The sequence below is a fragment of the Sorex fumeus genome, unplaced genomic scaffold (assembly GCF_029834395.1).
Source record: "Sorex fumeus unplaced genomic scaffold, SorFum_2.1 ptg000054l, whole genome shotgun sequence".
In the NCBI taxonomy this organism is placed as follows: domain Eukaryota; kingdom Metazoa; phylum Chordata; class Mammalia; order Eulipotyphla; family Soricidae; genus Sorex; species Sorex fumeus.
Window position 1 is genome coordinate 26,341,464 of NW_026606111.1, and position 62,550 is coordinate 26,404,013.

At 41.1% G+C, this 62,550-nt stretch overlaps 1 protein-coding gene across 1 annotated transcript; it reads right to left on the minus strand.

Annotated features, from left to right (window-relative positions):
• Positions 1 to 11,799: 11,799 nt before the first annotated feature.
• Positions 11,800 to 60,278, minus strand: SNX3 (sorting nexin 3). Its single transcript, XM_056125115.1, has 4 exons — positions 59,911 to 60,278; positions 22,534 to 22,629; positions 15,225 to 15,349; positions 11,800 to 12,546 (listed from the first exon to the last, which is right to left on the minus strand). The coding sequence occupies exons 1-4, from the start codon at positions 60,070 to 60,072 to the stop codon at positions 12,441 to 12,443; spliced, it is 489 nt and encodes a 162-aa protein (XP_055981090.1). The 5' UTR covers positions 60,073 to 60,278; the 3' UTR covers positions 11,800 to 12,440.
• Positions 60,279 to 62,550: the final 2,272 nt, after the last annotated feature.

Consider the following 62,550-nt stretch of genomic DNA (forward strand, 5'->3'; position numbering starts at 1 on the left):
TCATTCTGCATCTCCACATAGAAAGGAGTGCAGGTATTTTAATTTACTTTCTATTTTTGTTTTGGGTTTGTTTGTTGGGGGTCACACCCAGCAGTTCTCAGGACTGATTCCTGAGTCTATGCTCAGAGGTCTCTCCTGGCCATGCTCACAGGACCAGTGTGGTGCCAGGGTGGACCCTGGGTCAGTTTCGACTGTGCTCTCACTCCTGCCCACTTATTTTCTACTGTTGAATCAGGTTACTCACGCTTGTGGAAGACCGTAGAGAGAGGAAATGGGAATATTTTTTTTTCTTTGTTTGTTCTAGGGCCTCACACCTAATTCTGTGCTCAGGAATCAATTCCTGTGAGCTGGGGTGAACCCAAGGGGTGATACCAGGCTGGAGCGCTGCCCACTGTTCTATCTCTCTGGCCCTGGGAATTTTTTTTTTTTATTATTAAAGAAAAGAAATGGAACCTTGAGACTCACCATGTTCAGTGGTCAGGACATCCCAGAGGCTGAGTTCTTGCTCTGGGGATCTCAGGAGTAAAGGCGCTGGTTTCCATTTCCGGGCGACGCCCGGCACTGGGGCCATTGGGAGTGTGCTGACCCTTGCCACCTCCCTCAGCCTCTCTCAGGACTTCCCTGTCACTGTGAGGTCACTATGAGAGATGCCCACAGCACCTGACTCCCTGTCCCTGACACACGTTTCACATCGATGTCAGGCAAGTTGGCATGCACTCTCATTCCTGTTTTTCTTCTACTTCGTTTCCCCCCCAAAATTTTATTTTATGAAAATACTGTGAGTTAGAGTCACTCCTCGCTGGGTTTTGACCTGCCGTGTTCCATCAGAGTCCTGCCACCGGGACTGCTTCCCCCCACCTGTGTCCCAGGCCTCCTTCCTGCCCCCGCTCCCATCCCCTGCCGGCCCCCTTGACAGACACCTTTTAAGTTAGGTTATTATGGTCTGGGGCCTGCGACTTCCATATTGTACAGAGGATAGGGGTCTTGCTTCTTTGGGGACTGTCCCTCGCCTCCCATAGGCTTCACAGGAGTGATTCCTGGAAGCAGAACCAGGAGTGACCCATGAGCACTACGCAGTGTGGCCCAATAACCAAAACCAAAACCACAAAAAAAACCCCCAAACATAGCATATTTGGTATGAGTAGAAATATATGTATTTGAAAACTGGGCCGGAGCTATAGCATAGTGAGTAGGGCATTTGCCTTGCACGCAGCCGACAGGGGTTCAATTCCTCTGCCCCTCTCAGAGAGCCTGGCAAGCTACCAAGAGTATTCTGCTCACATCGCAAAACTTGGCAAGCTCCCCGTGGCATATTCAATATGCCAAAAACAGTAACAACAAGTCTCACAATGAAGATGTTACTGGTGCCCGCTCGAGCAAATCGATGAACAACAGGAGGACAGTGCTACAGTGCTACAGACACACTATATTCAGAATTCTTCACAAACTCAGACCTGCCACCTGGAGATAAAAATTAACTTTGCAGTCCTGGAGACATAATTCAAAGGATTGGTGTGCATGTTTCCCATAGGGGAGGCTGGGTTTAATCCCCAGCACCTTATAGTTTCCCAGTACCTTGGAAGTTTCCTAATACTAGAGTACACGGCAGAATGTGGTCCAGAGAATAAACTGACTTTTCATCCTATTTCATAGAATCTATTAAAATTCTTGATCTGAGGGGAGGAAAGAGGAATTGAGTCATAACCTGACTCCCGAGGATCAGGGCTCACTCCTGACTCTGTACTCAGGTATCATTCCTAACAGCTGTGTAGTATTCCGTTGTGTATATTACTACATTTTCTTTTTTTTTTTTTAATTTTTATTAGTGAGACATCATGAGGTACAGTTGTAGACTTACAAATTTTTGTGCTTGGGTTTCAATTATACAGTGATCAAATACCCATCCCTCCAACCAGTACCCATTTTATTACCACATTTTCATGGGGATCCTTCTTGGGGGCATGCTTTTGGCCTTGGCTAGGGTGGTGACAGGCTGTCTCCTGAATGATGAGAAAGAGCTAGGTGCTGAAGAGTGGGAGATATCAACTGAGGTGGAAAAGTACATGCGAAATGCCTGTTGGAGTGAAAGGCTGGAGGGCATGTTTAAGAGCAGTGAAGTGGGGAAGAGAGTAGATGACCTTGGAAAGGAGACTGTAATCAGGTTCTGGAAGGCTGATACATCTTTCCTTCTGAACTCCAAACAATGCTGACTTGTTATTGATGGACACACCTTCAGTTTCCTGCTAACCTGCAGCTACAGGGGCTTCACTGTGCTGGAAAACAGCACTACAAGTGGGCTGAATGAAGTGAATGTGTGTTCCTATAGACTGTGTGGGGGCAGTTGTGCTGAGGATATAGGTTCTGTGAGCCTGTTCAGACAAATTTCCAGATTAAAGCACTGAGTGGCTGGGGACTTCAGTGTGGTCAGTGAAGTTCTGAAGTTGCCTTCGATCATGTAACAATGGCCCGTGTCCCACCAAATCCTTCTATATATATTCATGGATCCCTTTTGTTCTGTGCTCTCCCCAAACACTTATTGTTAAAAAAATTCATCTTTGGACCGAGCAATAGTCCAGCAGGTAGGGCGTTTACCTCACGGGACCAACCTGGGTTCGATCTTCAGCATTCCATGTTTCCTCAAGCACTGCCAGGAGTGATTCCTGAGTGCAAAGTCAAAGTAACACCTGAGCACCATTGGATGCGACCATTCCCCTTTCCCCGCCGAAAAAATTAAAAAATTCATCCCAAAGAGGCTCTGCATCACGAATATCAGGGAAATGCAGATCAAAACAATAGATATAATCTCACACTGGTGGAACTAGCACACATCACAAAGAACAAGAACAACCAGTGTTGGTTGGGATGTGGGGAAAAATGAACCCTCATCTACTGCTGTTCTCTTTGGGAAACAATATGAACATTTCTCATATTCAGAATTGAGCTTCCATAGGATCCAGCAATTACAGTTCTTTGTCTAAGGTTCCTAAAACTCTATTTAGAAAAGATACCTGCACTTTAATGTTCATTGCAGCACCGATCACAATTGCCAAATCTGGAAATAATCCAAGTGTCCAAGATCAGATGACGGGATAAAGAAACTATGGTACATATACACAGTGGAATACTACTTGGCTACAAGAAAAGACAAAATCACACAATTTGCTATTACATGAATAGATCTGGAGAGTAACATATTAAGTGAGGTCAGCTAGAAGGAGAGGAACAGAAACAAAATGATCTCTATCATATGCATAATATAAAAAACATAGTAGGGGAAAAACAAATGGCCAAAGACAATAGAATTTTACAACTGGTCTTTATAACAGAACTTGCCATGGCGGATGGGCAGAGGATTGTGGATTGTTGGGGTGGGGTGGAATATGTGTTGTTGGAATGCTTTATACATGAAACTTTGTGATTAACCATATTGTAAATCAGGGCTGGAGAGGTAGTACAGCGGACAGGGTGTTTGCCTTGCATGTGACCAACTGGGTTTGATGTCCAGCATCCCATATGGTCCCCTGAGCACTGTCAGGAGTGATTCCTGAGTGCAGAGCCAGGAGTAACCCCTGAGTATCACTGTATGTGGCCCCCAAACCAAAAATAAAAGAACATTATTGTAAATCATAGTGACTCAAACAAAAATTTTAAAAGTAAAATAAAAATCTAAAAAAAAGTCATCTCTAGTTTGTATGCAGAAGACCTGAATTTGGTGGTGGATAGCACCTTAAAGGCCCCCTGGAACACTTTGGAGAGTGACCCCCAAGCACTGAGCTGGGAAGTGCCCTCAGAACTGCAGAATGTGGCCATGAAACAAACAGAAATTCTTCTCACCTGCAAATGAAACTCTAACTCTGTTGTCTGAGAAAGAAAATGGTAGCGGTCTGTTGTATAACACTGCTTCCACGATAGCTTAGAAATGTGAGCAGTAAATACCAGAGAGGATAAGGTCAGCAGATATTGCCCAAATAGTTGGCTAAGATCTGGAAATAATATCTCTATAGAGTAAGCCAGCAGAGGAGTTAGAATGCCAACCTCGCCTCCCAGCTGGGAGAATCCACACCGATTAGTGAGGCATCTCCTCCCAATTAAAAGGTATCACAGTGAGCTGGGTTTTGTTTTAATTTTTATATTGTGCCACACCCGGTGGTGATCAGGGATTGTTCCTAGTTATGCACTTGGGACTGGGGTTGGGGGTGCTGGGTTCTAGCTTAGGGGGACATGAGATATGGGGTCTCCTTTATGCAACTTGCATTCTGAACCATTGACTGCTCTCTCTCTCTCTCTCTCTCTCTCTCTCTCTCTCTCTCTCTCTCTCTCACTGGGGCATTTTTTTTTTGTGCTTGTTTTGTTTTGTTTTGGAGTCACACCTGACTGTGCTCAGGGTTGACTCCTAGTTCTGCACTCAGGGATTACTCCTGGCAGGTTCCAGGGAACCATATGGGGTACCAGGGATTGAACCCAGCTGTCACCTGCAAGGCAAAAGCCCTACCAGCTGAATTAGCTTGATGGCCCCTGAATGAGGCATTTTTACAAAATGCTTGTGACAGGAAGTTGTCACACAACTCTTGTAAAAACAATTTAGCAACCACAAATATTTATTCACTCAAATCTTTAGATGTACTTCTGCAATGGTGGCTTGAAACAAACCTAAAGATACAGCAAGAGCTTCATGTATGTAGAAGTTCACCACAGTGTTTTCGTTAATGCTAAATTATGGGAAATCAGGCCGGAGTGATAGTATAGCAGGTAGGCTGTTTGCCTTGCACATGGCTAACCAGGGTTCAATCCCTGACATTCCATAAGGTCCCCTGAGCACCACCACTAATAATTCCTGAGTGCAGAGTGAAGAGTAACCCGAATGTTGCTGGGTGTGACTCCCAAAAAAAGCCAAAAATAAATAAAATGTGGGAAATCATGGAATACTCCAATAATCTTCTAGTAGTAGAATATAGCACAAATGTGTTTTGTATTCATTCGTATTTGTTACAGCTGCAGGATTCTTGTGGAGATATCATAACATAAAAATCTGCACAGGGAAAAATACGGGATCGTGGATAATTTAGTCATTTATTTTCCAAACAAGTAGATGGTTTTTATTATCTTGAGCGATAGCACAGCGGTAGGGCGTTTGCCTTGCAAGCAGCCAACATGGCCGACCCGAGTTCGATTCCTCCGCCCCTCTCGGAGAGCCCGGCAAGCTACCGAGAGTATCTTGCCCGCACGCCAGAGCCTGGCAAGCTCCCTGTGACGTATTCGATATGCCAAACACAGAAACAAAGTCTCCAATGGAGACGTTACTGGGCCCGCTCGAGCAAATCGATGAACAACGGGAGGGCCTTTACCTTTAATTTATATTATTATTTACTTATGTTTATATTAGTTTCTATAATCTACAGTGACAAATTTAGTTTATTATTTTTGGGCCACATCCGGTGATGCTCAGGGGTTGCTCCTGGCTCTCCACTCAGGAATTACACCTGGCAATGCTCGAGGGACCATATGGGATGCCAGGGATCAAACCTGGGTCAGCCGTGTGCAAGGCAAATACCTTACCCACTGTACTATTGCTCCAGTTCCAAATTTAGTATATTTAAAGGCATTAGAGATGACTCAGGGAGAGGGGCACGTGTTGCAAGAACAATGACCAAACTTTGGTCCTCAGAACTGCATGGATTCCAGGCACCACCAGGTGTAGTCCTGGTGACCACTGAACAGTTGAGCCCAGTTGACTAAATATCACCAGAGGTGGTCCCTGGGCCCCCTGAGCCCTGCTTGGGATGTCTCTCACCAATTAAAAATTTTAATTTTGTATTTCCTAAATTAGAGCCTCAACTGAATTTAGTCTTCCTAGGAGAGGGGAGCCCCTTCCCCCCATCCAGGCAGGGCTCAGGCTCAGACCTGGGCCTTCTGAATGCTGAGCCTGCCCTCCCACACTTTGAGCTTTCGTCCTGGTCCCTCATCTAGTCTGGAGGGCAGGAAATCTACAGAGCTGCGGAGTGGTGGAAACAAATAATCTGGAAGGTAACAAGGAGATAGTTGTCTTCTGTGAATGCTGAGGCACATTCTGGTGAAATCCCTTTCCGTGGAGTCTCATTAATACACAGGAAACAAAGCATGCCAGCAAAAGAGGTTTCTCAGAAAGCTGTGGGCACAAATGAAGAGACAACAGAGAGGAGATCTGGATATTTCAGATGCTCGCACGCTGGTTAGGCCCATCATCTTACTCTGTGGGCCCTGGCAAACGAGTGACAGCTCAGGGTCATACAGCTGCTCCAGCCTCAGCGTTCAGGATTTGTCAGCTTAGACAACGGAAATGCGCGGGTGCACAAGAGCAACGCCAAGCTTGCTTCGGTGCAAAGTGTTGATTTGGGACCTGGGACAAGCATGTCCTCTTGCTAGAAATGATAGAGATGGCCTTCTCCCTCCCAGCACTCCTGCCCTGGCTCCCCTCCACTGGCCGGTAGAGTGAGTCTGGTTTATGGAGGGTATTCCTGCACAAAAAGAGAAATCAAGGATGGAATTATTCAACTAATGTTTTTCTCAATAAGTTCTCAGAAATTCTGACTCCTTCCTCCAAGAACTGATTTTCATTTGGTCTTTTAAACAAATTATAGAGACAGGTGAAAATGTTTAAATCTTAAAACAGGATGTTGAACAGGAGGATCCCAGGAAGGGCCAGAGAGATGGTTCAGTGGGTAAGGTGCATGCCTTGCAAGCAGCCAACCCTGTCTGCCTGGGGTTCAATCCCCAACATTTCATATGATCCCCTGAGCTAACCAGGAGTGATCCCTGAGCACAGTGCCAGGAGTAAGCCGTGACATTTTTTGGCCCCCCAAACCAAAATCAAAAGAATCCAGATGGGGAAAAAAGGGGAACTAGGGGCTCAATGATGTGTGTCAGTTGTGGAGTACTTGCCTAAGAAGCAAGTATATAAAGAAAACATGTTTAGAAGCAGAATTTATTGGCCCACGTTCCCAAATGGTAGATAAGTGGGTGCTCGAAGCATCTGCTCTTTCTGTTCCTACCCAGGCCCCAGCTCCCCACTCCAGCCATCAGTTTTCATTCCGGGCTCTGGTTAGGGGAGATCCATGGGTGACTCCCTTCCTGTGTGTGAAAGCTGAGCGGCTCGGACAGGCCTGCCTGTGAGATTCTTACAGTTCAAAATCCCAGGACTCTGTGTCTTTCATTGTTGTGATGTCCCAGCAAAGGCACTTATGGAGCTGATGATCACATTGCCCCATGGCACTTGACTAGGCAGTGTTGGGTGGGGCGGGGGGAGTGGACGTGGGGTTTTGATCTACATGATGCTCGGAGTCACATCCCTGAGCAGTCCTGGCCAACTTACTTATCTTGAATAGTTAATAGTCACAAGACACAAAATTCAAAAATTCCAAAGGCTCTGTTACAGATGAAAGGAGACTAGAGAGGCGTGGTGGCGGACTGGCTGTGGTCTCCTGGACTGGCTCCAGGAAGCAACAAAGGATGTTGGCAAAAAACCCTGGTAAATGGGAAAATATGGCTTCCAATGAATAGCAATGCATTAGTGTTAGTTTCTTAGTTTTGACAAAATTATCAATACAAAATGTTCACGGATGAGGTCAATATGAGGAGAAATGAGGTGAAGGGAGATAGGAACTTTGTATAATCTTTAAAACTTTTCTGTAGATATGAAATTATTCTGATTAATGACTTAAAAATATTTTTGAAGCAAGAAAGCTTTTATTGTGATAAATATGTAAGGGGAGAGAAAAAGAGTACATGTTTGAGAGAGAACACAGGCTTTTCCAGAGTGGAAATAGGCAAGAAAAGAAACAGTGAGACAATGAGATGTGTTTAAGGAAGAATATGGGCTTGAAGAGCAAGCTCAATCGTTTGTTTTTGAATATTTAAAGTAAGAGTACAGGGTGAAATGTTTTCGTCTCACCTCTATGTTTGCAACCAGGCATCCCAGGTGACTTGTTTCCTAAGGAATCTTTCATAGACATTTCATTCACATTCAGAGAAAATATCTTTATTTTGTGACTATCATTTCTCAAAACAAAGCCTTTGAGCTGTGTTCCTAGAAGTGGGGTTTCTGGGCTCAGAGCTTTGACAAACAATTGCCCAAGAACATTCCACAGAGATACTGCCAACTCATCCTTCCACCTGACAATGGCGTGAGGATCTGCCATCGTAGCCGACTGTGAGGGAGCCAGTGTCCTCAGTGCCAGGCAGCTTTCAAGACATTTCTGAACAAACATCATCAGGACAGCTCTGTGAAGCAGCAGAATCGAGAGCCAATGATTAACATTCCTCACCTCCATCGGGTCCTCAGGAGAGATGTTCATGAAACTCCATTGTCTCTGTGCCACAGCACACAAAGGGTCAAGCCTCACAAATTTGCTCAGAGAAGAAAAAAAACCCCAAGCCTACAGGTCAAAGTGTTCAGATTACAGGTCCAGGAAAACCCCTTTGCAGAAAGAAGACAGCAAATCCCTAGTGCAGTTTAAAGGACAAAACTTTCTTCACCTCAGAGACTCTCTGATGAATAAACCGGTTAAACATGGTTTGGATTTACTGAACATGAAAACAACTGGATTAAAGTATAATCTAGCTAGAAAGGAAAGGAAATGTACCGAGAAAGCTAAGTAATGACAAAGATGCAGTGTTTTTATATGTGCCAAACAGGGAAGGCCATTCCAGTTTTATAACCAGACTCTTAAAGTTTAACTTTCCTTTAGATCAAGATAATGAAGTCTCTGCTTCCACTGGCCTCTTTGATATCAACACCAGTGGTAATGCCAAGGGTGCGACCCCTGGGGGTCTGATAGCTTGAGACTGGTGGCCGCCAAACCTTGGGTCTGTTCTCAGGGTCCATCCACATCACTCCAAGTCCAATGCAACCGAACAAGGGTTTTAGACTTAGAAAGAGGGTTTTAACACACTCACCTGGGCCACCACAATGGTGCTTGGAAGTCTTCAGTGTTGCACCCGGAAATGCTCAGGGAAACATGTGGTACCAGAAATTGAACTAGGGTCAGTCATGTGCAAGAAATGCACTTTAACTAACCCCGGTAGCATCTCTTCTGGCTTCATCTTTGGTTTTATTATTAGGATGATATGCCAGTAGAGATGAAGCTCAGCAGTAGGAGCACTTGCCTTGCATGTGAGGCCCTGGGTTTGATCACAATTGATCTCCTACCCCAAATGTATGTAAATACCTGCTGTTTTGCTTTGCTCTCAATTCTGCTCTGAATCCCCTCAGCTTCCTGGACCTGTGGTATGTTATCTTTAATTTTGGAAAATTATGAGTCACTATTACTTTAAATACTTTTTACCCCTCTTATCTTTTCCATCTGGCATCCCAATTACCTATTAAACCTTTTGAAATAATCCAAACTTCTGGATATTCTTTTTTCCATAACTTTTTCTTTATGTTTCACTTTGGGAAGAATCCATTCTTTCCTAAATCATATTCAGTCTACTGATGAGCCCACTGCACACATTCATTTCTGACAGTGATCGTCATTTCTACCATTTCCTTTTTTTCACATTTACATTCCTCTGATTACTCCTTCTGTTCTTGCATACTATAATTTTCTACTAAAACCTTCAAAATATTTTTTCAAATTCCCCATTTGATAATTCCAACATCTCTGTATCATATCTAACAATTGCTTTATTTAGACTTTGGTTCCTGGGCCACACCTGGCGGTACTCAGGGCTAATTCTGGTGCAGTGCTTAGAGGTGACCACCCTGGTAGTGCCAAGTTTCATGTGTCAAAAACCTAATCAAGGGCTTGGACATGCAAAGCAGCCCATCTCCCTGGACTACCCTCTTGAGACTTTTCTTTCAGTTTTTGGTTGCTCTGTAGTTTTTTGGGTTTTGAGGCACACTTGGTGGTGCTCAGGGCTCTGTGTTTCTGACTGTGTGCTCAGGAATCACTCCTGGCAGGCTCAGGGGACCATATGGGTTGCTAGGAATCAAACCCAAGTTAGTTACGTGCACGGTCAAGTGCCCTACTTGTACTATTGCTTTGGCCCAAATGTGTTGCACGAGGTAATGCAACTGAAGTAAACAGAATTGATTTGGAAAATATGTGGAAACCTGGCCAGGAAGTGGCCTGTTTAATGTTTGCTGTAGCTATAGGTACCAGAGGCTTCAAATTCTTTTAGTATCTTTTGTCACCCTCTTGAACTTTAGGCTTTCCCAGCTACTCTTCAGACTGCCTCGCAACGTCTAGCTGTAATCCACTGCCCTGGTCGGGTGGCGGTCAAGTGGGAGAAAGGAGGTGCCACTCTCTAATCTCTAGATTAGATCTGTTTTTGTGGGCCTCTGACCTTCACAAGTGTTTCCTTGCTGGTGTTTTTTTCCTCTTCTGTTCCCTCCTCCAGTGTCAGCAGCAGCAATTCCCAACTCATCCTGACATCCTGACCCTTTTTTTTCTTTGCTTTTGTGTTTGGTCACACCCGGTGAGACTCAGGGCTTACTCCTGGTTCTGCACTCAGAGAACCATCTGGGTGTGGGAGGAAGAACTCCAGTCAGCCATGTAAAAAGAAAACACTGCACCCACTCGCTCGGCCCCCATCCTGACCCTTCTTGACTGCAAGGGCTCTATCCCTTTAGGTGGCAACAGGAAGGATGGAGTAGGCCTTCGCAATGAAAATGATTCTGGGTATACTTAACAATGACAATCAATCCATCTCTCCAGTCACCAAGGAAACTTTTTGATCTGCACAGTGGTGATCTTCAGGGGCTCCTGGAGGTAGAACCCAGGAAAGAGTGTAAACCTAAGGTACTGTTTCCCTCTCTCACGGCAGTGCACTCTCATGTTTGATGACCCATCAGTATGAGCCATTAGCATTCTCGAGTACACAGCCCTGAGGGCTCCTGCTTCAGCTGGGCAGATCTGAGTTGTCTCCCCTGGGAGGAGCTTGACTCAGTCCATTTGGGAATGGCAGTTAGCCCTGCCACTATAGTTCTCTGATGGGTCCAAGAGAAACCACTGGCTTTCAGTTGACCAGTAGTTTTACTAAAAGGATCACACAAAGGTTGTGCTCTTTGGGTTGTATGGTGCCAAGGATCAAACTCAGGTGACATCCACGCTAGGCATGTACTCAATCACATAAGCTAGCCCCCCCCCCCCCAACTGTCTTCTTGTTGGGTGTAAAACTTTTAAGTCTTTTTCCATTTTGTAGCAGAAACCAGTTACCTTTGTTTTACTCTGAATGACCATGTCTTTCCCTCCACCTGAACTCCCATCTTCCATTTATGAGGCAGTGTCATTATAAAACAGTTCCTTGAGAAAAGAAATCAGCTAGAATTAGGTACCTTCTCCCTTAGTTAAGGTGGATAAAGCATGCTAGTATCCCAAGCCAAATCACAGAGAAAGCATGCATCTGCTAACTTAGAAGACAGTTATTATACCCTTGGCTAAGTTTGTTTAAACAAGTCACTCAGGTGAGCTACGAAAAAAATTCCTCTGAAGAAAACAGGAGGTAGGGTATTGACTTTATCTTAAAAGGCCTTTTAACAAGACTGACTTGAGATTATAAAGCATTTTTCAAACACACAAAGTGATTCATAACGACTCAATAAGCCTTAAGGAATGCTTTTTTTTGTATATCACTTTTTTTTGTCATTTAAAAGAAAATACCCCATTCAAAGGGTGGTGGCATATTTGATATCACGGCTGTTTAAAGAGGAATGGAGTTACAGGAACGAGGAGTATATAATTAGTAAATAATCCTTCTCAACAAGTGAATTAAGTAGTAAAGCCATAAACTGAAAAAGAAAAGCCAGAGGCAATACAATCAAGTGCATATCAGAAATGCATTTTTATTTGAAAACAACTTAAAATTTTAGACAAATGATTTTTAGTATATAAATTTGATTTTGTTTTTATACAGAATATAAAGATTTCCCTCATTGATCTTTCACACAAAGGGTAGTAAAGCCTGAAGGGAGGTACTTTCTGTACCCAAGTGTGTATCTTACATCTAGGGTACTGGGAACCAATGGTGTAGTGCTCCTACACATACCTTAGGTCAAGTGACATCATGTAGTAGAAAGGGGATCAGAGAAATGTTCTAGCTGTAATCAGATTGAAGAAGCAAATATGACACAACAACTGTGCAGAGAAGACCACGTCAGTAACTTTAGTTAGGACACTGCAGATTAGACTGGAGTAACAGGTTTTTGAGGCTAGAGTGTGCACCACCAAACAGCAAGGAAGAGCTATTTCTAGATAAAGGCTGGAATGAGGGATTCTCACCAAAGCAAATTAACTTCTTGTCAACTGCCAAAACAAAACAGAACAGCATATGAGTGTTAGTATACTGAAGGCATGTTATACCAGTTTCTGTGCAGCATGCTAAAAGTTAGTTACAACTTCTTCACTGGTGCATACGAATCATTAATAGTCAAGGAAAGTTTTTTTGCTCCTTCTTGCCAAATTTCAGGCATGTCTTATTTTAGATGGAGTATAGCTTTTATCTATTATTTCATCTTGTAAAAACATGTGAAGACATCGTTCATTCTGTGCCAGAGGATGACCAGCGACCCTAGGAATGAAAAATATAAATTTAGCCCAATATTGTGTAAAAAGTAAATAAGGTACCACACACATACTTTGAAATTAGAAAACATGTAAAATATAGTAGGTTAGCTATATTAAGTCCTATTCTGCCTCTGCACTGCTCATAAAGCTATGTTCTTTCAATGAATGATATATCTTCCTTCCTTTACTTCACTAGTATAAATTAGAAAACATTTAATCACTAGCTTCTGACCTACATACACATTTAGTTTCTTTACATATTGGTGCAGACCTAAGAAATCCAAATGAATTTCAATGTTACAAACATATACATTCTAAGAACTCCCATTTCTTTATTGAAACTCAGAGGATCCATACTTGTAGTTTAATGTTTGAGCCCAAAAAGCGGTGCTACTCCAGCCCTGCAGTGCTGGGAATTACCTGAGGAGTATGTGGTAGTCTCCAGGGATATATCTAGTGATACTTGAGAGGCCAAGTGGTGCCACCGATCAAATCCAGGTCGGGTGTATGCCTAGCATGCTAGCTAAGCATGTACCTTAATCATGATTTCTCAGCTCCAAGAATTCATTTTGATGGGGGTGGGGGATGGGAGGGATACTGGGATCCGTGGTGGTGGAAAATGGGCACTGGTGGAGGGATGGGTATTTGATCATTGTATAATTGAAATCCAAGCACAAATATTCGTAAGTCTACAACTGCACCTCATGATGTTTCACTAATAAAATTTAAAAAAAAATTCATTTTGAATAAGGAAAAGATTAGAGTTAGAAATGCAAGGAACTTAAAGCCCCCAAAACTAATAGGCCCAATTGTTTTGAGTCACTTTGGTTGCTGTTATCTTGCTTCGTTTTTGCTTGTTTTCAAACGTTTCCATCATAGGTTAGTACAGGAGTTTAGGTGCTTGCTTTGCCAGAGGTCCCTCAGCACTGGCAGGGGACACTCCTAAACAAAGACCTTAGAATCTTCTGAGCTTATTAACAGGTGTGTTCAAACCTTCCCGCCACCAAATAGAGAAAACAAAACAAAGAAACCACAATAAGATCTCTTTCAGAACTTAAAAATATCTAAGCTAGCATTGCATTTTAAGTACTTTTATTAAAAGATAATAAAGAGGCCTCAGGAGATGCCTCTATGGACTGGAGTGCATGATTTACATATAGGAGCCATAAGTTTGATTCTTGTGTTGCATGGTTCCTTGAGCATAACCAGATCTGACCCAAATCGGGTTAGGGGCTTGCACAACAAAGGGGGCCTAGGAAATAGTTCAAAATCCCAGGCACTAGAAGCCTCCCTAGGACTACTGGGGAGGCCCCCTCCCCACACCCTCCAAAGACAATGAAGGTTGGGTACAATAATATTTATAAAACAATGCAACTTTTCCTATTTACCATCACAGATTTTTAAATCACTAAATTAAAAAGAAGTACTGGGGGGCTAGAAAGATAGTACAATGGGCCTTACACCCATGTTTCATCCCCAGCATGATACTGAGCCCAGCAAGAGTGATCCCTGAGCAGAGAACCAGGAGAAAGCACAGAGCACTTGGGTGTGAATCCCAAAGAAATATTAGGTTGAGCAGGTAACTCCAGTGGCAGAACACATGCCTCGCCAGTTTGCATTGCCATGTCTCCATAATACTGTCTAGTTTTTTATTTTGTCTTCCAATGTACCACACAGGTGAGTTGAACATCAACACCCCCCTCCCCCCCGAGCAATGCTGAATGTGGCCCCTACTTAAAAAAAAATAATGAAATAAGCTCACACAACCACACAACTACATTTCCTAGGATCAAATCATAATGGGTAAAACTTAAGGCCAACGCAGTAAACCCTTTCCTCAGATAAGTTTCCTTATTACTTGGTCTTAAGAAATACCTGTATTTCCAGTGAAATAGAAATTCAGGCTTGAGAGATAGTATGATGGGGTAGGGCAATTGCTTTGCATGTGGCAGACCCAGGTTGATTCTCTTATAGTACCCCAAGTCGTCCAGGAATAATTCCTGAATGCAGAGACAGGAGTAAGCCCTGAGCAATGCTGTGTATGGGCCGCCACCGTGTCAAAAAAAAAAAAAAAAAAAAAAAAGGGTAGAAACTTGTATCATTCTAGGGGCCACACATAGTGATGTGTGAGCCAGGTATCAAACTCAGGGCCCTATACATGCAAGGTAAATATACTTGGGCCTAATCCCTAGCCCTGAGAACTAGAAAATTTTATCTGAGTTTAAAAGGTTTCAAATTAAAAGAACAAACTCATCTTTTCTTACATTTTGCAATAAAAATTTAAAATGTGCACCTTTTCCTAAGACAAGCTGATAATACTACTGCAATCAAACAAAATGATTACAAGTGTATTGTCTTATTGTTCATGCTAAAACATACCTTAAATCAGAATAAGTAAAACCATATTTTTTAAATGCTGTAATTTAAAATGTAATTTGCATAAATTAACCAAGGAAAACACAAAAACTTAGGTCAACACAAAGATATTCATTTCAATCACTCAAGTGTGTTACTATATAACATGTACTATTTGGCCTAATATATATTCTTACTTTAAGTAATCTAAAAAGTCAGGAAATGACCCAAAGAAAAAGCTATAGTTTTTTAATACCTAAATTACTAGGAATCACCTAAAATTATCTTGACATTGTTCATTCACACATCTGAGGGAAAAGAACTTACTTGTTTATAAACTGCTCCAGTCCTTGCTTCCTTTCTTCAATAAAATTGTCATCAAATATTCCATCATCTCCTCTAAAAGGAAGCTGACGCAAAAAAGCTTTCCCAGGGAGTGGGGGAACTACAACCTAAACAGAATAAGAAAGTTCACAAATACATGAACTGAGCTATGAAAATCTGTAAAAGCACAACATGAAGACAAAGAGAATCTACCACTATAAAACTCGTTTAAATCCTAAGGGGAATTAATAAAAAAAATTTGAAAAAAGATTCAATGTTTTGAAAGCAAGATAGCCAAATGCAGAATAGCTCATCAGACCAAAGTCTCTTGATGGCAAGACACAGCTTAATTATAATTTTCTCTGAAATTATCAAAGCACAAGTGTACAAAGAGAACATTCAAACAAACAAACAAAAAAAGAGATATTATGCCCCTCAGCAATTTTTGTGCCCATTGGGAAAAATTATGCTCTGTGACAAGGAGACTACAGAAATCAGAATCAACTCAAATAATAAAATAATGATATTCTCTCTGATAGATTAGAATTCTGTGGTCAATTACATCCATTCCATACCACTTGCAAATTAGTCTTTCCCACTTGTATTTTTCTCCTGTTGCTACTTTCCATTTTCTAAAATATTAAACTTTCTCCCAAAACCTTATTCTAACTCTAAGACCGCTCATTTATTCCACTCCATGCTTTATGGCAGTTCAAGTTTTCCTTCTTAAAGTCTATCTATTCTCTAAGGTCCACTTTTATTGATAGATATAATTCTCTCTGGCAATTATCTAGAATGCAAATATTTAAATGAAATAGCACAGAGCTAATTATATCAGAGTTTATTTTAGTTTCTCAAGCCTAGGATTTCTCAACCAAGGCACCATACGTACTGAACCAAATAATTTTTTATATGAGGTGCAGTCTTGTTACTGTGTTTGGCATATTGAATATGTCACGGGTAGCGATAGCACAGCGGTAGGGCGTTCGCCTTACAAGCAGCCAACATGGCCGACCTGAGTTCGATTCCTCTGCCCCTCTCGGAGAGCCCGGCAAGCTACCGAGAGTATTCGATATGCCAGACACAGTAACAACAAAGTCTCCAATGGAGACGTTACTGGGCCCGCTCGAGCAAATCGATGATCAACAGGAGGGCCTTTACCTTTTACCTTTACCTATGAGGTGCAGTGGCAGACTGCTGAATATTTACAATATTCTACTACTCACTAAACACCACATCTAGCTATAAAATAAAAACATTTCTCTAGGGGCTGGAGTACAGCTTGCCTTGCACATGGCTGATCTGGGATGGATCCCTGGTTTCCCAATATGGTTCCCTGAGTCCTACCGGGAGTGATCTTTGAGCACAGAGCCAGGAATAAGCCCTGAGCACTATCAGGTGTTGCTATAGTACTTGTAAAGAAAATAGATTATTTTTTCTTAGCAACAATGAAATAAATATAAATAAAACATACATACCAGGTGAACACCCTTTAGCTACTTACCTGGTCTAATATTTAAAGGAAGGATTTTATTTCAAAGGTCACCATTAAGAAAGTTAGAAACAGGGATGGAGATCATTTAAGGATAGGATCAAAGCCTGGGCCACTTAAACAGATCAGTGAGCAGGGCCAGGAGTAAGCCTTGAGCACAAGTTATATGACCATTCCACCATACCTCCCAAATAAACTGAGAAGCAAACTACAGAATGGGAAATTTTAATATAACATAATTTGAAAAAGATTTAAATCATTTAAAAATACATAGTCTAAGTACTAACTCAGTACAACAAAATACTTCAATTAATACGGAAAACAATCTGAGAAACATTTTCTCCAAGGAAGATAGATAAATGGCTAGTAAGTACATAGGAAGCTATTCAGCATAATTACCATCAATAAAAATAATAAAAATTACATTGAGGGGCTCAGAGATAATTAGTGGTAAAGGCAGTAAGTTTGATGCAAGTCTTGTATGTAAGAAATCCTGAATCTGATCCCTAGTGCTGTGACAACAACAAAACATGTTGAAGATACCACTTCACACACACTAATATAGTCATAAAGGAAGGGACCTGGGCTCAAAAGGTTGGACTTTGAGATGGGATCCCTGGCACACACTCGGAGTGGGGGTGGAGAGATAGTACACAGCATAAAGCACTTTCTTTGCATTCAGTCAAGCCCAACGTGATCCCCAACACTGTGGTTCCCTGATCATCATCAAAAGTGTCTCCTCAGCAGGAAGCCAGGAAGAGGTCCTCAACACCAGGGGTTATAGCCTCAAACCTATTTCCTCCAAATTAAAAAAAATCGCTTTTCTTATATATTTTATTGGAATAGTATGGTTTGTACATACTGCTTTTATGTCAAGGCATACTTACCTGATTCAGAAAGTTTTCCTTCACTGCTAGCTTGTTACGCTTCAGACATGAGCCCCCAAGCAAACTTTTTTTTCTTTTTGGGTCACACCCAGCAATGCACAGGGGTTACTCCTGGCTCTGCGCTCAGGGGACCATATGGGATGCTGGGATTCGAATTGGGGTCAGCCTCGGGCAAGGCAAACGCCCTACCCGCTGTGTTATCTCTCCAGATCCCCCAAGCAAACTTTAATCTACATTTTCAAAACACCTAGTATATCCACATCTTTCCTACCAGAATGCAGTAATTAAGTAGCTTCATTAGAAGACAAAATCATAGCACTTAGAACTTCCAATCTTGTCTCCAGGTCAGGACTCCTGCGAAGCCCACTTCCACTGGTTAGGACCCAATTCTGCTCCAATCCTAGTCCCAGTGCCAGGAACTCAAAAGTGTCTCAGAAGTAGCTAGGAACCTGCACTTAGACTTGCTATCTTGCGCCCAGGTCAGGACCCCTTCTTAACTAAATATTAACAAGTCAAATCCAACAGTTCATCAAAAAGGTAACACACCATAACCAAGTGGGATTCACCTTTGGTAAGGATGGCATTATATACACAAATCAATATAATATACCATTATCAATAAAATTCCATGACTATATCAATAAATGCAGAGAAGGCATTTGACAAGATCTAACACCCATGATAAAAACTCTCAAAAAAAGAGGGAACCGAAGGAACTTTCTTCAGCATAGTAAAAGCCATTTACCACAAGCCCACAGCAAACATTATACTCGATGGGGAAAAAAACTAAAGACTTCCCTCCCTCTAAGATCAGACATAAGACAAGTTTTCCCATTCTCACCACTTCTATTCAATACAGTGTTGGAAGTACTTGCTATAGCAATTAGGCAACAAGATATTAATGACATCCAGATAGAAAAGGAAGAAATTAAACTCTATTTGCAGATGACATGATACTATATTTAGAAAACCCTAAGACTCTACTAAAAGACTCCTAGAAGTAATATATTTGTATAATAAAGAGGCAGGCTACAAAACTAACACACAAAAGTCCATGGATGTTCCTATATGCAAATAATGAAAAGAGTGAGATACTGAAAAATATCCCATTCACAGTTGTGCATTAAAATATCAAGTACTGAGGAACAGATGTAACTAAAGAAGCAAAAGACCTATACAAAGAAAACTACAAAACTCTACTTAAAGAAATAAAAGAGAGGCTGCAGCAACAGTAGTGGGTAGGGCGTCTGCCTTGCACAAAGCTGACCTGGATTCAATCCCTGGCATCCCATGTAGTCCCCCAAGCACCACCAAGAGTAATTCCTGAGTGCAGAGCCAGGAGTGACCCCTGAGCATCACTGGGTGTGACCCCAAAAAAGCAAAATAAATAAGTAAACTTAAAAAAAAAAAAAAAGGGAAGAAGAGCCCATTTCCCACTCCTATTCTTTCGGAAATCCTGGCAGCCACACTCCCAGAGCTGCTGGCATGTCTCACCCATCAGTACTGATCTATCGATTCATGACTAAATCTCGGAGGAAATGCAATCCAAGCAGCAAGAATCCATGGATTGGATCCATTGGTCTACAGGCTGAAAACTTTGGGGCGTCCTTCAAATTCCACAATACTGAAATTCCAGTAGGACCACACCAAAATTAAATGGAAATGTTACCACAGACGCCAACTAAACTCAATAAACAAAAACACTAACACAGAAGGTTCAAGAAGCAACAAGCAAATTAGTAAATCCTCAGACTTAGCCCCATGATGAGACGTAAAATTTTTTATAAATTTCCTTTTACTGAAGTATTTTTGATAATTCCATTAGCCATTAAATTGTAACAAGCAATATTAAATTATTGTGTGAGTGTTAAGGAAACAGGTTTGGGGATGATTTGAAAATTGGAGACAGTGATGGAGAAAAGGTCACTGGTGGTAGGACTGGTGCTGAAACATCAAAAGCCCATAATACAACTGTATTACGAACAACTTTTTAAACCACAGTGCTTAAATAAAGTATCTTAGAAAAAAAAAAAAGAAATAAAAGAGGCGACAAGGAAGTAAAAACACGTTCTCTGTTCATGGATTGGGAGGATTAACATTGTCAAAATGGCAACTGCCCCCCAAACATTATACAGATTTAATGTTGTCCCTATATGGATACCTTTGACATATTCCAAAGAAATAGATCTAATACTCCTGAAAGTCATATGGAACAATCATTGCCTCCTACACTTCTAACAGCCCGAGCAATCCTCGGGATAAAGGAAAAAGAAGATGAGAAGCATCACTTCCCCCAACTTAAGGCTGGCCCAACCTTTTTAGATATGGTCATTCCTCAAATGGAATTAAGCTTCCGGCAAGCTACCGAGAGTATTCGATATGCCAGACACAGTAACAACAAAGTCTCCAATGGAGACGTTACTGGGCCCGCTCGAGCAAAGCTTCTATATGATTCAGCAATTCCACTCCTTGGAATATACCCTAAGGGTCCAAAAGGACAATCCAGGTAAGATATCTGAACTCCTATGTTCACTGCAGCACTATTCACAATAGCCAAAATCTGGAAACAACCCCCAAGTGTCTCAGGACAGATGACTGAATAAAGAAAACCATAAGAAAAGATAAAGTCATGCAATTTGCTGTTACATGGATGGACCTGGTAAGTATCGTGAAGTTAGAAAGAGAGGGTCAGGCATAGAATGAGCTCTCTTGTATGTAGGATAGAAGGAAACTTTGTAAGGGAATAACAAAGCCCCAAAGACAATAGAAACAAAGAGCAAGAGAACTGGTCTTCAGTGAAAAGCTTACTACTGGGATAGGGGTAGAGCAGGAAAGGGGGAAAGTTATGGAAAAGAACATAGACAATGGTGGAGGGAGAAAAGTGTCTGTTCCAGAGGCAGGCTGGGAGTGGGTGGGGCAATGGGGGGGATGATGACACAGGGAACAATGGTGAAGGGTAGTAGACACTATCCAAATGATAGTTGTGGGAACACTGTATGCCTGAAGCTCAATCATAATTACCTGTTATTTTGTAATTCGCTGTAGTTCATTAAAAATGAAGCCAAATTCCATCTAAGGATAGTAGATACATGGGACAGATAGACTGCTCCATAGCTGGAAGCCTGCCTCATGAACAAAGGGGAGAAGGCAGCTGGAATAGAGAAGGGATCACTAAGAAAAAGATGGCTAGAGGAATAGGTCGGGATGCGAGATGTGGGCAGAAAGTAGATAAAGGACCAAACATGATAATTTCTCAGGGTCTGTATTGCCAACCATAATGCCCAAAAGTGGAGAGAGATTGGGGAATCATGTCTGCCATGGAGGCAGGGGGAGGGAGGGAAAGGGAGGGTATACCGGGGATACTGGTGAGCAATGTGCACTGGTGGAGGGATGGGTGTTTGATTATTGTGTGACTGTAATCCAAACATGGAAACTTGTAACTATCTCATGGTGATTCAATAAAAATTGAAAAATATATATTAAAAAAAAAATAAAGTCAAAATCATTGAGACCCATCATTGTTACTGGTATTTGGCATATTTGGTACACCACGGGGAGTTTGCCAGACTCTGCCCTGTGGGCAGGCTACATTCGATGGGTCTCATTCTCCTAAAGAGCCTTGAATATCATCTCAGGGCTAGGATGAAAGAGACGTTACTGGGGCCTGCTCGAGGCAATCGACGAATAACAGGATGATGAATGAATGAATGAATGAATGAAAGTCAAAATCATGCAATTGCTGCCACTGGGGTAAAACTGTAGAGTATTATGCTGAGTGTAGTCTAAAGGAGAAGGACAGATACAGAATTATCTCTCTCATATGTGGGATATAAAGACAAAGTAAGGACATAACAAATGTCCTATAGCAATAGACCCTGAGAATTGTTCTCCAGAGTTAAGCATAGGGGTAACAGGATGGGGAGCAGGACAATGGAGGGAAGTGGACTGATGGGAGGGTATGGTGCTAGAATGCTGTATCCATGAAACCCTACCAGAAACAGTTGCAGAACAGTACTTAAAATTAAAAAAAAAAAAAAACCTTCATTATTCTGAACATGCTCTTTTATGCTGATATATGGCTAAAATGAAAAATTAGAATGACTTCCTTTCTTCTACTTTATTTTGAAGGGAATGTTACCAAATTTTCTTCAAAAGTAATTTTTAGCACTCAAAGCTAAGAAAACACAGGTAGCAAACCATTAGTTAAGGCTAACTGCCAAGCCTGAGAGACAGTACAGGAGGTAAGGTGCAGGCCTTGTATGTGGACAGACCCTGTTGATCCTGTCACACTACACGGTCCCTGAGCATCGCTGAGAGAAATGCTGGGAGGTCTGAGTATTGCCAGGGTGGCCCCGGCAATTCCTCGCACCACAGTGCCCTCATACTGGACCACTGGCCAGTGGGACACTGCAAAAAAGGCCTATTGCAAAGACAATCAAATTATGTAATTTTAAAACTAGTTAATACAGAAAACAAAAAGCTGATCAGAAAAATATCAGCACATTTCACACAGATCCCGTATACAATGATTTATGAAACTTTTGTCATATATTTATTGAGTTAAAAAAAAAAAAACAACACCTGAAAATATACTGACAGGACTTGTAAAGAGGAAAAGAAACTTGGCAGACGTATGAAGGGAGAAAGGTGGAATGGGAAAACAAGGGAAAGGAAGGAAGTAATAGCAAGAAAGTTCTACGAGCATTATTCAAGTTTTAGTCAGCAAAGGCCTCAAATAGCATTAGAAAAGGAAGAAAGTTATAAGAAAAAAAAACAGCCTTCTTACATCTTCTGTGAATATGATGAAATCAAACTATTTGTGAAAAAGGTATCATATTTCCTTTTACGCACTCTACTCAAAATCTTTCAGAGATGTAGTAAACATTTGAACTCATTGTTTTCACTTTAAAGTTGAATTACAAATAATTCTTACTTTGCTCTCTCTTTCTAATTCACTTCTCAGCCATTCAAAGTCACTGTATCTTCTTCTAACAGTAGATTCCTTCAGCTTGAAAATAGGTAGATTTGTCTGAAACAACAAAAACAAAAACAACTCCTAAGATGAAGCATGTTACAGAAACTTCAAAAGATAGAGGTGGTGGGAATCTGTTTGTCAAATTAATAATACAACAAGCCCAGTTAACTTTAGGTAAGAAAAACATATTGTTTATTAAAATGACAATGCACTACAATAAAATAAAATTTGGTTAACAGAAAATACATTATTTACATCACAGAGCCAATTTTTTTTTTCTTTAAAATTCAAGGCCTCCAGGGGTTGGAGGAATAGCACGGCGGGTAGGGCATTTGCCTTGCACACAGCCGACCTAGGTTCGATTCCCAGCATCCCATATGGTCCCCCGAGCACCGCCAGGAGTAATTCCTGAGTGCATGAACCAGGAGTAATTCCTGTGCATCGCTGGGTGTGACCCAAAAAGCAAAAAAAAAAAAAAAAAAAAAAAAATCCAAGGCCTCCAGCATACAAGGCAAGCATGCTCCCAGGCCCAGAGAACAACTATTAAAATGAATATTCAGGAATAGTTTAGCAGTAATTTTTCTAGCTATATATGCAAGGTCTTGGATTTGATGCTTGGCACATAACTGGCTATGTTCAGGACTTATTCCTGGCTCTGAACTCAACGATCACCCCTGGCAAGCTTGAAGGACCATATGTACTGGGGATCAAACCTGGGTCGGTCATGTGCAAGGAAAGTAGCCTACCCACTGTGATATTTCTTTGGCCCACCAAAAAAACTATTTTGAATTTAAAAATAGGAGCAGGGGGAGACAGATTATAGCTCAAAGGGCTGGAAAACATGCTTTCCACACAAGGGTTCATAGATCCCTGGCACTGCCTGGGCCATGTAAGTAGCCAGTGCAGCCTCAAATTCTATAGGGGATAGCCCCTAAATAACCCCTTCAATAATAAAAGTAACTTTTTAAGAAAACAAATTTTTTCACATACGCTTTTTAGGCATTATAAATGGGCCAATTAAAAAGTTTTGGTGAAGGGGCTAGAGAGATAGAACAGTGGGTTAGGTGCTTGCCAATCGGGTTCAATCCAGGATTGATTTCCTGAGTGCAGACCCAAGAGTCAGCCCTGAGCATGGCCAGTTTGGCTCAAAAGCAAAACAAAAAACAAAAATTTCAGCGAGTTAAAAGTGAGAAAAATCATCTATTGTTGAGTGCTATCCTTGGACAATAGCATAATATAACCATGCTCAAAGGGAAAGAATAGCTTTACCTTTAAAAAAATACAAAAATTTTGTTGTAACTAGATTAAATCTAGCATGATAAAAAAATGTATAAAGTACTATTCTTAGAAGTCTCTTTCAAAATTCCGGAAAATAGGAGAGACTATATCAACTCCTCTTATAGGAGCCAAACAAATTAGATCAAGTTCAGAGATCCAGTTTTGTAAGCTGAGGGCAGGTTTAAGAACTGAAAATACAATGACCAAATACTTTGAGGTTACAGAGGTATGGAAGAAAACTTTTACAGATTGTCTTTATTTTTATTTATTTATTCATTCACTTTTGCTTTTTGGGTCACACACTGCGATGCTCAGGGTTTACTCCTGGCTCTGCATTCAGGAATCACTCCTGGCAGTGCTTGGGGAACCATATGGGATGCTGGGAATCGAACCCGGGTTGGCTGCGTGCAAGGCAAACGCTCTACCGCTGTGCTATTGCTCCAGCCCCCAGACTGTCTTTAATGAGACTGCACAAACCACCTGAAAAGTAACAAGAATAACTTCTATTTTCACTTTTACCTATAGAGAAAATATACTACCAAATCCAAATTGAAATGGTTTATAATTAGAAATTATTAACAAAAGTTGTATACCTTTATTATTTTATCAAGAATATATTCTAATAAGATCCAAAGTATGCAAGGGACAAAAAAAAATCAGTTAAGGCTAGAGCATACTAAAAATTCCATCTAATATACATATATTGTCATATTGTAGTCTTTCCTAATTCAGTCTTTGCAGGAGTAGAATTGTAAACCATTTTGCTAATGAAGGTGATGTGTCATCAGAAGGGAAAACTGGCTTTCTATTTTCCAATATTATCATTACGTAAAATTCACTATACTCAGAAGAAAATTCCAATCATTTGTTAAGTTTAATGCCATTGGTAATTGTCACTCAGAAAAAGAAAAGCTTTTTATTCAGGACCTTAAACTCATTTTTTAGTGGTCTCTATTTTTCTCAAAGTGTATTAACTTCTCTATGTTGTACACCTTATAGCTTGAAATCTTTTTACAGATGCTATTGGGCACAGTGTGTAGGTTTCAATCAAGAAACCAAATCTCACAAGAGGTTTAAAAGCACTTGAATTTTCTTTCCCAGGTAACCACAACATTTGTTCATTGTATTAATGACTAAGAGCAAAATTGCACCTAACAAGACTCTTATTATACTAAAAGTCAAGCTTATATTTAGAGATGCTGGCTTGCTGTACAAAGGGGTATCCTCATTCCCTGCAGAGAACAAAATTAGGTCCCCTGGAGAGTAGGATGATAATTCCCAGAAAGAAAGTACTGGATTATTTCTCTCTAATTTCACCCATTGGCTTTTTAACCAAGTTCACCCTTCCGCATTAAAATATTAAGTCTTTGTAAGTGTCTAAAGATAGAAAGGTCTTTACAGAATTGAGTGTTTTCTGCAGGTGAGATTTTACATTTCGAATTCCCTCCTCTCAAATTACTTTACAAAAGGGATTAGCTGCTCTCTTTATTCAATATGTTAAGATCAAGCTTGTGAAAAGAGTTCCCTACGAATTTTCATACTTCTGGGTACGGAAGTCTATAAAGTTAATCTCTGAAACAACATATCAAGCTTACAGGTACAATGTTAAGGGAAGACTGCCAATTCAGCTCATTTTACTTTCCATTTTCCCTTTTGAACTTTTGACACAATCATGATTATATCTCTCACCTTAATAGAAGGGGAGGGAAGAAAAAGTCCATTCCTTTCTATGATTTGCTAACAGTTTAATAAGAGTAATAAAGAATGACAATATCAAGAATTTTCTTAAACTAAACACAACCTTTTATATTTGTGCGTATTTTTTCAGATGACTATAACATATATAAAGTCTACTTCAGAATTCTATAAATCATGTCAAGTAATCCTTACTGTTAATTTGCCCATTATTTAGAGCAGTCTGCTAACTTCTTCCTGATTATCACAAATGACTTTTCAATTTAATCAATTTGTTTTGTTTTGGGGCCACACCTGGTGTTGTTCAGGGATCACTCCTGGTGGAGCTCAGAGAACCATACAGGGTACCAGGGGTCAAACCTGAGTCTGCTATGTGCAAAGCAAGCTCCTATCCATTGTAATATTGCTCTGGGCCCTCAATTTATTTATTTTTAAAATTTTAATTAGTGAGACATCATGAGGTACAGTTGCAGACTTAAAAATTTTTATGCTTGGTTTTCAATTATACAATGATCAAATACCCATCCCCCCACCAGTGCCCATTTCCCACCACCATGGATCCCAGTATCCCCCCCTGCCTCTGTGGCAGGGCATTTCCTTTTGTTCTCTCTTTCTTATTGGGTGTTGTGGTTTGTCTGGGCCCTCAATTTAAAACTCTTATAAAATGACTTATTTTTGATTCTTAAAAAGACTTAAGGATAATTTTTTAAAAATTTCCCTATAGTTTTTTGAGGAGCCAACTATTCTTTTTTCAAAAGATTTTATATCAAGTCACCAAGAATTGGGAAGTTATTCATTACTGAGTTTCAGGCACACAATCAACAATGTTGCCTTTAACGGTGCCCATTTCCTTCCACTATATCTCTAGTTTCCCTCCCACCCCACTGCTGCCTCTGTGGCAGGCATTTTGGCTCTGTGATTTAGAATACTGTTGCTCATGGGGTATCATGTATTCTATCTCCCTTTCCCCAGTGGTAAGCTTCCTATTGACAACCTTTCTCATGCTGTCTTTTTTGTCTTTGGACATCTGGTATTCCTCTACTATGCTTCTTTATAACCAAGATATGAGAGATCATTCTGTATCTCTCTCTCCTAATTTCACTAGTCATGATACTCTCCAGATTTATTCACATGGCAGCAAGATGCATGATCGAACCTTTCCTTATGGCTGAGTAGTAGTTCATTGTGTACATGAACCACAGTTTCTTTAATCATCTGTTCTTAGGCACCAGCATTGCTTTCAGATTTTGGATATTGTGAATAGTTCTGTAATGAATATAGGGGCATGAATGTGTTTTCTGTATATGTCTTTTATGTTTTTAGGTCTTGGGTTATATTTCAAGGAGTGTAAATTGCTGGATCATAAGAAATTTCAATTCCTAGTTTTCTGAGATATTGTCCTAATTGTTTTCCAAAATGGTTCTACTGGTCAAGATTCCTGACAGCAGTGAATGAGAGCACCCCTTTTACCCCACTGCATCCATGCCAAAACTACTACTTCTTCCTCTTTTTTTAAAATATATGCCAGTCTCTGCTGTGAGGGGACATCTCATTGTTTTGATTTCCATTTCTTTGATGATGAATGATGCTATTTTTTTCATATGTCCTTTGGCCATCTGTATGTCTCTGAGGAAGTTTCTGTTTGTCTCTTCTCATTTTTTGATGGGATTGGATGTTTTTTACCTTGTAAAGTTCTACCAGTGCTTTATCTATTTTGAATACTGATTCTTTATCAACATGAGTTGCAGGCAATTATTTTCTCCCAGTCTGTGGTATGTCTTTTGTATTTTGGTCATCATTTCTTTTGATATGCAAAATCTTCTAATTTAACGTAGTTCCATTTGCTTATCTTTGCTTCTGCTTGCTTGGTCAGTGGTGTTTCATCCTTAAAAGAGTTCTCTAGCTTTAATGTTATGATGAGCTCTGCTTACATTTTTCTCAATGTAACTCATGGATTTAAGTCTGATATTGAGGTCTTCAATCCATTTTCACTTGACGTTTGTGTGCAGCATTCATTTTTTGGCATGTGTCTGACCAGTTTTCCCAATACCACACCTGGCTTACCTTGAAGAGTCAACTACTCTTTAGCTTGGAGTAGTGTGCTATAAAAGGGCACCGTGCTAGGAATGTATGTGGTCAAGTGGTAAAAAGCACAGATCCTGGATTTGGCACCACTCTGATCCCTTTCAAGATGTGACCCTGGAGTTAGGATCACATGGCAGAGTGCTTTCCCTCACACCCCATCCCTGCACTGCAATAACAAAAGGGCACAGTGCCAGATACAGTAAAGAATATAATAGTGAACAGGATGCACTCCTGGGTCTTATATTAAAAAGGCTTAAAGCTGTATGTAAACTTACATAGTTAAATATACCAAATAAATAAATCACTGTATCACTGTCATCCCGTTTGTTGTTTGATTTACTCAAGTGGGCACCAGTAACGTCTCCATTCATCCCAGACCTGAGATTTTAGCAGCCTCTCCTTACTCATCTTTCCCAACGTATTGGAGGTTCTTTCAGGGTCAGGGGAATGAGACCCATTATTATTACTGTTTCTGGTATATTGAATATGCCACGGCTAGCTTGCCAGACTCTGCCTTGCGGGTGGAATACTCTCAATAGCTTGCTGGGCTCTCCGAGAGGCATATATATATATTTTTCTTTTCTTTTCTTTTTTTTTTTTGTTTTTGGGTTATACCTGGCAATGCTCAGGGGTTATTCCTAGCTCTGCACTCAGGAATTACTCCTGGCGGTGCCCGGGGAACCATATGAGATGCTGGGAATCCAACCCGGGTCAGCCGCATGCAAGGCAAATGCCCTACCTGCTGTGCTATTGCTCCAGCCCCGAGGCATATACATATTTCTCTATTAAATATGGTGTGGTAGTAAATAAATACAGTTAAAAATACCAAAAATTATACATAATTAAGTTAAAAAACAGGACCAAGTTGTAAAAAATATTTGCAACATGTATATTACTGTAAATGAACTGTAAATAATCTAAAATAAAGAGGTAATTTCATTAAAATGTAAATTTAGAAACCAATGAAAGAGAATTATGAATGATCTGAGTTTACCAAGGGAAGAGCAACAACTATGGACAGAAATGGTATTGGAACATTGCAGTTAGGAAATCCTGTCATTAACAGTACTGTAAACCGCAGTGCTTAAAATAAAAAAAAATGGATATCTGACAAAAGAGGAAGAACACAGGGTAAACAGCTACTGGCCAATGTTCTTCTTTTTTTTTTTTTTGCTTTTTGTGTCACATCGCGCGATGCACAGGGGTTACTCCTGGCTTTGCACTCAGGAATTACTCCTGGTGGTGCTCGGGGGACAATATGGGATGCTGGGAATCAAACCCAGGGGTCGGCCGCATGCAAGGCAAATGCCCTACCCGCTGTGCTATCGCTCCAGCCTCCAATGTTCAAATTTACTTATACAAGAAACATTGGTTAAAGTAAGATCCCATTCTCACCTGTCAGATAGGCAGATACTGAATGACAGTGACAGTGAGGGCAAAGAGATAACCATCTCAAAAAAAACTGTGTATACAGGGGCTGGAGACATAGTAAAGAGGGTAAGGCACCTTGCAAGTGACTGACCCAGGTTCAATCCCCAACATCCCATTTGGTCCCCTGAATACAGCCAGAAGTAACCTCTGAGACAGAGCCAGGATTAATTAAGTCCCGAGTACCACCAGGTGGGGCCCAAAACAAAAGTAAAAAACCTGTGGATAAGGCAGTACAGTGACTAGGGTATTACACGGTAAACTTGGATTTGATCCTTGACACTACAGAGGGTTTCCCAGTAATGCTTTGTGTGGATCCCTGAGTACACAGTGAGGAGTAGGCCCTGGGCATTGCTAGGTGTGGTCTACCTCCAAACTCTGTCTGCACTGTTAGCACTGTCCTGCTGTTCATCGATTTGCTTGAGTGGGTACCAGTAATGTCTCCATTGCGAGACTTGTTACTGTTTTTGGCATATCAAATACATCATGGTAAGCTTGGCAGGCTTTGCTGTGCAGGCAAGATACTCTCGGTTAGTTGCTGGGCTCTCTGAGAGGGGCAGAGGAATTGGACCCGAGTAGGCCATGTGCAAGGCAAACGCCCTACCCGCTACGCTATTGCTCCTGCCAACCTCCAAACCCTATTAAATAAAAAATGAAATAAAATAAGAATACAATGAGTTTACAATTTAAAAGAAACCTGTCCCTTGGTTCAGCAGAAACACTGGAATGCAGTTTAAGCAGGGAAAAGGCCTAGTCTTTTGGGAGACCCAGGGCTTCAAGGACCTCTTTAATAGAAGTCAGGAAGAACCACACAACTACATAAGGCCGAAGTCCTAGTGTTCTTAGATAGTATGGCAGGTAGTGCAGAGAATTTTGAAGATAGGCTAGACTCTGAATACGGGAACCTCCTTCCTAGGCAAGGGGCAGATTCATGTGACTGCCTGCAACTAATTATCACAATCAGACTTTGAACCCAGTGATTAGAATAGGCTGTGGTGGACTGAGACCTCTTCCTACTTTCAAATCTCGGAAAATGCAGGGGATGTGGCTCAAATGGCAGGGCACATGCCTTGTAAGTATGAGAGCCTATGTTTGTTCCCTGGGGTTGCATGACTCATAGGGCACAACCATAACTGGGCACCACTAGGTCTATTTACCCAAAGAAAAAAAGACAGAGGGAAAGAGAGAGAGAGGAGGAAGGGAGAGAGGAAATATGAAGGGAAGGAAGGGGAGGGAGGGAGGGAGGGAGGGAGGGAGGGAGGCAGGCAATAATCCTGAGTCAAGCAGGATTGATCCCTGCATTCAGAGCCAGGAGTAAACCCTGAGCACCATGGGGTGTGGCCCCAAAGCAACAAAATAAGGAGGGAGGGAGGGAGGGAGGGAGGGAGGAAGGGAGGGAGGGAATGAGATTCTCCCATCCAAGTACTAACCAGGCCCGACCCTGCTTAGCTTCCGAGATCAGATGGGATTGGGCACGTTCAGGGTGGTATGGCCATAGACCAGGAAAGAGATTCTTCACAAATAATTTTTTTTCGTTGTTCATTTTTTGCTCGAGTGGGCCCAGTAATGTCTCCATTTTGAGACTTGTTACTATTTTGGGCATATTGAATACAACAGTAAGTATACAAAAATTGGAGTTTAACAGAATGAATGTAAAGTAACTACCATCAAAGAACTGGTACTATTTTAAAAGAATAAGAACCAAAAAAAAAAAAAAAGGAAATGCATAAGTCTTCACCAAAGAGATGAAAGCTACTAGAAAATTTCAGATACTAAATATGAAAACAAAATGAACAAAATAAAAACACCCATAGAAAATCCTAACAAGCAGATTCAGTCCCACAGTAAGAGAAAATTATCCTAGTAAAATTTCAGTAAAGACTCAAATGGAAGAAGAGAACGATGGTTTAAGAAAAATGAAGAGGGACTGGGAGCAATAGAATAGTGAGAAGGGCGTTTTGCCCTGCATGTGACTGACCCTGGGTTCAATCCCTGGCATCCCCTATCACCCCCTGAGCACTGCCAGGAGTGATTTCTGAGTGCAGAGCCAGGAGTAACCCCTGAGCATCACTGGATATGACTCAAAAAGCCCCCCTTCCCCCAAAAAAGGAAAAATGAGGAGGGGCCAGGAAGTATAGAGCACTTTGCTTGAGGTTGTGAGGCTCTGGGTTTGATTTTGATTTGTGGCATCACAAAAAAAGAAAAGACAAAAAAAAAATGAAGAAACTTTGTGAAGACTATCTGATTCCAGTAGAACAGGAAACATAAGGATAATGGATATACCAAAAAGTCAAGTGAGAAAAGAGAGGGGACTACAGTGTCTAGTTAAAGAAACAATAAGAGAATTTCCCAAATTTAAGGTAAGAACTTGTAATAAAAATACATCTTATGAATATCCAGACTTCTAAATGCAAAAATATCTACACCAAGACATGTCATTGTTACATTAACAAAAATCAATAATAAAAGTGTAACTATCATCCTTCAGAAACTTTCATTAGTTACCTGGAATCCAACCACTCTGTGAAATGATTTTATTTCAAAATATGCCTTTGTGGATAGATTACAGCAGTCAAAGTGCCTAGCTTGCATGCAACTAACCCATTTCAATCCCCTACACCATATAGTTCCCCGAGCAGGGCCAGGAACAGCCCTGGAGACTCCCAAGCACAATTCCCAGCACCACAGGGCCTGAGCAGCACCACACTGAACTGCCTTCATGTTAAACTGCCAGGCCAGCTGGCTAAGAATTGTAGTTCAATATGTTTTCAATTCTGGGTAGTCTTAAAATTTAAAAACAAGAAAAAAAAAACATTCTTATGAGACCTACCTCAGATTCACAAACCATAAATCATCCTGTTAATCGTCGATTGCCTTGAGCAGGCCCCAGTAACGTCTCCTTCATCCTAGCCCTGAGATTATATTCAAGGCTCTTTAGGAGAATGAGATCCATCCCAGAGTCTGGCAAACTCCCTGTGTCGTACCCAATATGCCAAATACCAGTAACAATGATAGGTCTCACCTCAGATTAATGAAATTCAATTCTATGAAAAATCGGTTCCTTAAATAAATTTCCCAAATTAATGCACATACAACTAACTACCAAATCTCATCTGGCTAGTTCAAAAGGTGATTCAATGAGCAATGAAAGTAGTCTTTGAGGGAGATCTATGCTGTGAATGTCTGTAATTTTAAAAAGGGCCAGAGAAGTACAGAAGGGAAGACACTTGCCTGGCATATCGTCTACTTGGTTCAATCCCTGGCACCCCATATAGTTCCCTGTGCCCCACCAGGAGTAATCCCTGAGCACATCTGGGTATGGCCAGCTACCCCCACCCCCCAAAAGAAAACCCCCCCAAAACCCCTAATTTTGCACTGAGGGTAGGGTAGGGTAGGGTAGGGGTAGGGGGAACTGAGCAAAAACCAAGTAGAACAAAAGAAAAAAAGTAAAGATTTGTGGAAATAAATGAAGTAGAGAAAATATACAGAAAATATAAATGACATTTGAATGCTTCAATTATAGAAATGGTGGTTAAAAAAATGGCTTTTATTGGGGGCCAGAGCCATAGCACAGCGGGTAGGGCATTTGCCTTGCACGCGGCCAACCCAGGTTTGATCCCTGGCATCCCCTATGGCCCCCTGAGCACTGCCAGGAGAATTCCTGAGCGCAGAGCCAGGAGTAACTCCTGAGCATTGCTGGGTGTGACCCAAAAAGCAAAAAAACAAACAAAAAAAAAACGACTTTTAGTATCTTGTTTAATAAAACTTTTGATGCATCATACAATTCCTTCTATGGAGGAAGAAAATCAAAGCTAGCAACCCTGCCAACTCTTATTTTCTTCTAAATTTCAGAGATTCACTCAAAATAAAAGTACAAACTTTCTAATATCCTTTATTAGAATAGTGGTTAAGAGCTCAGTCCCTATATAGGCTCAAATTCCAGCAACAGCACTTAGTTTATGTGACCTGGGGCAAGATCATCTGTTTCTCAATTTGCTAATCTACAATGAGGATCATAACTGTGGATAATTATGTACAAATTTATTGAAAATGGTGGCTTAAAAGTTAAAGGAACCAACAGGATTTCTTTACTATTCGAAGAAAAAAAAAACAAAGGATCATTATTTTGAAATGAATTAGAATGGTAATTCTGGAAGATCATGTTTTAAATCTTATCCTAGGCGAATGCTGTAGTGATTAAAAGAGGTAATGCAGGCCAAAGAGATGGCTCAAAAGGCTAAGGAAGCTAGGTTTGCATTGGCACTGCAAGGCACACAGAGTACTGCCACGAGCAATCACTGAGCAATGCTAAGTGGGTTCTCCCCTCAAGAAATAAAATGCTTAAAACTGGACTAGCGTCCATAATTTCCAATAAATCTAAGCTACTTTTATTACCTAGTTTACTTTACATGTAGTTCTAATATTACTTTCCTAGACCTCTAACCAACTATTACTGTTACATCTGTTTTGTAAATCTTCTGACATTTACAAATAATGGGAGTAAACTGAAGATGTCAGGACCCTTTATCACCAAGTACTTCAGTGACCATTTCATTCCTTCCTATCCTCCTCTAAAGAACAGCTCTAGGAATTAAGCCTCATTCATATAAGGCCAAGTATATAAACTACACTGAGCCACATCCCAAACCCTCAATATTCAACTTTTTTTTTGGGGGGGGGGTCACACCCGGGAATGCACAGGTGTTACTCCTAGCTCTGCACTCAGGAATTACCCCTGGTGGTGCTCACGCGACCATATGGGATGCTGGGAATCGAACCCGGGTTGGCCGCGTGCAAGGCAAACGCCCTACCGGTTGTGCTATCGCTCCAGCCCCAATATTCAATTCTTAAGGGCATTTTCTTATAAAACCAAATGCAGAGAACATTTAATTTTAGATACACAATCCATATTCAAATTTTATTAATTGTCCCAATAGTATCCTGTATGTTTTAAAAACAGAACTTGCAGTTGAAGAGAGTTTAAAGGGCTAGTGTATAAATTCTGTCTGCCTTCCCTAGCACTGCATTGTTCTGCAAGCACTATCTGGTGTGAACCTAAGCAACATGCTGGTAATAATCCCTGAGCACCAATGGAAGTAGCCTCCCAAATCAACGCGAAACCAAGAAACCAAAGAAACAAAATCCAAAACCCAAAGAAACAACAAAATACAGAAGAAGGAAAAAAAAGCAAAACAAAAACCCCAACATCAAAACCTTGGGAGTACAAGGATAGCACAGTGGAATAAAGTAGGTGCCCTGTTAGGGTAAAGACTTAACACACTGCCCAACTACAGTTTGATCCCCACCACCACATGTGGTGCTTTGAGCACAGTTAAGGAGTGATCCCTGAGCAGAGCCAGTAGCATAATTTGAACACAACCAAGTGTGGCCCAAAAACTAAATGACAGAAAAGACTAACATCAAAGACAGCTGGTGATCTGCATTATAATCTTTCACACATTCCCCAAGAATCCAATGCGAACAGGTACCTCTGCCACCACAACAGGTGAGTAGCACCTGCAACCTTGGGGGCCTGCCAGGTTGGCAGAGTGTCACCAGGAACAGCCCTGGGGCACTCTAAGCACCTCTTGAGAGCTCCCTCTCAACATAAATAAAAGGTACATGCCCCACTGAGTAAATAAGCACTGCAACCAAGTACGAGATCCCCACAAGTTACCTTGACCAACTTCCCACTACCATCACCACACCAAGTAGGGAAGAGGGATGGGAATATATTTTTAAAGGTCAGGTGCTGGAGAGAGAGTGCAAAGGGTTGTGTATGCTTGCTTTATCACGGTGGTTCTCCAGTATCATGAAATGTGGCCCCCTAACAAATAGAAGAAAAACCAGAATCTAAGAACTAGTGTCTTACCTTTTTTTCCCATGCAGGTGGGAGTGTGGGTAGGGGGATGAACTTCTGAAGATGCTGGGGTACCATGCAGTGCCAGAACCAAACCCAAGGATCCTGCTTGCAAAATATGTGCTCCAGTTCTTTGAGTCATTTTCTCAATCCTGCCTTGCTATTTTTTTAGTCTCCTTTATCTAGAACATCACCTTTTTACCATTCAACACATTGATAATTAAAGATTGGGGTAGGTATTTGATATACATTCTACATTTGAGTTTGTCTGTTATTTCATAAGCAATCCACACTGAGCATTTTAAGCAGGAATGCTGAAGTCCTTACCATGCATAGCAACAAAAAGTACAAGAATTAGTTATCAGCGTCATTAAGGTGGCGTCAGTAGATTTTTTCAATGCAGAGTCAGGAGTAACCCTAGACACAGACAGGTGTGGCTCAAATCTCCTTCATCTCCCCACTTCCCCCCAAAAAATCTTACTATATGCCAAATATAAAATGAACATATAAGTACAATATGTTCACAATTGTACCTCCCTTGAAGTCACAGAAATCTGTAGGAGTAATCCACACGGTTTTTTGTACCTTAGTTGTTTTTTTTTTTTACAGAGAATGTACTTTGCCATGGAATGATGATCCTACCCCACCCCATGCTTATCTTTTAGCGGTAAAGCACATGACCTGCACAGGTAAAACCTTAGGTTCCATTGCAGGACCACGTGCATCACCTTGGCTCTTCTGAAGTGTCTCTAGCACTCTGGTGTACCCCTCACAACAACAACAACAACAAAAAACAAAGAAAAGAAAAACAAAGAAACTATAACAAACAGATTTGTTAAGATAGGATACCTGAACATTTGAAAAATAGAAAGAATGAGAGACTAAAAATCTTTTCAGGAAACAGGGAGATTTCTTAAAAGGCTGGAGCACATACTCTGTTCTGTAGTCCCAGGTTTAATCCCCAGCACATGGTTTCTCCCCCATCCCAGTCCTGATAAACTTGAAGCCAGGTAAAGCTCACCCCAACCCATGTTTTTGTGTTTGGGTCACTCCTGGTGGTGCTCAGGGAACCATATGGAGGTGCTGGATCCAACCTGGGTTACCATCACGCAAAATAAATTCACTGTACTATCTCTCCTGCCCAAAGCTGGATGCTCTTAAGCTGCTATTTATTTAACAGAGAAAACAACTATTTCCCAGAAAGGATCATTATTCCTGTAGAATAAAAATCATCAAAAATAAAATGGGCATTACACAGAAATCATGAGAGCTCTTACACAAGTCTAAGAGAGGAAACTGCTACACTGCTGGTTCTTTAAAAAGCTGGGTCTTACCCTTAATTACACAGACTGACCTATTAAAGTCAGCAGCTCACAGATACTTTATATGTAACTTGATTATCACTGATAGTCAAGCAGAAAACCAAACTTCAAAATGTGGTCACATGAATACAGGCTAACAATAGATATTATAAAAATGTTTACTAAGTGTTTCTAGTATTTCTTCAGATAGTGTCATGTATACATTTAAAGAGAGAGACTGGCAACAACATCAAAAGTACACTCAATAGACTATACTCTATTCAACTGATCCTAAGAGATGTAAGTGGATGCCCCACTGCAGTTCTTATTAAATGGCTGCATTTCTCCAAATATCTACATCTAGATATAAAGGATAAGCTGAGAAGTGCTTAAGCTATTACCTCCTCCTTCAGTACTTTTGATAACAGTTTAACCCAATTTGGAACTGCATAAATACCTGGAGATATGGTTTATAACCTAGATGAACTCTAATTATGGCTAGGGAGAAGTCAATTAAGTGAATAAGCTTTTAGTCTGGAAAACCTTTGAAATGTAGATTGTCACTGAGCCAAGGTATTTAGTTTCTTTTCTTTAAAAAAAAAAAAAGGACTTTCAATGATACAATTTCCCTTTATTTTAAAAGAAGTATCCTTTATGGTATAATATCCAAAACAATAGAAAAGAAAACATGCTGGTTTAATATATGATCTAAATCATTCCTTACTTTTTTGCTTATTCTTCCTTCGTGCTTTAGCAACAAGATTCCTCTGCAAACTCAGGAAAGTGTTCAATAAGCAACTTTTAAGGAAATCGTGCGTAATACTTGTACTGTAAAGGAAAATCTGTTCACTGATTCATGAACATTTATATATAAGCTCATGCAAAGAACACTCCCTATTCATAGCATAAGACCAATTTTTTATTTTGGGGCCATACCTGTTAATTCTCTGGAGTTACTCCTGGCTCTGCACTCAGGGATCACTCCTGGAGTGAGAAGAGAAACAAGGCAAGCACTCTACCCACTATATTACCTCACTAGCCCCATATTTTAGGTGACCCTAAGCTGCTGTCAAAGAACACTACCTTTGCCCCTCATGAGCAGCTCTCCGGCACAGTCATGGCTCCAGAGGCGGCAGAAAAGTGAATGGACCATGCGTTAAACCACGGCGCCATGCCTTCCTGCTCCCTTTCGCCTTTTCTCCCCCCAGCAGCAAGGTGGCGCTGTCTCAGAGATTATAGGAAAGCCAGGTATGAGCTGGTGGTGATGGGGCAACTGCAGACTCATGGGAAGGGGGACGGTACCAGCTCATCCTTCACACCCTACCGAGGTCACGAGTTGCCCCCCACGAGTGGCTCTCCGGCACAGCCATAACACCAGACGCACAGAAACCAATCTCATAATTATCTGGCTCTTTGCAGAAATCCAAAATCGCGAGGCCGCCATTGCGGCCACGCGAGATTATATGATTCTTATAACCAGCTATAGAAACAAAGTATTTCACAATGCCTTTTCAGCAATTCTGACTGTTTTGGGGGGGGGGGGGAGATTCTAAACAATAATGGTGCATCTTTTGTCGAAATAATGAATGTAATCAATGTAGAGAAGAGTTAAATGGAAATCATCTGCCTCACAGGCATTGGAAGGGGTAGGAGGGGGGCATATTGGGGTTTTTGGTGGTGAAAAATGAGTACTGGTGAAGGGAGAGGTGTCTGATCATTGTATGACCGAGACATAAACCTGAAAGCTTAGTAACTTTTCCCACAGTGATTCAATAAATAAATATAAGAAGAAAAAAAATAAAATTATGGAAAAAAAAGAAATGGGCAAAAGGGATCTCTTTCAAGAATTAATTACAACATGCAGTTACAACCATAATTCATTACAGACCTTTACTGTTTAAGTAAAAGAAAACCTGTACTAAGGCAATCAGTGCAGAAATAAGACAGCTAAAACACATATATGAAAATATAAGGAAGTTCGCACTGTATATTTATGAAAGGCATTCCTATAAAAATTAGAATACATGTTCACTATAGTATTGTTTTGCTATATATCCTTTCACATTTTATATAAACACCTAGTATTTTATTATTAACATCTCATTTGATATATTTAGCATGGATGTATAGAGACATTATCAATATGAAAAGTGGTATAGTACAATGATTAGACACACACCTCTGGAACCAGATGTGTTTTTATTCCAGTTGCTTCAATAACCAGTTATTTGACCCTGGGATGCATGCTATGGATAAAAGCTACATAATATTCTGATATGTTCTAGGATTTTATATAATTTCCTTAGGGTGAAATTAATCGGCCTGGGGCTGGAGCAATAGCACAGCAGGTAGGGTGTTTGCCTTGCATGCGGCCGGTAGGCTGACCCGAGTTCGATTCCTCCGCCCCCCTCGGAGAGCCCTGCAAGCTACTGAGAGTATCTTACCTGCACGGCAAAAGCCTGGCAAACTACCCGTGACATATTCAATATGCCAAACACAGTAACAACAAGTCTCACAATGTTATTGGGACGGCTCGAGCAAATCGATGAGCAATGGGAGGACAGTGCTATAGTGCTACAGAAATTACTCGGTCAAGGAAAGTACCCCAGGCTGGAGAGGTAGTACAGGGGTTAAGGTACTTGGCCTTGCAGGCAGTGGTTGGACTCCACTTAAAACATATGGTTCCCAGGGGTCAGTCCTGAGTAGAGAGCCAGTAATAGCTCTGAGCACTACCAGGTATGGCCCAATTGCTATCCCTTCACTCCCCACCAAAAAACAAAATCTAAGACTGTAAATAACATCAAGGTTTTAAAATTTCTATAGAGAGGCTATGTGCCCAAGAAGATACATAACTATAGAAGGCTGACTGCCTTGGTAAATTAAATAAATCATAATTCTAGGTTATCTTTCTTTCTAGATATCCCATGTCTTTCTGTACCCACTCCTATACAGGCCTGAGCACATGACTGCCTCTGATCAACAGTATGGTAGCAAATATATAAGAATTAGGGCTTATTCTCTTGCAACATTTGTTCCACCATATTCATTCTCTCTTGGAATCCGGTCACCATTATTCTGTTAGAAGCTCTGCTATCCTATGGAGGAAAATTTATGACCTGAAGAACAGTTCAAGCTAAGTGTTAGCCAGATGATAGCCAGCACCAACTTGCCAGTCCGTCATAGTACAATGTCTTAGAAATAAATCTCCTGGCCCCAATCAAGCTGACCCAGTAGATATCAGAGGCAAAGATAAGCTGTACTTCCTAAGATTTAACCAACCTTTAAGCAGTAGATAAAATAAATTGAAATCATGATCTTTTACAACAAAGATTCTAAAAGGAAAAATTGAAATTCAAGAACTTAAGATTGTTGGGGCTGGAGCGATAGCACAGCGGGTAGGGCATTTGCCTTGCACCCAGCTGACTCGGGTTCGATTCCCAGCATCCCATATGGTCTCCCAAGCACCACCAGGAGTGACTCCTGAGCATCACCGGGTATGACCCAAAAAGAAAAAAAACAATTGAGATTGTTTGGGGGTGGAGGCAGGATGAGAAACTTCTCTTTTCCCAACTTTAAGCTATCATAAAGTGTAGTTATCAAAAGAGTGTGGTAATGGAAAAAGAACAGACCCTCAGACCAATGGGAAAGAATTCAAAGTCCAGAAACAGATCCTCAGATATACAAAGAGTTAATCTTTGATAAAGGAGCAAAAAGTATGGAGTGGAACAAGGAAAGCCTCTTCCAACAAATGGTGTTAGAAACACATAAAAAATATGAATGCAAACCTTGACCTAATGCCATGCACAAAAGTCAAATCAAAATGGATTAAAGAACTCAGTATCAGACCCAAATATGTATCAAGGAAAATACAGGCAGAACACTTCATGACCTTGAAGCAAGAGGTACTTTCAAATTACTCAAGCCCATTGACCAAGCAAACAGAAGCAAAGATAAACAACTGGGACTACAATAAACTAAGAAAAAGAAACCAGGACCAGAATAAAAAGACAGCCACAGACTGGGAGAGGGTATCTGCTCACAACTCATTGGATAAAAGGTTAATATTCAAAATAATGTATAGCACTGGTAGAACTTTACAAGAAAAATCTAACCTCATCAAAGAATAGGGGAGAAGGGCTAGAGTGGAGAGTATAGCACATGGGGCACTTGTCTTACATGCAGCCAACTTGGGTTTGATTCTCAATACCCCATATGGTCCCTGAGCCTTCTAGAACTGATCCCTAAGCACCACTGGCATGGCCCAAAATCCAAAAGACAAACAAAAAATCCAAAATAACAAAAATAGGGGGTAGAGAGGAACAAGAAACATCTTCAAAGAAGATATATCAAAAAAGATACCCAAACAGCCAAAAGGTAGATGAAAGACTTCTCTACATTACCTATCATCAGGAAACTCAAAACAGCATTAAGTATCACATTATACTATTGAGATTAACATGCATCACAAAAACCATAGACAACTAGTGCTGGTATGGAAGTGGGGGAAAAGGGACCCTCATTACTGGTAGGAATATTGACTGGTCCAACTCACAATATTCACAATAGCCAAAAGCTGGAAACAACCCAAATGTCCAAAAACAAATAACTGGATAAAGTAACAGTGGTATATAAACACAGTGGAATACTGCTCAGCTGTAAGATAACATGGAATCATGTAATTCACAACTATGTGGATTGATCTGGAGAGTATCATGCTGAATGACATTAGCCAGAAGGAGGTGAACTGATACAGAATGATCTCTCTTATATGTGGGATATAAAGAGACATAGTGGGGGAATAACAAATATCAAAGGCAACAAAATGGAGAAAGCGTCTTTGGTAGGAACCTCATCTCAAGGTAAAAATGGGATCAGAATGACTAGGGGTGGGGGGGCAGACTAAAACAATGTGGAGAGAAGTAAGCATTCTGGGAGAGGGTGTGATAAAGGATCATGTTATGCATGAACTCTATCATTAAGAGCAGTGCAAATTACAGTGCCTAAAATACAATGGGGGTGGGGGACCAAAATTTAAAAAAATTTAGGACTACTGCTCTTGGTTTAATTCAAAGTGCGGCAAAAAACATAAAAACAGTTGCACAGTTGCTTTAAATTTCTAAGAATAGTATGAAAGTCCCACCTATTTTATAAAATTATAGAACTGAGGTATTTCTTCAAGTAACAAAATAACAAATAATATACAAGCTACCGAGAGTATTGATATGCCAAACACAGTAACAACAAAGTCTCCAATGGAGACATTACTGGGCCCGCTCAAGCAAATCGACGATCAACGGGAGGGCCTTTACCTTTACCTTTATATTTAACTACGAAATATATTTAACTACAAAAACATATTTAATGACTCAACTCACTGGGTGATTACTAATAAACTCCCTCCTTCACTAAATGTGTTTAGCTATAGGATCAACAAGGCAACAAAAAAGTATGATTCACATACATGCCCTAAATTTAAAGATTGAGAGTTATTATTTAAGTACTTACATAATATAGAGTACACTACAATACTTTACTCTTTTTGTAAATTTTTATAAGTTATTGGTTTAATAACCTAGTAGTATACAAATCAAAAAACTTTTCATTAGAAACAGTTCAGTATATCTATAAGAATCTTTATAATTAACCATGGCTAAGGTGAAAAGTGGAGTTTGCAACCTGTCACCAAAGATTTCAACACAATCATTAGGTCAGTACAATTTAAAAATGGTTGAGTATAACCTTTTTTAACTATTAGGTATAATGAATACTGAGCAAGCTATTATGGTTCTTAAAGGTCATATCCGAGTAATTTTCCTTCCTTTTCCTTCCACTGAGTTGTAAAGTTTGTAAAGTTTGCCCAGTTACATATTCTGGAGTTTCTAGAGTATACAAACACAAATTCAGCTCTGTGACAAAACCTTTAAATTCTACCATATTGGGATCCCAGTAGGAACACACCAAATTAGATGGATAAGTAAAATAGAAGTCAACTATACTCAATGAACTATTCCAGAAGGCTCAATTAGCAATGAACAATTTAGTAAACTCTCAGCCAAGAACTTAATGACCCCATGATGAGATACAATACTTTTCAAAATTTTCTTTTAATGAGGTATCTTGATAATTCCATTAGCCATTTAGTTGTAACGCACTGTAGCACTGTCCTCCCGTTGTTCATCGATTTGCTCGAGCAGGCCCAATAATGTCTCCATTGTGAGACGTGTGTTACTGTGTCTGACATATTGATTATGTCACAGGTAGCTTGCCAGGCTTTGCCGTGTGGGCGAAATACTCTCAGTAGCTTGCCAGGCTCTCCGAGAGGGGCGGAGGAAACAAACTCGGGTTGGCCGGGTAGGCCCCGTGCAAGGCAAATGCCCTACCAGCAGTGCTATCGCTCCAGCCCTTAGTTGTAATGAGTAGTGTATCACTGTCACTGTGCGCAAGGCAAACGCCATACCACCGTGCTATCGCTCCAGACCCCACAAAAACCTTTCTCTGGTTTGAGGAATTAGCTATAAGGGGATAAAGTATGACTTACATGGATGAGGCCCAGAGTTCCAGTTCTAGCACTGCATCCACTACCTTTCCTTGATTTCACCAGGTGTAGCTCTGATGACCCCCATCACCAATAGGCCTAACAACTACATATCTCTGACCTAAGATTTAAACTATTAAACCCACATTGCTGAACTGGGAAGCGAGTTGACCCTGGAACTGCTAGAGTGGTCCTGCATAAATACAGAAAAAGTTTTCTCTAAATGATCAGAGAATAGGGGCATGTGTGAAGCAGATTATCAGTGAACAGATTCTGAGTATCCAATGAGATAAAGCAGAGTTGCACTGCACTACCCTCTCGTTGTTCATCGATTTGCTTGAGCGGGCCCAGTAATGTCTCCATGGTGAGACTTGTTGTTACTGTGTTTGGCATATCGAATACGTCACAGGTGGCTTCTAGGCTTTGCCATGTGGGCAAAATACTCTCAGTAGCTTGCTAGGCTCTCCGAGAGGGGTGGAGGAATTGAACTCAGGTTGACCGGTCCAGCCGCGTGGAAGACAAATGCCCTACACGCTGTGCTATGGCTCCAGCCCAAAGCAGAGTTAAAAAAAAAAAAAAAACTTCAAGAGCTAAAGGCTTGGCTTTTTTGTTTGTTTTTGGACTCAGGGGACCTTATGGGGTGCTGGTGGTTGAACCCAAGTGGGCTGTATGCAAAGGTCCACTGTCCTCTGTCCTCTAAGTCTTTTGTCTCTTTATAGCTTTACAGATGAGCCATTGTATTATTCAAGAGGCCAGTATCATTTATAATCAGCTTATGAAGTTGACAAGTCAACTTTAATTCCAAGGAAACTGAACAAATACATGTTTGTCCATCTAGCACTTCAATTTAATTAGTTCCATACTGGTCTCTGCGGATATAGCTCAGTGGTAGACTGTGTACCTAGCATGCATGAAGCCACAAGTTTGATTCCTCATCACTAAATGTGATTACTGGTGTCAGATCAAGTGTGCAAGCCTGGGCGTACTACAATCTAGTAAGCAAACACTGCAATAACAACATCAAAAGGGAAGTCTTGTGGGGGTGTGTTGGAAAATAATAAATAACCAAGGTATCTAGTAACTATCAGTTTCAGAAAAAAGCAAATCAAAGGTTCTAGAGAAAGGAATTTCAAATAGTTCTTTTTGGTTTGCTTTGGTTTGTTTTTGGACTACATCTGGAAATGCACAGAGCTTACTCCTAGCTCTGTACTCAGGGATCACCCCTGGAACCCATAGAAGGTGATGGAATAGAACCCAGGTTTAGCACTGTTAGTATCGCGCTTTAGAACTGTCCTCCCGTTGTTCACTGATTTGCTCGAGCAGGCACAAATTGTGAGACTTGTTGTTACTGTTTTTGGCGTATCAAATACGTAATGAGGAGCTTGCCAGGCTTTGCCGTGTGGGCAAGATACTTGATAGCTTGCTGGGCTCTCTGAGAGGGGCAGAGGAATCGAACCCAGGTCAGCCGCATGCAAGGCAAATGCCTTACCCGCTGTGCTATCACTCCATCCAGAATCCAGGTTAGGTACTATATTTCCAGAATAATGAAGTCTTTCAAAGTAACCTACTAATCTATAATCATAACCAATGGTCTACTCAATCTATAATACTTTCTTAATCTTGTTTTATCAGATTCTATGCAACAATAATCCTTCAACACTGTTCCCTTATCTTTGTCCTTTTTGAAGGGGTTCCTGGAGGTGCACATCTAGCAGTGTCCAGGAGGCTATTCCTGGCTCTGTGCTCGGGAGACTGGATATGCGGTGCTGAGGATCAAACTTGGGTTGCCACATGGGAGGTTAAGTGACTTACTCAGTGTACTATCTCTCAATCCCTCTTAGGGCTTATCTACATTCACAGTCCCTGCCTCCCTCCCACCCTCCCTCTCTCCCTTCCTTCCTCTCCCTCTTTCTCTTCTATCTCAAGTGAGTGAAATTATGGGTATTTGTCTTTCTCTTTCTGACTTATTTTCCATTATAGGTTCCATTCAAGTTGACAAAGTTCCATTCTAGTTCCATTCAAGTTGACAAAAGAAAAAGATAGGGTTTTTATCTTTTCTTATAGCTGAACATTTTTCTATTAAATAAATATAAAATTTTTTATTAATTTGTCTTTGGGTGTTTTTGTTGTTTACAGATTTTGGTTATTGTAAATAATGTTGCAATGAACATAGGTTGAAACAACTTTTTCTCTTTCAAAGGAGTTGATTAAAGACTCTGCATGAGAAAATAAGCTTTACCAACAAAAAATTCTTGTGACTGGACTTAGTAAAAATAGCAATCTAATATTTTTCAAAGCTAAATTTTGTCTTTGTAAAAACTTCTCTTCTAAAGGGAAGAATAGTGTCTAATACATCAGTCAGCTCCCAGCAATAGGGCTTACTTTAAGATTTTGCTGGCATTTGATGAATATATAAGACCAAAAAAAAATCTAATTAGCAGTATTATATTTAGCTACCATTTCCTCATTCACTTCTGGCATCTTAAGTAGAATTTTTTTCCCACAGTTCTGTGTTCTCAAACGAAGATTTTCCAAGTAATTTTTATTTCTATTATGTTAATGCTACATAACACTTGTTCAGGGATTGGTTAACTTTTGAGGAAAAGGGAGAGATGATTTTAGGCTGTACCAACTCTGTCCACTTAGTGAAAGGTGATAAACAGTAGGTGTGGGGGGGGCTAATGGGCGAGAACCTGCGGACACTGGGGCTGGGAAACGTGTATTGGTGGAGGGATGGTGTTGGAATACTGCCATGACTGAAATCCAATTACAAACAGCTTTGTAAAAATTAAATTAAAAATAGTGGGCCAGAGTGATGTGCACTCCCTTACACAGTGCCAACCCGGGTTCAATCCCCAGCACCACCTATGGTTCCCAGAGCCCCACCAAGAGTGGTCCCTGAGCACAGTGCCAAGAGGAAGCCCTGTGCAGTGCCCAGTGTGGCCCAAAAACAAACAAAACGTGGTCATAAACAGTAGGTAACAGGTACACTGTGTTCCAATAAATAATTATTTATAAAAACAGAAAAGTCCACAGCTTGATGATCTTTACTATCTAGACCCATTAGTATTTTAAGAATATTCTCAATTTGAGTATGATGGGATCTTTATAAATCTAGACAAACATACATAGCCATCAAAATTTTGCATCTATTTCTGTTTCCATCTAAGAACAACTAATATCAAAGGAAGGGGTGAGACTAAAAAAGACAAAAGGCAGGCCAGAAAGCTAGTATAGGAAATGAAGTGCTTACATTACAGGTAGCCAACCAGTTTGATCTCCAGCACCACATATAGTCCCCTGAGCACAGATTAAGCCCTGAGCACAGCCAGGTATGGCTCATTCCCACCTCCCTGCCCCATCAGGACCCCCAACCCCCACAAAACAAAAGGGAGGGTTCAAGACCAAGGGAGAGGAGCTTTGAGACTCATTTCCCCTATATGGATCAGAATTTTCAAACTTAACTGTAGAACATAAAAGCTCATCCCACAAGGGTATCACTGTATCATTGTCATCCCACTGATCCTCGAATTACTCGAGCGGGCACCAGTAACATCTCTATTCCTCCCAGCACTGAGATACTAGCAGCCTCTTCTTACTTGTCTTTTCCCAATGATTGGAGACTCTTTCATGGTCAGGGGAAAGAGACCTAATGTCGTTACTGTATTTGGCATATCGAATATGATGCCATGGGGAGCGTAGACTAGAAAAAAAAGTAAATTGTAGAAGGTAGGTATGAAAATAGTTTTAGAAAAATCACTTTAACAAGATAAGCTACAGCAAAATAACAATTTAGAACAAAGAATTTAATAATTACCATTCACATACTTTTAAATATAAAAAGTTAAAACTAAAGGTTTAAAGGGCTGAGTACATGCTTTGCATATGAGAAGTGCAATTTTGATTCCCCTGTCAGATAGTTCCCCAGCAGTGATAGGGACACTGCTAAGCACTGAGCCACAAATAGCTTGAAGAGGATTGCCAGGTATGATTCCCCCCGCCTCCCCCCAAAGAAGTTTGATTAAAAATGATGAGATACTAATCTCACTTGTTTTGGTCATATTATTCCCTAACATTTAATGTTAGTAAACTGACTAATATGCATGTCTCAAGTGAAATAATATAGTTAAAATCTCCTGAAAGCAAACTATTTATCATCTATTTTCAGCAATTCTAAATCTCAATCCTGTGTTATATCCTATCAGATAAGCCAAGTCTTCATGTTTGCTGTCTTTCTCTACTCATAATTAATTCATAGGAAGAGATCAAAACTCATTCACAATTTGACTGTCAAAACTAAGTTCAATTTTATTACTTGCAAATTGTATGAATTCTCCCTAAGTATTAAAATTTCAGACACCATAAAAAAGGGGGGGAAAGAATCAGTAAGTGGCTACAGAATACCTTGCTAAAACCATCTTTGGAAGGCTTGAAGGACCTTAGAAGGAACCAATCACTAGATTGCTACATTAGTAAGGCAGTGTCATTGTTTTTCTCATTTCTTCATATGACTGCCCAACTAGACTAAATTTCCCAGCATCCTCTGTGGCTACATGCGGCAATGGGAAGGGAATATGCCTTTCCCTCATCTAAAAAGAAGTGATGCTGAGAGTTGATAGTCACAACACAGTAGTAGCCCCAGAGTGGCCATTGAGACTTTTGCATATGAGAAAAAATTTACTTGGGGCCAGAGATAGCTTGCTATGCACATGGCTGACCCAGGGAGAAGGGGAAGGGGAGGGAGAGGGGGAGAGGGAAAGCAGAAACCAAAAAACCCCCAAACCAAAACAAAAACTACTGATTTAGCTCAATACAGTCAATGCTTTTCTTCCCAAAATGGAAAGCTGTGTAGGCTGGCAGGCTTTCAGTTGCTTTATAAACTTTTTCCTTTCCAAAATCAGCTTTTATTCCCCGGCACATGTCACTGGTTTTCTTCTCCACTGTCAGAATTCATTTCAATTTACTTATTTAGAATTTGCCTCCTTTTTAAAAGCCCATCCAGGTTAACAAGCTCTCTGCTGTCTACATATTTTGCTCACACTGATCTGCTCCTTTCACTTCTCAGAGAAAGTATAATGCAGCCATAAATTATGCCTGCTGTATAACAAGTAACAGGCACTGGTTAGGATGCTTTTACTTGTACTTCACAAATTCTGCTTTAACCCAATTTAAAGAGAATCACTACAATTTCTAAAGCTCCCAGTGAAGGGAATGTTTAGTGAGGGTGAAAGGAAAAACAGGAAATAAAGAGAGCGCACCTACAAATTCAACTGTTTTGCCATTTAATTGTATTGACTGGGAGATGGCTGACCCTTAAGTAACATCATTTTGTTATTTCACTGATGAGAAGAAAAGGAATCAGTACCTGTGTGGTATCCAAACGTCCAAACAAAATCCATTGTTTGGATTCTGCACGTTCTCCCCCATCTCTGCATGGGTTTTCTGTGTATTCTCACCATCTCCTACATCCCAAAGACTTGCCATTTTAGTCTGAGAGAATTGTGTATGTGTGTGTGTGTGTGCGCACTCTAGAATGAATCGAGACCCCTACCTCACATCATAAGCAAAAATTAATTCTAAGTAGATAAGAAAATCAATATGAAGGTTAAAATCATAAAAGGTAAAAACATACATTTAAATCCTCTGGGGCTGGAGAGATAGCACAGCGGGTAGGGCGTTTGCCTTGCACGCGGCCGACCCGGGTTCAATTCCCAGCATCCCATATGGTCCCCTGAGCACCGCCAAGAGTAACTCCTGAGAGCAGAGCCAGGAGTAACCCATATGCATCGCCAGGTGTGACCCAAAAAGCAAAAAAAATAAATAAATAAAAATAAATAAAAATAAATCCTCTACAACTTGGGGCTGGAGCAATGATATAGCGGGTAGGGCGTTTGCCTTATACCAGCTGACCCAGGTTAGATCCTTGGCACCTCATATGGTCCCACGAACACTACCAGGAGATGAGATAATTTCTGAGGGCAGAGCCAGGTAACTCCTAAGTATAGCTGAATGTGACGCAAAAAGCAAATAAAATTAATAATTAAAAAAAAATCTTTACAACTTCAGGCCACAGGTAGCTCAATGAGCTGAGTACACATTTTGAGTCAATACTCATCACAGCACAGTTTCCTATTAAATACCACCAGGAGTGAGTGATCCAAGAGCACCCAGAGGAAATAGTCACTGAACATAGTCAGGTAGACCCTCCAAACAACAACAACAACAAAAGCCAAAATAAATCTTTGAAACTTGGAATTAGAAAATAGTTTCTTACATATAAAAAAATTTAAGCAGTCAAGATAAAATAGGTTGACTGACTTTAATCAAAATTAAAAACTGTTAAGATACTATAAAGTAAAAATTCAACCCATAAATTAGAAGACTGCAGATGTCAAATATGTATCTAATATTTACTTAACAGTATGCTAATTGAAATCAGAAACAAGACAGAAAAAAAACCATTGTATAATTTTTTATTTGTATGAAAGATGTTCAAAATAGGTAAAATGGAAAATAAGGGAATACATTTTAGTGATTTGCCAGGGTCTTGGTCAGAAATTTTCCTGTCCAGGGTTGGGTCCTTTCTTAGATGAGATAGATATGCTTATTCCAATAATAGAAGGGCAGAAAAATAGATCTAAAACACTGCTTACTATTAGAAGTGATGTGAATCAATATTTTGAAGTTTTGTGATGTTTCTGTGACCGGAAATGTGTGGTAGAAACTTAACTTGCCGGTATCAATTACCTTATGATTATGATAAAACTAGTTTCAATTTTTGTTATTTTACTCAAACTTGGAATTTCCAGGAACCTATCAGTGAACTGAGGACTCATTGTATTTAACTTTTCTAAAGTTCATTTATTTCTAATTGCGAATGTTCCATATGTTGAGTAAGGTGATTATGACAATCCTTGTCTTCTAGAGATTACAAAATATACAGGAACCGAAGAAAGTAATGTCAAGACATTAAACATAATCCTTAACAGGGCAAAAAGAATACGAAGGAAGGAAATGCAGTCTCAAGTTAAGACATCAGCAAAATCTCTAAAAAAAAAGGTGATAGTAAGTCTGAGTCCTGCTGACAAGTAGTAGTAGCCAGAAAATGCTGCTAAAGGAACCGTTTTTGAAAAGAGGAAGAGTTGCAAAAGTCTTGATACTAAAGAACCCACTTATTCAAGAAATACAAGCAGCTGAGTAGGACTGAATCGTAAAATCAAAAGAGGAAAGGATAAGAGATGAGACTCAATAGTGACTTCAGCTTCTATACTTGCAAGGAGGGTATTATCTATTTTGATTGCTTCAAAGATGAAATTATGGGCAAGGAAAGCTAACCCAAAGAGCTTAAGCATGTACTTTACACACGAGAACCTCTGGTTCAAATTTTAGCATTACATAGTTCTCTAAGCACCACTATAAGTGACCCCTAAGGATCACACTGGATATAGTCCCTGAACACAACTGGGTATGACCCCAAAACAAAAATAAAAACCTAAAACACTGGGCCAGAGAGATTGTACAGCAGGTAGGGCACTTGCCTTGCAACAGCCAAAGTGGTTCGATCTTTAGCATCTCATAGGATCTAAGACTCCCGGAATGATCTCTGATTATAGAGCCAGGAGTAGCAAGTCCTGAGCACTGCCAAGGTGATTCTAAAGCTAATAAAAGCTGGAGTATACACCTTGCATGCAGGAGGCCTATGCTTGAAGCTGGGTCTAATCCCTGGAATCATATAGTCCTCTGAATATTATAAGGAGGGAGCAACCAGTGAGCACAACCAGAAGCCTCTCAGTACAAACAGGTGTGTGTGTCACTGCCTAGTTAGCAAGTTTGTGAGTACAACTAAAATGAGAACATGTGGAGAGCACCACAATTCCTGGACATCAAAATAATAGAGGTAAAGGCATGGGGAGATCAAACTACATACATATGGCATGATGTCTTGAAAATAACAGGGACTCAAGTCATAGATTATCATCACTTTCTCAGCTTTAACTTACATGGAGAAAAGCTCAGCTTTCAAAAGTACCATTAGCTGGGGCTGGAGAGACAGTAGAACATGTAGGGCACTTGCCTTGCATGCAACCGACCTGGTTTAATCCCCAACATCCCATATGGTTCCCTGAACACTGCCAGGAGTAATATCTGAGTGCACACCAGGAGTAACCTCTGAGCACTGCTGGGTGTGGCTCCAAAACAAACTGTAAAAAAGTACCATTAACCAATCAACAAAACTCTTCAAGTCATCTGTTAGTAACAGAATTTAATACTAAGCTCTTTCCAGCAATTTTCCTGAGTGCATCTTACCTACTATGGATTAATGAAAAGTCAACTCCCAGGCATCAAAAGTAGCAACATTAAGATTTCTTATAAAAGGTTCAGATACTTGAGGGTGCCCCAGTTATAGGATTGCAGACAGGAAACGTTTTAATGTACCGCTTTAAATTAAATGCGATTAAGCCATTTTGTTCTTTTGTTTTGTGCTGACAGGGATCAAACCCGGGGCCAAATTCTTAAAAGGTATGAAGTGTACCACTGAGCCACATCCCTAGTCCTATAGAACTCTAAACCTGGACCAGATTACTGCCAATCTAATCCTGGCTATGTCAATATTTAGATACTTTTCTCTGGATACGAGACAGCATTCTGTGCCTTAACTCACCAACCAACAATTCAACAAAATAGGATGTTTTGTCTTAATTTTTGTGATGGGACCACTCCTAACAGTGTTTAGATTAGTTCTGGTGGTAGTTGTATAAACCAAGTGGTCCTACAGACTGAACCCAGGTTCCTGCATGCAAAACTTGTGCTCCAGTCTATAGAGCTATCTCCCTGATCCCTAGGACTACTTTTTAATTGCCACAGCACTCCCAAGTTTAAAATTTTATTTTTATTTTCTAAAGTAGTTCACAATATTTGATTACACTTAATACTCAAACATCAATCCCACCACCATTAGACCTTCCCACCACCATATTTCAGATGTTTCCATCCTGAATCCCAACTCCTGCCCCAAAGAAGAACCAAAATAATATATTTTGTTTTGTTATGAAAAACCACTGAAAATGCTATTGGGTCCCTTGGGGCAGGGGGTGGGGGCCTCACCCATCTCTCTCCAGGGCGCTCCAAATAAAACAGCCTGATGTGGGCCCAGCATGACTGCTGAGTTGCTGGAAATAGGGGGATGTGGCAGAGAATCCCTGTTTCTGTTTCCACTGAACCCAAAGATGTCAGTCACAAAGCTTCCCACCCATCTTTTAAAAAAATTTTTATTAGTGAAACACCATGAGGTACAGTTGTAGACTTACACATTTTTGTGCTTGAGTTTCAGTTACACAATGATCGAGTACCCATCCCTCCACCACCAATGATCCCAATAACTCTCCCACCCCTCATCCTACCCCACCTCTGTGGCAGGGCTTTCCCTTCTGTTCTCTCTCTCCTTTTGGGTGTTGTGGTTTGCAAAACAGGCATTGAGTGGCAATCATGTTCGGTCTATAGTCTACTTTCAGCATGCATCTCCCATCCTGGGAGGGTCCTCCCAACACCCTTTATTTGGTACTCCCTTCTCTATCTGAGCTGCCTTTTCCCCTAGTATGTGTGGCTGGCCTCCAAGCCATGGAGTGAACCTCCTGTACTTATCTGGCTATTCTTGGGTGTTAGTCTCCTATTTTGTTACTTTATATTCCTCAGATGAATGCAATCTTTCTATGTCTGTCCCTCTCTTTCTGACTCATTTCACTTAGTATGATACTTTCCATGTAGTACCACACAAAACCAAACCTTAAAGAAGGGCTAAAGGGGCTACTATAAGACAAGACAAACCCTACAAGCACAACAAACCCTTATAGAAAGATGACACTAAACCCCGTAACAATAATCTCTCTCAACATCAATGGTCTAAATACACCAATTAAGAGATACAGAGTGGTCTAGGGGTAAAGGCAGCTCAGATAGAGAAGGGAGCACCAAATAAAGGGTATTGGGAAGATCCACCCAGGATGGGAGATGCATGCTGAAAGTAGACTATAGACTGAACATGATTGCCACTCAATGCCTCTTTTGCAAACCACAGCACCCAAAAGGAGAGAGAGAACAAAAGGGAGTGCCCTGCCACAGAGGCAGGGTGGGATGGGGGTATGGGAGTGTGGGGTGTGGGAGGGATACTGGGATTAGTGGTGGTGGAGAATGGGCACGAGTGGAGGGATGGGTACTCAATCATTGTATAACTGAAACACAAGCACAAAAATTTGTAAGTCTACAACTGTACCTCATGGTGTTTCACTAATAAAATTTTAAAGAAAAGAGAGAGAGAGAGAGACAGACAGACAGACAGAGTGGCAAAATGGATTCAGAGACAGAACCCAACATTCTGCTGCCTATAAGAAACTCATCTCAACAGTCAGAGCAAACACAGACTCAAAGTGAAAGGATGGAAAACAATCCTGCAAGCAAACAGCTCCCTCAAAAAAGCTGGGGTGGGGTGGCCATACTAGTAATCGACAACATAAATTTCAGGTTAAAAAAGATTAGAAGGGACAGCGAAGGCCATTTTCTATTTATCAAGGGATACGTACAACAGGAAGAAATCACACTCTTTAATGTATATGCACCTAATGAGGTAGAAAAGGAAAGAGAGAGGAAGAGAAAAAAAAGAGAGAATGAGAATGGGTTTGGTAAGAACATAACTTTCAAAGCAAGCAACATACTTTCGCTTGATGGAAATCAGCTGTAGCTAATAGCAAAAAAAAGTGTATCAGTCATCTCAAGGCCAATTAATATAGCTACATGGATTCTGTAGATGTTTTCTGGCACCAAATTCTTTAAAATATTATTTTTTAACAATATATTGTTACAAAGCCTAAAAATATCCAGGATTTTTTTTTCCTTCTGCTTCAAACTATATATTGATTCTACCTTACCAGGACTCACCCAAAGAAAAATTCTCAATCTCGGTCTAGAACGACAAATACTGCTAAGATGCTACTTTTCACCAATCATCTTTCTTGTCAAACATTTATTAGCAAATCTGAGCCAGGGATGTGGCTAAGTTGTAAAGCACCTGCTTCGACTAGGTGAGGCCGTGATTCCTAGTACCACAAAACAAAAAATATTTAGTAGCAAATTTTACTACTTATTTAGCTCTGTTTTTTAACTTGTCAAATTCAAACAGCAATTTTTATAACTCTCAGATTATGGATGTTAAGTAAACTTATTGGGGTCATCATCTCTTGATATATACATACTGTAAATCATTACTTTTTTAAAATTAATAAAATATTATCAATGACATCTCAAAAAAACTCGGGGGGGAGGATTACTAGTATAGGGCCAGAGAGAATACAGGTGTTAAGGTGCTTTCTTTGCACATGGCTGACCAGGATGTGATCCCTGGCACTGTATATGGTTCCCCAAGACCCACCAGGAGTGATCCCCGACTAAAGAGCAAGAAGTAAGTTCTGAGCACTGCTAGCGTGGCCTCTAAAATAAAGGGTAACAATAATCACTATACACCTTACAAAATGGAATGCTCTATTCAATTATTTGGTCATAAATGTGTACAACTTTCTATATGGAATTATACAAAATGTGTAATTTTTAATATTTTTTGTCTTTGGGGTCATTATACACAGTGTCACTTAGGCACTACTCCAGCTCAGTTCTTGGGGATTGCTCAGTGGTTCTTAGGAGGCAATGTAGTGTCAGAACTGTACTATAATGACTGTTTAAAACACATGCACCCCTGCTTAAGATCTCTCTAGCCCAAAACATACAACTATTAAAACATTTTTTTAAGTCTACTTGGTTAGGGAACAGGGCGATGACTCAACAGGCATGAGCTTTATATTTGGGAGCCCCAGGTTGAATCCTCTGCACCACATGGCCTTCAAACACCCCACACACATACACAGGAGGGATCAAAAACAAACAAAAAATCTACTTGGCTAAGTACTGCATGATATAAGTTCTTTTTTAAAGCATAACTGCCTCAATGAAAGTATACAGGGCAGAGAGGCAGCTCAATGAGCTGAGTGAGTGCATGCATGCATGAAGGAGTCTGGGTTCAAATCCAGACACCTCAAGGCCCCCCTCATCACCATCAGGAATGACTCCTGAACACAAAGTCAGAAGTAGTTCCCAGCACCATCAGGTGTGGCCCTCCCCCAGGGATAAAAAAAAAAAGTGCTCTTTGGCCTTGAATATGAAGGGGACATAATCATTCTGGAAGCATCACAAGAAGACCTACACAAGAAGTGCATCACTGTGACTCCTTCAGAAACCAGGTTACAAGTGCGGCTACCCTGCCAAGCAGAAGAGAAAGTGTAAGTGAAGCGCTAAGATAAAACAAATACCATTAGAACTGGGCAAAAGAGGTACCTGGAAATTAATTGCATACTGCCAACACACGCACAGATTCCATAAGGGAACAATGTCTAAACCCAAACCCAAAAGAGTAGCTGTTGCAGTTTACAGTTCACATTAAGGATTTCAACTAACTATTAGCATGAAGAAATATTCTAGTTGAGAGAGAGAGAGAGAGAGAGAGAGAGAGAGAGAGAAAATTTCTATTTCAAGTAGGTTTCTTAGTGAGAAAAGTTCCTAAACTAACAAAAAAGTAGGTGACGGCAAACTATTAATTCAGAAAATATCTGCATGGAGAAAGAGGTAGCCTTTGAGTACCAATTATGTTTGAGTACCAATTATATTATTATGTACCAATCACTATGCTAAGGAGACTTATGTGTCGTATTTCCTTTAGTCCTGTGAGGTAGACACCCATTTCCAAAGCTATTTTACAAACGGGAAGTGGAACTTAGATTTTGTACCTGTCTTAATTCATAAATGACAAATCTATTCTGTGACTCAGGAGCTATCTCAGACCATAAGAACCAGTCTTTAACACTATCGCTTTACTCCCGTTTAAAAACACTGTCTCTTGGGCTGGAGAGATAGTGTAGCACGCAGGCTGCTTGCCTTGCAAATGGCAAACCCAGGTTTGACCCCTTATGATCCACAATCCCCACCAGGAGTGATCCCTCTTTGGAAAGCCAGAAGCAAGCCCCGAGAACCTTGAAAACTTAATGGCAAACCACAAACTTCATCAACAATTGCTGGACTTTTTCTTTAGCTTTCAATCTTTAATATGCCAAAATAATTCTAGAACATGAGCTTCCTAAACTTTTAAGCATTAGTCTCTATTGCATCTATCCATTAGAACAATTAAAAAAAAAACATTAATACTGTACCAATCACTTTCAAAAGCCCAGAGATGTAATCAAGTGACCCTATTAGTCTTAAACATCATTCTCAAACCAGAAGATAGATTAGGAAACTTGTATTCTAAGTGCCAACATCCATATAAAATTACTGTGAATTAAGAGTAATTTCAATCAGATCTTATAAAACTGAACTTTTTTTCTCAAGACCAGAATCAGAGCAACTATAAGATAGTTAAAAGGGTCCAAGCTATGGAATATAAAATGGTTTGCCATGTGCCAACAGCAAATATTAGGGGACAGGAAGAGCGGCAACAATTTTAAAAAGCAGTAATAAAATTACAAAAATTATTAATTTCACTGGCCATTTAAACTTAGTACAAACTAATTACCTCAAAAAACATATGCTGGGCTGGAAAGATGGCTCAACGTATTTGAGTTCAAGCTTTGCTTATGGGAGGCCCTGTTTGGGTCTGTAGTAACAAATGATCCCCAGAGCACGAAGCTAGTCAATAAGGTAGGACCTATTTCAAAAACATGAGGCCAGGGGGCTGGAGTGATAGTACAGGAAGTACTTGTCTGCCTTGCATGTGACCAACCCGGGTTCTATTCCCAGCATCCCATATGGTCCCCTGAACACCACCAGGAGTAATTCCTGAGTGCAGAGCCAAATAACCCCTGTGCATTGCTGGGTGTTACCCAAAAAGCAAAAAGCAAAAAAAAAAAAAAAAAAAAAAAAAAAAAGGCCAGAGTGATAGTTTGGCAGTTAAGGCACTTCCCTTGCACATGGCTGACCTAAGGCTCAATCCCAGGCACATGTGGTCCCCCAAGCCCACCAGGAGTAATCCCTGAGCACACCTTTCTTAGGTGTGACTCAAAAATACAAAACCAAAAAAAGTGAGCATATGCTGCTTTATTAAGACCCAGTATCTTACAATGTGGTATCCTGAGTTTAAGTTCAAACCATTAAGAACCTCAATTACATCTTCTTAGAAGGCACTTACACCATGGTCGTTAACACACTATGAACTGGCTTATACAAGAACACACACCAGCATGAGTATATACTGTTTATTCTGTAACTCATTACTCACTCTTAAAAATAATTAATTTCTTTAAAATGTACAGGGCTGAATAGACAGAATAGCTTGTAGGGTGCTTGCCTTCGATGCAGCTCACCTGGGTTTAATTCCTAGCACCCCATATGGTCTGGAGCGCACCAGGAATGATCCCTGAGCACAGAGCAAGGAGTAAACCCTGAGCAGAGGCGGGTGTGGCCAGAGGCGGGTGTGACCCAAAGCCTCCCACCCCACCCCCAAATAAAAATTCTTTAAATATAAAAGGTTTGGGGATAAGACTCAGCAGTAAAGCACATGCACTGCCTATCTGAGGAGTTAGTTTCATTCAACAACAATAAATAACACATTAAATAAAATACAATCAATCATATAATAATCCATTTACTTTTGCAGTGCTGGGATTGAACCCAAGGTCTCAGTTTTTTAAAGTTTATTTTCTATTATATTTCAGTGCTCGGAGCCACCAGTGCTAAACCCAGATCTCTCAGATCTCTTCATAATTTATTTTTAAGTATCACATTAGGAGCTGGAGAGATGGCATGGGTCAAAATGCATGCCGAACATTTAAGAGGCCCAGATTTGATCGCCAGTGTGGCAAGATGCTCCACAAGCACAGGTGGAAGCAGTCCTTAACACTTCTAGGTATGATCCAAACTGCCTCCCAGAAATAAAGTATCCCAACAGCTATTTAGGGAGACAGTATGAGATGGGATTTTTTTGGACGGGGGCCACACCCAGCAGTGCTCAAATGCTGCTTCTTGTGTGTGGTTCTTCGTGGTGCACAGTGAACCAAGTTAGGGACTGACCCTGGGCCTCCCTCATGCAAAGCTTACTTTCTCCCAAAGCCTATTTTTAAAATAATTAAATTACAAGGTAAGAGAGATAATAAGAGGTTACAGAGCTTGCCTTGAATCTAGCAGATCCTGGTTTAATACCTAGCACTGCATACGGTCACCTGAACTTGGACTGCCAAGAGTGAGTCCTGAGTATGGAGCCAGGAGTTGCTCACCAACACTGAGTGTGGCTCATCCCTCCTCCCCCAAATAAATAAAACAATTAAATTACCATATGGCTCCACTTAAGATCATCCACTCAGCAAAATGAACAGTTATTCAATGGAGGAAGTGTAGGCAGAAGATTTAGCTTCAGTGTATAACAGGAAGTACTAGCTATGGAAGTTTAGAAACAAATATTAAGTTCTATGTTAGCCTAAGAAATAAAGAAAAACATGCTGGAGAATAAAGGTAAAAGAGAAAGTTTTCATGACCTGTCTTCCAAGACAATCCAAAATCTGTCCTATAGTTAAAATGCAACTTTCATTTTTTCACTAGATTTACAAGCTGGATTTTTTTTGCTCCAAGTGTTTATTATACTTTACACATTCCTAAGGAGGCAAGAGTGTCCTGGAACATTATACAGTTCCATATCTTCAGGTCTGATGATTATTACCTTTTTTTTTCTTTTGGCAGCATTACGAAAAGCAAATAACCTTTAAAGTCCGGAAGTTTCACAACAATGGGAAAACAGTTAACACTACTGAACACTTCAAATGGTGAAGATGGGGCTGGGGAGCTGGCTCCAAGAACTAGTGTGGCAGAGTCCTCCCAACCCCCACCTGGAATGGCCGCCCAGAATCCCAGCAAGGAGTAGTCCCAGGGTCGCCAGCTGCCCCCCCACCAAAAAGGTAAGATGGTAAAATTTGTTTTTATCACATTAAAAAAAAAACGCATAAGTTAATGAGAAATCACTCCACTTCAATGTTAATAGTAACTCGTTATGTAAATTTTGATTACCGAGGCAACGTTCTTGTTATGCTTCCTTTTTAATAAAATAAACTTGCCGTTGTCTCTAACAGCTGGATTCGTCTTCACGTAATTAATTTTGGAAGACACACACTGCCGTACAGGCACAAGTTCTCCGAGCCTGAACTCGAGCGAAAAGTGAAGCACCCGTCTTCAATTAAGCATCTTTCAAATCATCTGAATTACTTATTGCCAACAAATACCGGTTAGGAAATTACAAGTGTTGTTTCTACTTCAGCTGATTCCTTCCATTCAGTGAAGTGCAAATCTCGAAGCGGAACAGAGAGTGCGAGGGTCTGGCAAAGGCAACGGGCTCTCGAGAACGCGGGGGTCGCTCGGGATTGTGAGGTCGGCAACCCCCCGCCCCCCACTTCTCTCCGTGGAGGGCTCCAGAGCGTGGCGCCCCGCAACGCAACCTCCCTCGACCCCCCTCCCCCCGCGGCTTCCGCGGTCCCAGCCCACCCAAAACCGAGAGGCTGCCTCCAGCTCCCTCCCGGCGGCCCGGGTCTCTCAGGCGAAGGGCCTCCAGAGCCAGCAGCTCGGCTTGACCGCCTCTGAGGGGAGGGTCTCCCGGGAAGCTTTAACTTTGCGCGAACCCCCTTTCCTCACACCGAGTGCCCGCAGAAAGCCTGTGTTCTGGAAACATCTACCATCTACCCCCCCACCCCCACCCCCGGCAACTCAAATGTCTTTTCTTTTTTTTTTTTTTTTTTCCCAGTTCAGCTGCCGGAGGGGGCCCGCGGCGCTCAACCTACGCCCTCTTCTTCGAGCACCTTCTCCAAGTGCCTACGCCGGGCTCCCTTGGCAGCGTCCTCCCCACTTTCGCCCTCCGTCTTCTCCCGCATCCATTCGAGCCCAGGGGCCAGAGGGGCCCTGCCCACCCCCACCCCCGCCGGTGGAGAGCGCCGCCCCACAGTCAGCCCGAGCAGGTCGGCGGCCCCCCCCCCCGGCGTGGGATGGGGTGGGGTGGGGTGGGGTGGGGTGGCGGGTGGGTGGGGGGAAGCCGCTCGTGGCGCGGCTGAGGGCGACCAGGCTGAGGAGAAAGTCAGCCTCACCTTGACCCTGATTTCGTAGGTGGTGAAGCGGCCCCGGCCGACCCCCACGGTCTGCGGGTTGCTCACATCGATCTCCAGGAAGTTGCTGGGAGGCCCGTAGGCGTCATTGAGGTTCTGGGGCTTAGTGATCAACCGTCGGGTGTCGGCCACGGTCTCCGCCATGTCGGTGCTTGCAGCCGCCGCTGCTGCCGCCGCCGCCGCCGCCGCCGCCGCGGGCTCCCTCCGCCCCCTCCGCGTTCCACCGCCGCAGCCGCCCGCCGCGGGGACACCGGGACTCGCGCGCCGCGCTCGCCTGGCGAACGAGCACGTCAGGCGGGCGTCAGACCCCGCCCGTGCGCGCGCGCCCAGCTCCTCCCCACGCCCCGCCGGCTTCCGTCTCTTGCTATTCCGGGCGGAAAAAAAAAAAAAAAAAAGCTGACTCGACACTACGCCGCGCCTCAGCCCCAGGGGGCCCGAGCGCCTGAGGCGGCCGAAGGGGAGCAGCGGGGCCCGGAGGGCTGAGGCCAGGCGGGTCACGGGATTTGTAGGCGCGGCGGGTTCTCGGCCGGAACTACAAGGCCCAGCATGCACCGCGCGAGCGCGCCGCCGCCTGGCTGCGGGGCCAAGGTGCGGCACCGCGCCTCAGTGAGCTGGGGTTAGGCGCTTCCTGCCTTGGGCTGTGGGCCGGGGCTCCGTGTTAGGAAGGTTAGGTCGTTGGAACCGGCTTTCTGGTGACTTAGGGACCTGCGGGGGCCAAAAATTAGAAGAGTGAGATCGAAGAGGCTCGCCCGTCGTCGAGACACGACCACCTCCGCTAACTCTCCATGCCAACTTAAACCACACCGTGGACCCCACAAAATTCCTTTCCAGAATGGGTGTTGGAACATTGTGTGACTGACACCCAATCAGGAATAGCTTTGTGACTGTGTATCTCACGGTGATAGAATTTTTTTTTAATTCTTAGAAAAAAAATTCCTTCTCAACGACCTTTACCACGTGCCTCAAATGATGAGCTTGACTTAAGCTTTAAAATATCCCCCTGCAATGTGTCTTGGATCCATGAATTAAAGGCGGACTTTTAAAGTAAGAGAGTAGCTAAAACTCCTCAAACTTTGAAGTGATCTTATGTAAGGTAAAGGTCAAAACGTTTGGCGGGGGATTGACTGGGTCCCTAGAAAATTAAACAAGTAGGTTGAACCCTGACAGGCATGACCTGTGTAGGAGTGATTTGCAGCTTTTCTCCTTCATTTCTCACAATGTCCTGGTATGTTTAAAGGAAATGGAAGCTATTCACCTTTGTATAGTATTTGAAATGAAGAGTTCTTAGTGAAAATATATATGTACAATATATTTTTTAATTTTTATTAATTTTTAAATTTTTATTAGAGATACAGTTGCAGACTTACAAATTTTTGTGCTTGGGTTTCAAGAAAATATATTTTGTTTTGAAAAAAGTATATATATATATATTGTTTTGGTTCATATCTGGTGGGTGTTAAGGCTTAGTACTGATTGCATTGAGGGGTTACACATTGTGGGACTCAAGAGTCCATATGGAGTGCTCAACCCGTTGTACCATCTCTCCAGAGCACTTTTTGGTTGGGGGCACACCCAGCGGTGCTCTGGCTTTCTTCCTGGCTTTGCATCCAGGGATCACGCCCGGCAGGCTCAGGAGGCCATATGCTGTGACGGGGCTTGAATACAAGGAAAACACCCTACTTGCTGTACTATATAGCTTGGGCCTCTCCAGCCCCCTTTATATGAAAAATTTAAGAAAAAAGACTATAATTCATGGAAAGCAAATGCAGATTTTGAAGATTAAGATTGAAGGATAAACTATCCTTGGCTGGGAAGTCATGATTCTACAACCATTTTGTGCTTTTAAAATACGTTTAGTTTCAGAAACTATATTTACTTTACATAATCTGCTCTGTCCCTGAAAAACACTTGTCATTCCTGATCTTAAAATGATTGAAATAAAGAACACGTCCAGAAAATTTATTGAATCAACACGTTTATTCAGTACTTACTAAATATTTTCATCTCCGGGTTCTAGAAAGATAAGGGTAAATAAAGTCCCTGATCTTGTAAGGTTAAATAACAAAAACCCAGATGAATTTAATGTTCTGGTCTAATAGGCTTTATTAAATAATTCATGAATCAGGTACCAACCATCTAGCAACTGGAAAGCTACCCCATTAAGCTCTACAAAATAAGATAGCTTTTAGTAGGCAGAAAGGGGAAATAATTCTAGGCTTAGGTAACCTACTCATGAGGAATAGAAAAAGATATTGTAGCAGATTATCTCCTCTTCCTTTGGGAAGTGCAAAAGATTATCTGGTGCTGACCAGTAAATTCTACAGACCAGTTAGTACTACATTCCTAGGGAAGGTTGCAAATGCAGCTAGGTTAATGTTTGCCTCCAATTTGGGACTCTCATTTTCTTTTTCTTTTTTTTTTCCTGTTCTTTTTTATCTCAAACCAGGGTCTCACACATGCAAGGCAAGTGCTGAATGGCTGAGCTATATCCTCAGCTGTGGTTTTCTTTTTCAAAGGACATAGAACCTAATATATAGTCTTATCTTGGAAAGACATCACCCGCCATTAAATAGTAAATAGGGGTCAAAGAGATAGTATAGTGGGTAGGGCATCTGTCTTATT

Coding starts and splice junctions, on each gene's coding strand:
- SNX3 (XM_056125115.1), bottom strand. CDS start 60,072: ATGGCGGAGACCGTGGCCGACACCCGACGGTTGATCACTAAGCCCCAG. Junction 22,630..59,910: donor CCTACGAAATCAGGGTCAAG/GTGAGGCTGACT, acceptor TTGTTGTTTCAG/ACAAATCTACCTATTTTCAA. Junction 15,350..22,533: donor AATTAGAAAGAGAGAGCAAA/GTAAGAATTATT, acceptor TATTCTGTTTAG/GTTGTAGTTCCCCCACTCCC.